Source organism: Cnephaeus nilssonii (genome assembly GCF_951640355.1).
Source record: "Cnephaeus nilssonii genome assembly, chromosome: 11".
Classification (NCBI taxonomy): Eukaryota; Metazoa; Chordata; class Mammalia; order Chiroptera; family Vespertilionidae; genus Cnephaeus; species Cnephaeus nilssonii.
Window position 1 is genome coordinate 4,584,710 of NC_137082.1, and position 71,867 is coordinate 4,656,576.

Genomic DNA, 71,867 nt, shown 5'->3' on the forward strand with positions numbered 1-71,867 from the left:
TAGATTCGTTTTTCTCTTAACCAGTACATAGCACTGGGTATAAAACTGTAGAAATGACAAATTGAGAATACTAAAATTTTATTTTCAGTAACCTAAACTGGGTTATAGATTATTCATGTTATCCTTAAAGGTGTATCCCTAGAATTGAATTCTGCTTAAAAAAAAACACACAAAAACTTAAGAAACTAAGATTTATAAAAATCAGATACTGTTGGTTGCTTTATAAAAGGATCCTTCACTAACAACAACAAAAAATCTTTACCTTAGGATGATTTTCAATAGCTAAGTCCTCTAGGGTCATTCCAAATACATTTTTAAGACATTGAAATATAGCTTTGCAAAATTGATGTTGATAAAAGTAAGGTACACTTTACTTTTTATCAGCCACCAGCTAAATGACCAGCTGTGACAAGGGGTTTGTCAACCTGCTCACCTTTGTAAGAGAGATATAGGGAGTTTGAGGTGGGCTCAACATGCTGCCTTATTGAATCTAGGTTGGGATGCGGCAGCCAAAGTGGTGGCTCATAGAGGACAGAGCTTCTGCCACCATGAGTTGCTGACTTGGGTCCAGTCAACTAGCTGACAGCTTGGCAGCCCCCAGGAGCAAAGGATCTGGAAGGTTGTTTTCTCACCCTGATCAGGCCTCCAGTTCAGCCGGCAGACATGCTGTCCCCACTCACACAGTAGGGTTATGGTTTTGCTTTTCATTTCTGAATGATGAACCAATGCTGATCAACTAGATGACTGCGCCCCCAAATCTGGAACTCTGGGGTGGGGGTGGGGGGGTGGGGGGGGGCGGCGGGCAGGGCATAGGTGGGACATCTCTAAGCTCACATTCTTCATGGAATTGGTGGAAGGTGTTTTGGCTTTGGGTCCCCTCCCAAATATATTGGGTGCAAGACCCCACCCCAGGGGGATCCCACCCAACCCACCAAGATCTCCTACATGAAGACGAGGGCAGGCAGCGCATGCATCCTCACAGGATCAGAACTTGGAGACACATCAGCTCACCTAGTCCAACTCTCTCACTCTCATTTAGAGAAACTTAGGCACAGGGAGGGTATGTGCCTTCACCAAGATTTCCCAGGTGGTTATGGGCAAAGTCAGGCCTTTGTTCTTCCTCCCTCAGCACTCAGGCCACTTTTCCAGACAGCATCGCTCATCAGGGTAGTGCCGGTAGCTCAAAGGGTAGGTAATCACCACATCACTTTTGTTTGGTTCAGAAAGCACAGAAGGTAAATATCTAACCTCCTTTCCACCTCCCTCCTCATGTTTTTCTTGGATGGGCTTGACATCACTTGAGTATTTATGAGCTCATATGAGATGACCACGGACACATGCTAAGTCACCAGGGGGAGGTGGCCCCCATTAATGTTTTCCTATCAATCACCCTGAAATTGGAAAATTCACATGAAGTTCCTTGCAATGTGACCACCCTTAGTGACAGGTAAGGCCATGTTAAAGGGTGCTGAAGGTGTGAGATGTGTATCACACCATCTGAACTATGAGAGGGCATAGGACATTCTTACATCAAAGTTAAGCCAAAAGAGCTGAACTATAAATTTCAGATTGTACAAAATCATACCAAAAACAAGTATAAAATGTTACTGAAATGCAGCAGTGTGAGTCTCTTTAAGGAGGAGAGGAAGCAGGACTTCCGAGGCTGCGCGCTGAGTCGGCTGACGCAGCCCAGCTATTTTGTTCTGCACTGGGGCGCGTTGACTTGGAATATTGGGCGATTTTTTCTGTGCTGTTCTGACTTGCACAATATAGAGGCTGATTTAATTTGACAGCAAAGTAACACTAAGCCCCCAAAATAAAATTACTGAGATGTACAACAGCGTCAAAACTCCAATTAGTTTTGTATCTTTGAAGCCTCGAGAGGAATCGAAAAGGCTCAGTCACGATGAGCAGGCAGCGGCGAAGCGCAGAGATCACTAAATGTAACCCTCTAATTGAAAGTGCTCAGCGCACAATATGACACAGAGAACCAGAGGAAAATAAGTGGGTTTTCCCCCCTCAAAATAATGACTCATTACAGAGACTGTTCTATTAACTTTCAATACAACGTTCCTTTGCAAGAGTTGGAAAAACCAAGGTTTCAGAGGTCTCGACAGAAAAGGCACCAGGCACCAGACAGTACATGCTTGTGTCACTGACTCATACATAAACATTAGCCACTGAGCGACATTGAAAAATAATCAGCATTTCACCAGATCACGCGTTGTGAAGTATATTTACAACTTCCGAGGAGGAGGAGAATTATTCTGACCAAACTTCAGTTTTTTAATGAATCTGAATTTTGTCTCCAGAATGAACAGAAGTAATTTGGTGCCCAATTCATCCCCCAGTTAACTCCCCAGTGCTTACCCCAGTTACTAATGAGGACATCGTTGCCTTGACTCTATGGGGCGTACTTGTTGATAAACGTGGCTTTCGTGGCTAATGCCATTTTACGGAGGAGCCAGTGAGGACTGAGGCAGAGAGTACCTGGGAGTCCAGCCACAGTCGCCGTGTGCCATTCCATCACAGCCGCCTTTGCCTTTCCTGGCACCTGTGGACACCAGCGGGGCGTGCCCATGGGGTCTGGAAAGGGTGAGGCTGAGTCAGGGGTTTGGAGTTGGTTGGGGATGACTTGGAAAGAACCCCAAATGGCTTTCCCAATCTTTAGGTGCTTCATGACAAGGGTCCGGGAGCCCGCCAGCTCGACGGCATTCACGGGAAGCATGGCCAGTGTCCGACCGCAGACGCCCTCTGCCCGGGAGCTTCAGATCTCTATCACCAGCCGGTCTTCATCGTCGCTGCTGGTGTCGCTGAACTCCACTCGCGTCTGCTTCCTCATTCCTCCCAAACTCCTCTTCTTGATGGTTTTCGAAGAGGCTTCCTGGACACCCACAGGCTGCCCTGGCGTCGAGGGAACCACACCATCCTTCAGAGCCATTAATCCAGATTCCCGAATTTCCTCAGTGCCCTTTCCTACAGGAGGCCGGGGGCCCAGCATGTCCCCGCTCTCTGAAGCACACCCCGGAGAGTAAGTTCCTTTCTCCTGCCCCTCAGGGGGAAGGCGTGTCTTGGGTCTCCCTTCCTCTTGGCGTGAACTGGTTGGTCCTGGCCCTGAAGTTGGTGTGTCAGGATGAGTTTTCCCAGGTGACCTCGATGGAACCGAACCTGAAAGTCTTCGCGCAGGTGAAGGCTTCCCTGGCAAGAGTGACGGAGACGTGCCCTGGGCGATAGCTTTGCTGTCCGGGGAGCTCTGTGTCCGAGTCTCCCCTGCAGCTCGGCCATGGCCTGGTGGCTCTGCACTGGGAACTCCCGGGGTGGTGTGACCTCCTCCTGTGCCCAGAGAAGTACCAATGGCAGCCACAGAGGTAGCAGCATCCTGGCGGGGAGAGCTTCCTTTGGACTCAAAGGATAAAGGCTCTTGAGCATCCAAGAAAGCGTGTAGTTTGGGACCTGCCGAGATTTGCTCCTGGGAAGGCAGCAGCTGAGTCTCAGGCAACCCCAGGCCGAGATCTTTGCCACGGGAGGGAAGGCTGTGGTCACCCACGTGCATGCGGGAGTCGGGTGGCAGGGCCAGTGCGGACCCCACCGCGGCGTTCTGAGGACAACGGTCACCGCACTCACCGGCAGAGGGAATAACATCCTGTAACGAAGTGCAAAGGGAAGCAGATGGGGGAAAGGTTAATTGGTACAAGAAACTTGTGGTCAGAAACATGGTCCTCAATAAAACAAGGGCTTGAGTCCTTAATGATTCTTTACTGAGCGTGAACTTCAATATCATGTTTTCAATCGGTTTCCATTAATAACTAATTGGGGCATTAAGTTGAGTCAAGTTCCCTGTTGACACAAAATCGCCTGGAGACTGTCCTGTGTTTTTGTCTGGCTTTGTGAAAACGCACACCCCTCAATTACCCCACCAGTCCCGAGCCCACGGAGCACCAAGGACAGGAGAGCCATAACCACAGACAACGCACAGACAGAGACGGCCGAAGTCGGAATTCCCACCTGCACGGTCCGGGTGTCTCTGTCCCTCACAGCCCTTGGACTGGTGCTGGGAGAGCTGCCTCCTGAGGTTGGTCTCCAGTCCTTCTCCTCTCTGTTCCCACAACCAAGAGGCGATGCTGAGGTGGCACAAGATGACTCCCCTTGCAGGCTTAGCCCTAAACGTGGGAGGCACATGTACATACACCTGAAATTATTAAGTCAGCAAGTAGCCATTTCCTAGTTTACCTGTGCCTTCAAGACCAGCTCTGAGCTCATCTCACACCAGGAAAGCGATGTCCCTTGAACCAATCCCCGCCGTCTAGTAAAGTGTCTCTGGTTCTGCTAAGATGAGTGGGAAGGGGGCAAAACCAATTCCCAAAGACAGGACAATCCCTAAACCTTCCATGTGGCTTTTGCATCAGAGTCCTCTTCCATCTGTGAATCTCAGATTGAGTTCCCTGGCTCTAGAGCCAGAGGTGGAGAGTAGAAAAGTCCCCCTGTCACGCATGAGTCCTCGGAGCACTGGGCAGCTGGGGTGAGGCTGGTCTTGTGTTGCTGTTGTTTTGTGGTGGTGACTGTTTGATTTGGGGGGTAGGAGGGGAGACAAAAGTATGACCTTCAACATCCACAAAACAGCCTCCCCTGGAATGCAGGTCTGGATCTCAGGGAAGGCAGATCCCATCTTGAGTTAAGATGAGAAAAACATTCTAGAATTGCTGTGTCACAGAGAAAGCATTAGGCCCCATTTAAAAGTTGCTTTTATGTTGATGAAAGCTACAAATGCACAGACTTTTAAAAAGTCAAACCTTTCTGCTTATTAAGAAAAACAACAGCACCTGTCCGCCCACTCCTCTTCGCCTGCTGGATCCTGTTAGTGTGTCCTGTCCTCCGCACCACGCTCAGAGCGCCATTGCTTGGTTTTTTTTTGTTGTTTTTATTTTATTTCCCGTTTGGAGGATAGTGTGTGACTTCTATGAGGGATTAGGATGAGCACACCTTCTCCACAACCCTCATCGCCCCACAGCTATGCACAGTCCCCACCCCTCTCTCTTCTCAGCAGTGACATCACCGCTGTGGCCATCTGGCTAGAATGTGGGCAGTCTCACTGCTGTGCTGGGGAATGCGCTGTCCGCCGAGCCTCGGGTGTGCTGGGAGGAACTGCCTTTATTACCAACACGGTGTTCCCTGCAGTCAGTTTTTTCTTTTGCTGAGTTTTCTATGGACTTTTTACTAAAATCACCCTCCAACCTCCTTCCCAATGGTCTAAGGCAGGGGTCCTCAAACTTTTTAAACAGGGGGCCAGTTCACTGTCCCTCAGACCGTTGGAGGGCCTGACTATAGTTTAAAAAAAACCATGAACAAATTCCTATGCACACTGCACATATCTTATTTTGAAGTAAAAAAACAAAACGGCAAAAACACCCGCATATGGCCCGCGGGCCGTAGTTTGAGGACGCCTGGCCTAAGGTTTCATTTTCTTAGAAGGATCTCTCATGAGACTTTTCTCCTTTTTTTAAGCTTTTTAAAAAAAATTGTATTGAATGTATTGGGTTGACACTGGTTAATAAGATTATATGTTCCAAGTGTTTAATTCCCTAATACACCATCTGTGTATTGTGTGTTCAGCACCCAGAGTCACGTGTTCTTCTATCACCATTTGTCCCCTTTACCCTCCTCCCTTTCCCTCGGGTCATCACCGTGCAGGCAGGAAGGGCCACGGGTGGCGTTCTCCAGGTTGATACGGACAAACACCACTCATGAAACCTTCTGACCTGCGCCCTGGACTGCAGCTCCAGGCCCCACGCGAGGCTGTGCCCGGACCTCCCTCCACCCCCATCCTTGGACCCCAGGCCCCGGCAGTTCTTTTGGTTTACTTTCTTGCTTCCCTAACCCAAAACTCCGGGTAGCTTCATGAGAAAGGGTGAGTGAGAGGAAATGTTGAGACCTTCCCCGGCTGCTTGTCTGAGGAGAACATTCGAACTGGGGTGCATTCTCCTTCAAGCGGGCGCCGGGCTGGCTCCGTCCCGGACTGAGAAGTTTTGCAGCCGCAGGGCGCGGTTCGGGACCCTGTGGGTGAGGCTTTTGTTGTTCTCTCTCTGAGGAGTCCTGGCTTATAGATTTTTCTTATCTTTTCTCTTCTATTTTCTATTCTTTCTTTTCTTTCATTTTACTTTTGGAGAATTCTTTTGATTTTCTATCCCAATTCATACTGTCTGTTTCTGCTATCATGTTTTTCATTCCTAAGAGCCCACTATTACTATTAATCATTGTTATTCCTTCTTTGTAGCATTCTGCTATTATCTCATGGCTCCAACATCTTCTCTCACTGGCTCTGGTAATATGAATAGTGGTTTGTTGGTATTGGTGAAGTCTGTCTCTCCTTACATACGCTCCCTTTCTTCCAGACTCCTTTGTTTCTGTTTGCTTTATCTTTTTTTTTTTTTTCATAGTAAAGACTTTGCTGAGATATTCAGCAATCTTAACCATCCGTCCATGTTCACCAAGTAGGCACATGCAAGATGGTTGGGCGCTCCTTACAAGTGCAGCCCGTCACCGGGGGCCTCCCTGCGCGGTACTGACCGCCCGGTACTGACCGCCCGGTGTAAGTGGCAAAGCCTGGCATCATTCTCTTTGGGTCTCCACAGGGCCTGGTCGGCACACACGGGACTCAGCCTCCTGCCGGGAAGCGCATCCAGGCTGCCCGCACTGGAGCCGAAACTGGGACTGAGAGTCGGGGGACCGGCAGGCAGTGTCAACCCTTTGGTTGAACCCTCTGTTTTCAATGTGGTCCCCTCACTCCCCGCTCAACTGACTATGCCCGGTGCCCCCCGCATGTTGGACCCACTTCAGGACTGAGCCCCCATCATTCTGCCGGGGAGAGAGTGAGGGGTGACCCTGCTGTGGGAAGGAGGGGTGGTGGAGATTTGGAGGGTGGGGGGGGGGGGCTCCTGGGCTGCGGATTTCGGAGTGTTGAGGTGTGCCTGGCTCCCCCGGGACTCGCTGTCCCTGCTGAGTCCGTGGCCCCGGCCCTGCTCAGGGCCTGCGCCCCCTGTCGCTTTGTCCTCAGAGGCGGTGCCTCACAGACACATCTCCTTCCTGACCCCTGGTGGTGAGAGGAAAGTGGAGCCAATGAAGGGTTCTGTCCTCCGTCTGTACCAACAGGACAGACCGACTTCCTCCATCTCCGGGGCTTGTCGCCAGGTCCCTGGTGCGCTAATCCCGAGCAAAGCAGTTTGAAGGTCCGTGAAAAGGGCAACGGTTTGGGGACAGATGCCATGGCCTCTTCCTGAACACAGCCTCCACTTGGGCTCCTGTGCATGGGGCTGTCCGATGGCACAGACCAGGCCTTTGGCATGCCACCCATTTTCTCAACACCCCCCCCCCCCAGTCCCTCCCATGCCTGCTGTCCCCGCCTTCCTGAGGAGTCGGAGAGCCAGCCCAGGGGCCCTGGCCTTGGAGCCTCTGACCCAACGGGGAGAAACCAAGGGAGCAAACTGGAGGATGGGATCGCTTCCGGTTGACAGGGTCGTGAAGAACATAAACACCGGAGCCTCACGAAGAGCAGGAGGCTGGCTGGGGCTGCTGAGCGTGAACAGGGAGGCAGGGGTATGGCTATGGCGGGAGGAAGGGAGTGCCTCCCGTACCTAAAGCTGCAGAAGGGTGGTGCCTGTCATGGAAATGAGGGTGAGGGGGACCCCCAGAGGCCACTCCAGACCTGGAGGAGCAGACCAGGCAGGGCCTGACGGGCAGCCAGGTGGAAGGAGGGTGCTGAGCGGGGCGGGGGCCCAGGGAAGGGGGAAGCCCAGGGGCCCAGATCTTGTGGGTGCGGGCAGGTGCTGGGAAGGGGCCGGGTCTGTCACGGTGAAGAAGCCAGCGTGGCAGCAGGATGCCACCGCTTTTAAGATGCAGGCGGCTCCTGTCTGGAGACTACATTTCTGGGAGAGGAGAGCAGAGCGGGAAAACCATTTTCAAGGTTACCGGTGGGGTGGGGTCAGATGGGAAGGCTTGGCTCGGGCAGAAGTCAAATAGATGAAAGTGGATGATGGAAGACAGTTTCATTGCCACCCATGAAAAATCACCAAAAGATAAAAACGATGATAAATGTTTCACTAGCCCCATAGTTTACCAAGCGCCTCCTCTCCTTCTAAGTGGATTAAGCTGTGTCTCCACATTGACAAAACAACCAGACAATTCATTCAATTCAATGAAGTAAAACCAATTAGTAAGAGGAAATAATCAGATTGGTCAAATGTCTCCTCGGCAGCTTGTGTGGGTTTTTCAGCCGAACGGAAAGGCCATGTGCGCATTTGACCAATAACTTCTGACTCACCTGAGAGCGAGGGGGGCAAATCCATTGATTTAATTTGCTTCTGACCTACAGTCTACAGAGAAAAGTGAGTTATCTTTAATAATTGTGGGGAGAAATGCCCAAATAATGTCACCGAAGTGTGTTAAACGAATTTGGATTCTTGGAGCAGGATGCTAACTTGCTTTGAAAGGAAATGGCTCTTTCCAGGGAGTAAAGGGCCCTGGTTAAGGCATGTGGGTTTCCACATCACTTAGCAGCCTCTCCTCCATCTTGAGAAATTTCGGATTCTTTCATCACCGTGCAGTCTTCAGAAACTCCAACACGCTCACACAATTATGCGAATCTTATTAGAAAGCCATCTCTCATCACAGCTCCTCGGCCCTCCTGCCCTCCCCCTGATTAAAGCTGCGTTTTTAATAATTTTCCTCAGAAATAATTGCCCAACCATGTTTGGAGAGGCAGAGACCGCTTAAAGCATCATAACACTTAAATTTAGCCTCTTGAAAAGGCTTAGAAGAAACTGTACAACAATGAAAAAGAAAAGAGAGTAAAGAAACAACAGGGCAAAGCTTCCAACATGGCTTAGACATCTCTCACGACCAACCTGCTCCCGGCTGTCTAATCTTAGGCCTGAGGAAAATGCTAATAGACACATTACTCTAACATCATTATCTGAAAACTAGAGGCCCAGTGCATGAAATTTGTGCACTGGAGGGGCGGGGTCCCTCAGCCTGGCCTACACCCTCTCACAGTCCAGGACCCCTCGCTCCTTACCGCCCACCTTCTCGCTGCTCCTTAGTGCTACCACAGAAGCAGGAGAGGCTCCCGCCATCACCACTGCGCTCACCAGCCATGAGCCCGGCTTCTGACTGAGCAGCGCTCCCCTGTTGGAGCACACTGACCACTGGGGGGCAGCTCCTGCGTTGAGTGTCTACCCCCTGGTGGTCAGTGTGCTTCATAGCGACCAATCGTTTTGGTCATTCTGCCATAACGAACACTTAGGTTTTTATTAGATAGATGGAGATAATTGGATACAGTTCTTTTGGTTGCCCCAGTACACCAAGAGCTCCATTGACTGGGAGTCCAAAGACTGCATTATAAGGAAGGGATAAAAATGAGCCTACCATGTCGGCCTTCAAAGCAAACTCTAAGCATAAACAAGAATGCGACATAATCGCCTATTAACTGATCTCAGATGAAATGGTTTCGCAGTGTCCCTGACATTGGATGCACCGGCTGCTGGCAAATATAAATTGCAATTATTTAAGGAGAGCTGAGCAGAACTCTCAAAGTCATCATTGTGTGGGCAGTGACTTCCTCATTTATTCAAAAGTTTGTTAGGCCCATTTTTTTTTTGAATCCATATTTTTGGAGCCCATATTATTGTCCCTAAATATATCTTGAGCCCATGTTTATTGAGTATTGAGCACAGCCAATATTCTGTGCTAAGAATGATGCTGAGGGCAGGCGATGTGTCCAGGGGCAAACAGGACAGTCACCCGCATGGAAATTTCAGTCAAATGGGAGAGAAATTCAGTCCTCACATAATTACACAAAAATTTCACCAAGCATACACTGGCCGTGTGTCTCAGTTAGTGGAGTGTCGTCCTGTGCATTGAAAGGTTGATTCCCAGTGGGGGGCATGCAGGATGCAGCCAATCAATTGTTCTGCTCTCACATCGATCTCTCTCTCTCTCTCTCTTTCTCTCTCTCTCTCTCTAAATTAATAAAAATCTATTTTAAAAAAACTTTTCACCAAGCAAATGCAGTAAATGCTATGAAAAAGCAAAGGGTGCTATGAGATGGGGACATGAGGCCCTGGCCCCACCTATATGATGGACATGAGTAAAATCACACATTCTGACATTGTCCCTGCTTGGGCTGGTTTTCTCTCTAATAAGTTTATATAATTAATTCATGTAATTATTCAAGCAATATATATTTTTAAGTTTCTGTTGCTTCCAGACATTGCACTAAAGTGTTTTGGAAGTAAATTCATTTGTTTCTTCAACCCTATTACAATTTTTGTTTACAAAGTTTCTATGGGGGGAAATATTTGGCTGAAAAGGGTGGAGGAGAGAGTCTTCGCTCCTCTCTGGCAGGGGCTGGGGTCCTCCATTCCAATCAGAGAATGATCCTAAGTCAGCGGGCGGCCTCGACAGAGGGGGCTGGGAGAGGACCAGAAAAACCGCTCACCAGGCGCAGCTCAGGTCCTCGGCACTGCCCTACTGCAATCTTTTGAAAGGTTTCCTCCACGGAATCACGAATGCACGGATCTTTGCTTTCAGAAACTGCTTTTCTTAGTGGTTTTCATCTCTTTTCTATTTCTTTGATGAAAGGCACCGGACGAGAACCCTTCCCACACAGGAGTACTCCACTAACCACACAGAGGGTGAATTGGAGCTTCAAACCTTGCTTTAAGTTAAAGCTGTGATTGTGTTCAGACAACACAAGCTTACTTTAGTATACGGAGCAGAAGCAGGACGATGGGTCTTGGGAGGCAAAAAGAAGAGGACAAAAGAAACACGGTCGGAGACGTACAAGGCCGAGGCTGCCCAGCCGTCTGCCTCAGGCTCCGTGATCTGACGTTTCTGTTGCTAAATGAAAAGCGTGTCTGTGGGTCTCTTCCTGGGGATGTAATTGATATACCCCAACAGTGTCTCATCTTTCCTCAAGATTTACACCTGAAAATGAAGGAGAAATTATTCTGTTTCGGCAATTTCAGCGCACTATGACTCAACTAATAGCTTTAGGGAAAGAATTAATACTTCTCCATTAATTCTAATGAGAGCAGATGCAGGGGAGCCATTAGCGCCTGTCAGAGGAGAGAGAAGGCCGAGGGGGAGAAGCCAGAGAGACCCCTCCGCACCCCTGACCCAGGAGTCTGGAGAGAACAGGGGGGCAGAGCTGAGCTCCCCAAAGCCCCGGATGAAACACAAAGAAAACTCCTGGAGGAAATGCTGGAAAAGGCAGCGCCCACCTTGACTCTGGCCCCCTGGGGAGGTGAGAGACAGCACCTTCCTGTGCGAACAGGGGAGCCTCCCCGAAGCCCGGGAGCGTCTCTACTTCCTGTTCCCGAGATGAAAGGGTTTGATCACTGTCTCCTCTCAGAGGTTTCCCCCAAACTCAGTGGCTAGACCATCCATCCATTTATACTCGGGGCCTGTCACATACAAGGTATATGAAGGAGAAAGGAGCTGTAGGTTACCACAGATGGGATGACCTATGTGTGTAAAAACATAAAATAAAAAGGCGTCTGTGCACATCTGCATGTCCATGTGGAAAGCTGTGAGAGACATTAGCCTGCCCCTGGCCGCGGCCGGGAGGCTGGGTTGCCGCGCGGCTTGGACAGGCCGGCGTTGCACCAAGCCTGGTGCTGCTGTGATGGTTTGGAAGAGAAACAAGAGCTGGACAACGACATGGGCTCCCCATCGCCAGGCAGAGCTCCAGGCGCCGGGCAGCTGCGCATCCCGGCCGCCCGGCGAGCACGCGCTCCTGGGAGGGGAGTCGTTTCTGTAACAAAAGTTTAGTTTCTCAGGAAGAGAAAAGTTGACTCACAAAAGCAAGAGGAAAATGTATTTTTCCATCTTTAACCAAAGCTAAAGTATTTCTGTACCATCCTAATTTTTTTCTTGAGATTTTGCCTCTTCCGAGTAATCATGTCCCATCTCTTTTCTCAGAAACCACTTTTCTCCGTGGTTCGAGTCCCTCTGCCATTTCCCTAATGAAGGCAATCAGTCTGAGAACACTCCACTTACCGTTTTCCCCAAAAAACATCCTTAGTGGGAGAGCATGCTTAAAACCTTTCGGTAAGCTGAAACTCTAATCATGCTCTGACAATAAGAGCATGCCCTAAAAAAAGAGGACAAATTGTGGGGAAGCAGGAACACTAGAGAAAAAAAAAACAAAAAAACAACAAAAAAATGGCTCATGTGACTTGAATTATTTAGTGCCAAAATTGAATCAAGAGAACTTACTTTATGGATCATTACTTTCAAACTTTCTTAACTCTAAATGAAAATTATAGAGAGAAGAAGTTCAGGCTTTGGAATATAATTGATGTGTTTAAGCAATTGCCTCATCATTTCTTAAGATTTACATTGTAGAGAAGGAGGTGTTATCCTGTTTCGGCAATTCTGTAAGCAATATCACTTAACTAATGGCTTTAGGAGGAGAAGCTCCCCATTAATTCTGACAGGGGAATTACGAGCAGAGCCATTACCGCGAGGCAGAGGCGTGGAGGGCGTTGGTGGCGAGGGGACCCTGGAGTTCAGGCTGCCGTTTCGGTTTCTCATCGCAGGTGATTTGTGACAGAGGAGAGGGCGGGAGAAATACCAAGGGACCCTCCCCAGCCACCTGTCCCAGCTCACTTGTGACAGGCTAACAGTTTGAAGGCTCCAAAGAAGGGAAGAAACTGCCATCTACTTCGTTTCAGAGAACTACATCCACGCCCTCACGTGGTATTTACCGCGTCAACACGATCGGGTGAACCTTTCATCTCAGAGAGTACCTGTCAGAAGTTCTGTTCACCTTGCCGTTTCTTCCCTGACGGCGTGTGCTCCCATCGTGTGGTCCCCAGGGGGCTTCCCTGAGCTATGTTGGGGGAGGGGGCTCCAGGTAACTCATTTCAGTCACTTAGAAGTTCAGTTATGTACAGAACCTAAAAGGAGAGCTGCTGGAGAGAAAGGAAGTAAATGAGACCAGGAGAGAGAAGAGAGGGGCCGCCCTCGCCCTGGAATTAAACGTGGGCTTATTGATGAGGAGCAGCTCAGTGCTGCCTCGCTGATGGTGTGTACACGGAGCTGAAGAGACAGAAATTAGGACATAATTGCACGGTGATTAGCATTGTGGTAAATGCCACCAAGGAGGTGAGCGGTGACTCACACCTCAGGTAATCTGGCTCGAGAGTCGGATGTGACCTGCCTGAGTAATCCCTAAATGTCACCTCACAGAGCCAGCGGAGGAGGGTGACTCAGAAGCCCCGCCTGGCTCTTCGGAGAAAAGGTAGCTGAAGGAGCCGTCAGAGGGACAGCAAATGGCGCTGACAGAGTCTAACTACAGAACAGAGCCTTGCTCCCTCCTGGCGCAATTTCTGGAAGTTTGTCTCTTCTGAGTAATCATGGTTTATGTCAAAAATGACTTTCTTCCTGGTACCTCATGTCTTTTCTGCTTCTTTGATGAAAGGCAATCAATCTGAGATTTCACTCCCAGAGAGTTCTTTGTCCCTGAAAAACATTTCGTGGAAAGCCATGTTTAAAAATCAATCTTCACTTAAAAGTTTTCGCCCAGACCATGCACCTAAAGTTTAGAGAGCAGAGCAGGCAGGGGGTAACGGGGAAAGAGACACAGTTATTGAAAATACCATTTAAAATCCATAATGCCAGGATGGAAACCAAGTCTCTGCTCTTTGAATGATCCTTTTTCATGTTCCTCGTTATTAAATGGGTCTGCAAAAGGCAGTCCACTTCTCAAACATAATGGAGGCATTGGAGAGGGCTCATTTTCCCTCCAGATTTGCATCCTAAAAAGAAGGAATTGATCCATTTCGATGATACTAGCTGGAAAGAAAGATCTTCCCTCCTCTCCTTCATTAATCCTGAGAAGGGAAATAAACTCATTTCAGACAAAGACAGAGGAAGACAGCAAAGGTGGAGGTGGCCTCATCGATTCTGACTCCCCGTCACCCCAGGACCTGAGTCCTGGTCTTTCCTCAGACCCCAGTGGCAGGCGGCCCAACCTGATTGGACGCCCAGGAAAGAGGCTGAGGGAACACTGTTCTGACTTCATAGCATGTCTAGTCTGCCAGGTGGTGCTTAGGCTCGGGTTTTCTTACTCCTTTTTTTTTTTTTTTTTTTTTTTTTAGGGAAGGCAAGTGTTTGGCAAGCTGAATCCCTCTCCCACTCAGATATTTCTTCTAAACAACACTGAAGACCAGTGCTAAATATTCTGTGAACAGGCACAACACCCAATAGCGTTTCTTAAAAACTATTCAGGAGCCAGGGGACTGAGACAAAAAGGGGAAGAATAACAGCAGCCTCAGCTTCGCTACAGAAACTTTTTAGACCCAAACTTACTCAAGGAATGTATGCTCTCAGGCTTGTTTTACAAACGTGGTTTTTCTTAATGATGAAAGAAACTGGTCAGGCAGGCCACGCTGAGATGGAAATACTTTCAACTTGGTTCATCTCAGCTGAAGGTTTCCATCTCAAAAGAACAAGAGAGTACTTTGTGCCTACACCCCAACGCAACGAGACAGGCGTGCTTTTGAGCAAAAGCCTCCCTCTGGTTTCTCGGGGTCCTGACAGGACTTAAGGGGGCCGGCCGTGACCACGGGAGGGCAAGGCCGAGCTCCGGGGAAGGTGGCAGGAAGGCTTGCCCTCGGGCTGCCTGTACCCTGCCGCTGAGAGCAGAACGCAGGGGAAAGAGGAACGGCAGGAAGAGATGGACCGGTTCTTGAGGACTCTGTGCAGACACGCCTTTGTCCTCCCCCAGCTTTAGAAGTCCCACCTTTTGTGAGGTGACTTCAATGCCGGGGCTTTCTGACCTCCAGAAACCATCTTCTAGCCTCAGAGCAGCATGCTTAACTTCTAAATGTAATCAGATTGGTTATTGCCCCAGAAGTCATTTTTAATCTTCCCACACTAATTAAGAAATCTTATTTCTAAAAACAAACCAAAAAAAAAAAAAAAAAACAGTCATGGAGATATTAGGGTCCTTCAGAAAGCCCATGCTTTGTGGCACTTTACAAATCTCCCCATCGCCCCTGAAGGTTTCTAGTTCACCCCCACACATGGAGCCTGCTTTGCAATTCTAAAGCTATAGGGAATAGGAAACCTATGGCCTAGCAGAAAAGGGGAAGGTGTCCCTCAGGTTTTATCTGGAAAAGGCTATAATCAATGTCAGGCACTCAGAAAATGGCCCCTGGGGGTGGGGCGGAGGTGGAGTGGGAGATGAGTCTGGAGGTAGCCATACAATCCCGAATGGCCATCCCACTTGGCCATTTTCTTAAATGAAAGACAGCAAAGTCGTTACAATTACCTCTTGGAAATATTTCCCTGTCTGTCCTCAGTGCCAGCAGAAAGAAATGACAACTCCATCCAGTATGGAAAACTGAGGTCCAATAAAAAGAGATTACAGAGAAAGAAAAAAAACCTTAAACAATGTATTTGGGAATTCTTTTGACTTCTGTTTAAAAATATGTTATTACTAAATTCAAGTCAGAAAAAAAAGTACACAGCTCAAATGATCATGGAGTAAACTAGCATAATGGTTTTAAAATAAAGTCGTCTATACTGTTTCTGAGGATGCTGGCAGAAAAATAACGAGAAGGTTGCGAGAGCATCCATCGGCGAGTGAGGCCTGCACACAGGGAAGTGGGTTCTGGGAGGTTTCCCCTCGCGGAGCTTCCAGAACATCGAAGGAAAGTCAGTGTGCAAAGCAGGAGGGAAGCGTGGCCTGACCTGAGCCCCAGAGGACGCCATGGCGGACACACCGCTGCGGCCCGCCAGGGAGACAGACAACTCTGATTACAGTGTCGCCAGGCTTTCTCTCTCTGCAGGGGTTTCAGCTTCTGTCTATGAAAAAGTAACCTTCAGAACTTGTTTTTTGAGAGTGATGAGTCTATTTTCCGTCCAACTTTTCTCTCAGACAGAAAAGGCAGGCTCTCCCTTTTTCTTGCCAAATACCCCTGCCCTGTATCACCCTGAGCGACCACCGAGCTTCTTCACCATTATTACCATCCGGGGAGGGCGGCCGTCCAGCTGGGACGGAGAGGGCGAGGGCAGGGACCAGCACAGGGCAGCAGTGAGCTCTGAGCCAGGCCCCAGCCAGGAGGCGGCCTGGCCGCGAGAGGCTCACCTCCCGCCCGGCTGGCTGCAGAGAGTGTTTTCTGAGCCAGAATGGGGGGCGCTGTGCTCTCGCCTCCCCGATTCAAAGAGGAGTAAGCCCTCTCCTCCCAGGGCTCAGCTCTGACCCGAGAGTGAAGGTGACCTCACTGGTGAGGGGATGCGTGATGGAGGACCTCTGCACCCCAGATCTCCTCTGGTCGGAGATGCAGGGGTTCAGCTAAGTGGCCTCTGGTCCTGAGAAGCAAGCACCTCAGTTGAGCCAAGCAGCCCAAAGGGGAGAGACTAGAAGAGACACAAAGTGGAGAGAGAGACCCATGGACTGCTGCAAGGGGGTCAGGGGGTGCAGGCACTCGAGTGCCTGGCACCGCCTCCCACCCGCTTAGGAGGTGACTGTAAGGTTAGTGTCTAATAAAAACGTGTAGAGGGGCGTGCAGCCCAGTGTGTATATGTAGAAATCGGTAACACTATTGTATGAATGCGTTAGGTAAATATTAACATTTGCGCAGAACAGGTATCTTTAAAAGATTAAATACAAATACTAGTATACATTATTTTTTAAAAAGAGTTTAAATAACAAACATCCCAGAATCAACCAAGCCAAGGAAGGGTGCAGGCCGCTGCGCAGGGGCGAGTGAGGATGGCGGCGGGATCAGGATTCGGAAGTGAGGTCCGTTTTGAAAGCCTGTTCAGAGCGGTGACACCAGCGAGGGGGTCTGAGGCCTGGGGTAGGGCTCCAGGTGAAACGTGGGGGCCCTGTTAAATGGGACTGTGAGTCATTGTTCCCATCGGTGTGTCCTATGCAGTATTTGGGGCATAGTCATGCTGAAAAAAATATACTCACTGCTGATCTGAAAGCCAAGTTTAGCCGGGTATTCTGCTCTTTCATTTGCTAACTCAGGCCACCTGCCTGGGAGTGTAGACATTGGGGAGCAGGCTGGGGCTGGCTGGCCGTGCTCAGAAAAGTCTGGCTGAAGCCTTGGGCTGGCAGCCACCTCTTCCCCACCCTCCAGGCTCTGTCCCCGGGGACGGCTGTGGGGTCTGGGTTGATTGAGATGAGCAGTTATTATCAACAAAGATGTCTGTGGGAAGAGGGCACCTCAAAAACACCCTGAATGTGGAAGTGGTCCCAACAGCCCTTAATGGAGAAATGACTTGGGGGGTCTCCCCAAAACCCCAGGAGCCCAGCCCACGCTAAAGCAAAGCAGGGAGAAGCAGCACCCCAAAGCCTTCCCACCATTAAAATAATTTAACACCACCGTAAAAACACAGCCTTCAGAAAGGCGATTTTGAAAGCATATTAATGTTTCTGATCTCCCCGTATCTCCCTCCCTGCCATGTAGACGAGGACCCAAGGCTGTGGACCCACTTTCCTCCCCAAATGGCCCTCACCCATCCCCACTGGGTCCAGGTGGTTATTCTGAGGCCCTTTCTGGGTGAGAAACCTTAGCTGGCCTCGGAGAGATGGCAGAGAGGAGGGTTGCGGGAGCGGGGCCTGGCCGGTAAGGATGCTGAAAGGGGGTTACTGAGACACGCAGCCCAGAGGCTGCTGCACTCCAGCACTTGCAGGTCCGGGATGTTTTCTAGATGAGAGTTGCGTGATGCTCATGCTCCTCTCAAGAATCTTACAGCGGCAGGGAGGGAGGGGAAAAGAATAAACTTCCTTCTTTTTTTTGAGCTGAGGTGGGGAAAGAGACACAGATTTTGGCTTTTATCAGTAAACCTGTCAATGGCATGAACCGCAGAAGAGGACAAGAGCACACTAGAGACACCTCTTCCCCCGATGGCACGGGACTCACGAGACTATGACCCCCTGAGGTGATGGCTATCAGCAGGAGGACGCGGCGGGATCCTCTCCCCTCGCACCTGGAGGGCACAGTGCGAGTCTGGTCCATGCGGACAGGTGGCCGGGCTGGGGACAGATGGACATCTGTACGTGCTCACTCTGCAGTCATAACCTGGCTGCATACAGGCCGAGAAAGGCACACTACTGCATGGAAACGTCTTGTTTGGGGGATCTCAGACAGGCACGGGCGGCTGACGCCACAGGAGGCTGTGAGCCAGGAGGCCACAGGACAGAGCCAGAGTGTGAGGGCCCAGGCAGGCTGAGGACCCGTGGCCGATATCCTTCCTGTCCGTTCCAGACAGTTTTAGCCTCACTGTGCAGAATTTGCTTCCCCAGTAGTGTTTTGATGCAGTAAACACGATGGTGAGCTCGGTGTCATGGAGCAGGTCCGGGTTATCTTTGGTCCAGAAACGCTCATTACACCAGGCATCCCGGGGGACAGACGAGGGTGGCGGGCGGCGCAGGGCGGAGGGCAGAGGCCGCAGGGACGGAGACCCGGGAGGGAGGGGACCAGAGGCGGCGCTGGAGACTTCTGGCAGGGGGAAGCAGAACTGTGGGAAAAAGTCTCAGGGTGGGAGGGGGGTGGCGTCACTTTACAGCGGAGAACGTGACACACACGACCTCACCCCGTGGCCAACGTCAACATCCAAAGCCCTGAGTCGCGTTGACACTATGGACCTTTGACGTGAGGAGAGGACACCTCCCCTCAGAGGCCTTGCTCCCTAACCCATCACCCCAGTCTAACCAGGAGAGAAACATCGGACAAACACCAGCAGAAGAACGGAGCAGGACGCCTTTAAATGGTTAAGGCATCAAAAACAAGGGAAATCCGAGAGACGGCCACAGCCAAGAAGAGTAAGGAGAGACGACGACCAACTGTCACGTGGTGTCGTGGGCAGGGTCCTGGACCGGAGCGGGACACTAGGAAGAGCGAGGGAACCCTGGATCCACCGCGGGGTTGTGAGCAACTCCATGTCCATAGCGGGTGTGTGGCCGACGGTAACAAATGAGCCACACTAATGTGCGATGTTGACAGCAGCACCAGGAGCGACGCCTATGGAACGCTCTGCACTACTTCATGACTTTTCTGTAAATCTAAAACTGTTTTAGAATAAAAAGTTTGTTTAAACCAGGGGTGTGGAACCGTTATTCTGCCAAGGGCCATTTGGATATTTATAACATCACTAGAGGCCCGGTGCACCACATTCGTGCACTCGGGAGGGGGGGTCTCACAGTCCGGGGGCCCTCAGGGGATGTCCAACTGATGGCAGGAGCGGGCCTAAGCCACAGTGGGACATCCTTAGCGCTGCCACAGAGGCGGGCCGCTGTGCTCTCCAGCCGTCAGCCTGGCTTGTGGATGAGCGGTGCTCCCCCTGTGGGAGCACACTGACCACCAGGGGCAGCTCCTGTGTTGAGCATCTGCCCCCTGGTGGTCAGTGCACGTCATAGCGACTGGCCGTTCAGTTAATTTGCATATTAGCCTTTTATTATATAGGATTCATGGGCCATACAAAGTTATCAACTTAAAAATTAGCCTGCTGTATTTGGTCAAAATTTTCATTAACTCACCCCTAATGCCTTGGCAGGGCCAGACCGAATGGTTCCACGGCCCTATCCCGCCCAGGCGGATGCTCCCCAACCCCTGGTAAACAAAGAGAAGCCATGTGCGAGGTGCTCTTTGAAAGGCTGTGCAAACTTCTGCCTCCTGGGCAGCACTCTGTGGGAAAGGAGGTGGTCTTTCACTTCCGTTTCTGCCAGTGTCTCTAACACTACACGAAATCTGAAAACCTTCTGAAGCCCCCACTCTCTCCCTGGTGCCCTTATTGTGCAGCTCTTCTAAGGCATGACTGTGAGCCTGTCTTCCCTGCTGTGGTGAGTTCTGTGCCTCAGAGTTGTAAAGAAAATCATCCAGTCTCACCTCCATGCAGAGGCCATGTGACCTGTGGAGGTCTGCCCTCCCCGGGCTTCAGTGTCCTCATCTGTGCAATGGGAGGAATCTGTTAGTGCTGCTTTTATCATCAGCATGACATGCTCTTGTCTTTGTCACATATATGTGAGTTGTGCCCGTCTTCCCTCAGCTAGAACAGCAGCTCCATAAGGGAGGAGACCTGCTCAGTCTTGAGCATCATAATTTTTCCGGCACCTAAAGCACTCTAGGTAGCACATAATAGGTGCTCAAGAAAGACCTGCTGTATGAACTTTCTGACTGAAACTAGTCTGACTCCAAAACTCATACCATCTGCTGCTTGCCCACTTCATTCCTCAAAATCGTAACTAGGACCCTCCACGGAGATGATCCACCGACATGGTTGCAGGTCTTGGCTTGTCAAAGGTTAACTAAGTGTCTGGCAGGTCCGGGCCCCAGGGTGGAGCGGGCCCCAGGGAGGGCTCTGGACGGGCTGTGCAGAAAATCTCCTTTTCTGATTAATTCACAGCAGTGACTCCCTCCCACCCCCACGAGGGAGATCAATAATGATTTGACTCTGATCCGCTATTCTCGCTGATTATAATCATATTCAAAACCCTGATCATTTTTTTAAACTCCATTTAATGTCAATTTGCATTCATCAAGGTTTGTGGGGTTTTTTCTTTAAAGGGGTAGTTCTCTTTAAATGCTAGCTATGAGTTTTGAAAGGCATAGGCCCTGAATCGGAAGAAGCCTGGAAGAAGATGGAAGGTGTCCATCGTTGTCAGCCCGGTTTCTGCCGTGAGCCTGACCCTGAGGGCAGTCACCAGCCAGCGTGTGTTCACATGTTCCATGGGCTTCGTCTGTTCTCTGTGACACAGGATACTAATGTTCTGTTACGGGGTCATATATAGGCATATCCAGGAGCTCTTCGTGGGTGAGTACCGATAAGGAACAATGAGATACCCGTATATCAATTACGACGGTTCATGCCTTGTTCCATGTAAATAATAGCAGGGTACTGTTACTGCTGTATTGCCACAGCTCACCACATAATCTGACTTCCTCCAAGTGGGCAATGACTGAAAGTAAGTGGCCAGGATGAAACCAAACCCTGCAGGGGCAGCACCTGGAATGGTGCGAACAAAGCAGGAAACCTCATTCCTCACGTTACAATTGGGCGGGGCGGGGGGGGGGGGGCGGCGAGCCACAGGGGTTTGTTCAAGGCAGAGCATTTGGAAGAGGAGGAACTTGGAGAGAAGGGCACAACCCCAGCCAGGAAGCATCCACTGCGTGTCAGTGACCGGGTTCCTGAGGTGCTACCACATAACTCTCTAAACATCAACAATCACAAGACATTTTTCTCTAACTAGAACTTACAAATTCTATCTATAATTTATTGGTGGTAACAACTTTTTACTGTCATGGGGAGTTCAATAAGGAATAAGAGTGTAGCCCTGGCTGGGTAGCTCAGTTGGTTAGAGTGTCATCCAGATATGCCAAGGTTGTGGGTTCAATTCCCGGTCAGGGCACATACAAGAAACAACCGAATGAATGTGTAAATTAAGTGGAGTAACAAGTCGATGTTTCTCTCTCTCTCTAAAATCAATAACTAAAATTTTAAAAAGAAATACGATTTTAGTACCACTTATAGAGCCTGATGGTCCAGGCACAGAGGGACGTCTTAGCATGTGAATAGTCCCTGAAAAAATGACATTGCTGGTATGACTATGAGCAGAAAGTTTTCTACTTAAGGGGGGAAATGGCGGACTTCACCCTGTCTCTACCTCCAGCCCGTGTGAAGACATGTCAATTGTTTCCCTGTTTCCGATGCTCTTTCTTCATGACGAGAACCGGCTCTCCAGCTGGGCATATTGCTGCGCCGCTGAGAGCTTTTCCTCCCAGTGTTTCTGCAACCAGGGGAGTCACTTTCCCACCATGACTCTGAGCAGGTCGTGGACTCTCCTGGGCCAGTGGGATGCAACAGCAGCGATGGCATGCTGGGTCCCTACCTAGATTTCAAGAGTGCTGTGTGATCTGCTCTCTCTCTCTCTCTCTCTCTCTCTCTCTCTCTCTCTTTCTCTCAACCCATGGGAGGCTGGTAAACATCTACTTCATCACCCCCCCTCCCTGCTGGCAGCCAACCCTCATGTGGGTAAGGCTATCTTAGACGAGCCAGATCCACCAACCTGCCAGCTGACCCCCAGACACAAGAGCAAACCGGCAAACCAGCAACTGGCAAAATGCCCAGCTGACCCAGACTCATGGGCAATAAGAAATCCTTATTGTTATAAACCACTGAGTTTGGGGGTGTTTTGTTACACAGCAGTAGCTGACTTATATCACAGGTAAACATATGTTTGATATCCTATATAATAAAAGCCTAATATGCTAAGTGTCCAGTCAACTGGTCGGCCATTCAACCAATCAAAGCATAAAATGCTAATGATATGCTAAGGCCGCTCAATGGCTTGCTATGACGTGCACTGACCACCAGGGGCCAGATAGTCGACTGGTCAACCAGTCACTATAACATGCACTGACCACCAGGGGGCAGATGCTTGCTGCTGGGGTCCGGCTGATCGGGACTGAGTGAGATGGGCCGGACGTGCCCTGGAGCCCTCCCATGGTCCCTCCCCAGCTGGCCAACCTCCCATGTCCCTCTCTGGCCCCGATCGTGCATTGGTGGGGTCCCTTGGCCTGGCATGCATGCTCTCACAATCCGGAACCCCTCAGGGGATGTTGGAGAGTCGGTTTCGGCCCAATCCTGCAGGCCAGGCTGAGGGACACCACTGGTGCATGAATTCGTGCACCGGGACTCTAGTAAGTTAGAGAATGCTGTATAGTAAGTACATATATAGTTATCCTTGATATAAGACATATGAATATATAGATATGCATTTATAATTATTAATATGTATATTATTATTTAAAATTTTCAGATTATTTGTTCACAAATCACAGAGGTAAACATCCTATACTTTGGGGCTTCCAATTGTAACTAGCGAGGTCTGGAATGAGAAGCATAACCTGTGATAACCTGGGTCTGGGGTTAGACCGCCTAGATGCATAGCACTTGCTTGTGTGCAGCCTCCAGTCACCACTCTGCCCTTCCATGCATCTGCAAGTCGAGCATAATGATAGCACTTGTACTGCTGTCAAAGTCTCAAGGAGATGATAAAAGGGCTCAGATAGTGACTAGTCCGTGGTAAGTGCCCCATTGATGTTAGCTGAGATGATTCCTACTATTATTTTTATTAGATACTATAAGATATTACAAACAAATTATAATATGGCTGAGCAACTGACAGAGCTGAAGTTTGAGAGCAAAAGTGTCCATAATAAAGAAGGTTAGAGTGAATGACTAGTTAAAATAATGCATGAAAAAATATAGTGGCTCTCAAATAGCTCCCTATGATTGGATCATCTTTTAGATTTTCTTCCTCTGTTTATACTAACATGAAGAAAGCATTCCTTCTCCATGTCCTCCCAAATTTTATTTCACTTTTGAAATCAAGCAAGGCCAGTTGGTCCCCCTTCAGCTCCTTTTCTGATCAGTCGGAAAAGATGTTATGCTAAGGACCACATATGCCTAAGTATGAGAGAGGTTTTACCCTCAACGTGGATCCTTCAGAGAAGAAGCTGTTATCTTATAATAAAATCCTTATAAACTCTCATTCCATCGGAAGCTCTCCCAATTACTTCATTGCAGATTACAAAGTACTGTTTAGAAAGACTCATTAGCCTGAAATGCCAATCAATGCCCGTTTGGGTCAGTCCTTGCTATCACCTGACAAAATTGATTTTTAAAAGATGATGGGAAAGAGACCTTTGAAACAAATTTAGTCATTCTTCCTGGGCATTTGGGACACAATTATAAGCACTGAATGTTGTAAACAAGTCTCTTGAAGTCTGCTTTTAAAAGCAAAATAGGACATGTTTATTTGGTGGAAATTGCGAACAGGCATCTACCAAAGAAATAAAAGCGACTGTCCTGACGTTATCTAAATGGGTCCTTGTGGCCGTGGGTAGATTTCTATGATGGCATTGTACTCAGCTTTTTAAAGTCCTAGCTCTCAAAGCACAGGGAATGAAGTGAAGATGCAGTGTTCTGAAAGCCCTATTAGATGACTCAACCAGTGGCTCGGGCGATGACAAAGGCCACATCAAAGACACATGCTACAAGTTCACCTAGAATGACTTCATGAAATGTGAGCAGAAAATGCAGCATCACCCCCAACTAACAGCTTATGTAACGTGTGATTTAAAGGGGTAGATGCACCTCGAAGAATCAATTAAATATTGTAAGTAGAAACTCGCCTACCTCATCTATATCTTTGTATGTTATATTTCAAGTTGACTCCCAAATCCCTTTCAATCTTTGAGTTGAGAAAATAGGAATAGTCTTATATTGGGGTATATGTGATAAGTAGCTGCATTTCATGATTTACAGCTAATTGGTGACTGGGGGGTTTGAGGGGGATTCTCCTGGAAGAAGCCTAAAGACGGTGAGAGAAACAGGAGGAAGATAGACAAAAATGATTTACAGAGAGCCTTCAGGGAGCTCTGGAGTAGGAGTTGCATCACAGAATTTGCCCCACCTGGAGGGACTGAGTGGGCTCACCCCATCAATGGGTCAGTGGCTGTGGCCACCACACCTCCACCACCCCCCGCCCCCATGTCTGTGTGTCTGTTAGGAGCAAGTTGGTTCCCTTTGGGGCAATCTTTTTAGAGAGGGGGGCAGATATAAGCATAAGCAGCTATCACCCTTGACAGCTAGGGCGTGGGCACAGGTGGGTCCCCAGCCTGAGCAGGGACCCGGGCGGGGCACAGTAGCATCTAGCCGGGCATTTGCAGCACACGGGGCGCAGAATGCACCTGGCGGGGTGCACCACCTCTGTGACCTGTGCCTGGGAAGCAGAGGAGACTGTGATGCGCACCTGTGGTTCTGTAACCTCGGCACCTGATCCTCCTCCGGCAGCAGCCTGCGCAACGCAAGTTGGCTGGCTTATCCTCGCCACCTCCACCTCCAGGGGGTGGGGGGTACATTCTACACATTGGGCCAAACAGTAGGTTCAAGGCTCGGCATGTGAGCCAAACTTCACTAAATTCCAGTCAGTCAGTCAGTCGGTGCTGGGACTTTCTACCACCAACACTAAGTGGGTGGGCCCTGGGCCCACCGCACACCTAGGGATGCAGGCCATCAGAGGAAAGCCAGCTCAGAGAGGAAGAGAGGTAAACAGAACCCTGGTGACATCATTGGAGCCCGCAGATCCGGCCTTGGCTTCTCATTACAAATTCCCTATTGTGCTTAAACCTTTTTGAGTTGGATTTTGGTTCCTTGCTACCAAGAATTGTGACTCATACCAAAACATTCTCCTGACTCTTACAGACATTACTCACCCTCCTTGTGCCCCGGAGAGTAAGATGGCTGGGTACCATGGTTACCTACTGACCCCCACCACCCTCCTAACCATATCAAAGGTGGGATTAAGGACTTATCTCACTTCGCCTAAAGACACATTTAAAATGCAAACCTTGATTGTCTGCTCCAAGGCCCTAGAAAATCATCTCCTGCATTTGCCTATGAGACACAATCATGACTTGGATGAAAGAAGCCAGTCTTTTCTATAAAGACGCATTTCCAAAAGACATTGATTAATCTAGCTTCCCATTCTTCTAAGCAAAACACTAGAGAACTCATCATTTTCCTCCTTATCTAACTACCCAGATGACTGCTTCGTGACTCCTCAAATTTATTGAGTGGCAAAACCGGAAGCAGAGGAGAAATAGGACTGTGTCCTCAGAAGCACCGAGAGCTCAGGCTGCCAGGACCGAAGCAAGGCCTGCTCAGCCAGCTGTGCAAAATCCACGGAGAGATGGGGAGAAGTAAACACAGAGCCAAACAAATTAAAAAGAACCTCTTCCTCTTCAGGGAAACTGCTAGAACAGGCCAGGTTAAGTGGGGTTTCTCAGCATGAATAAAGAATTACTAAAAACTCATTAAAATGGTTCCCCGTTTCTTAATTTAAAAAATAACATGTATGTCTTGAATCTGTAATGAAATGCTACTTTAATGAACCCAAATTAATTGAAATTAAACACGACAGAACACAACCCAGGATTTAAAGGGTAAAGCAGTTAGGGATTCATAAGTCAGAAATGGCGTTTCCCCTCTCCCCAGCAGTATCCCCTACAGGGGGGAAGGGAGGAAGATCCTGCAGACCCAGAAACAGCTTTACGAGGAAAATAATTGCTTTCATATTAAAACATTCAAACCCAATTTCTTTTGAACCACTAATGTGTGGGTCTTTAAAAATCAATAGCATATTGTGTTTAATGCCCGCGAATGAAGATGGATGACGCTGCACTTCCTCGGAGCTCGGCAGTCTCCACTGTAATGCCTTTTGGAATCGCTGTAGCATGTAATTTCTGTTCTTGTTTTCTCTGAACTCCGAGAAGCTTTAAAGGTTTGAGGAGACAGTGGGAACTCAGTGAAACGTGCTTGATTTGCCCTTCAAAGGGCATGTTGAACTGCACAGTAGGTACTCAGCAAGCAGCCCTGGAGGGCGGGGCTGACCACCTGGGTGAGCACCGGATGAAGCCCCGGCCCCCCACAGCGGGCCCCCCACAGCCCGGCAGCCTGCCAAGAGCAGGCAGACTTATCAAAGCAGCGGGCAATGAGAGGGGTCTCATCTGACTCTATCTGGGGTCCAGACTAGTGTGTGTGTGTGTGTGTGTGTGTGTGTGTGTGTGTGTGTGTGTGTGTGTGTTTCCATGTGCCTTAATTACTCTCATGTAAAAATTGAGAGATTTTTCTTAATGGAAAATTCTGGCTCTCTGGCTCCTCTGTAGAGATGAATAACAATGAGCTGTGAGGCTCACTATCCAGTCGGATGCTAAGCCGGCTTTAAACTTTATGTAAAATGAAAATGAATACTGTTATCACCACCCTCGTGTCACAGAGGGGGAAACTGAGGAATAGAGGAGCTAAGACTCGACTCAGGACTCCAGGTGGTGGCTGGAGACCCCGTGCCGTACCCCTCCGGCATCTCCAGTTTCCAGTTAACTTTTAGGATTTCTGCGTGGGCCTTACAAAAACATGGGCAGGTCTGAGAGAACCGGCATGATCCAAGCCGGGAGCAGGGAAACAGCCCCATGCTTGGCACAGAAGGGTTACCAGCCCAGTGCCCCGTGCAGAGGCTGGGGGGCCGGCCCATGTGCCTGGAACCCGGGACCTGCCTCACCTGCCGCGGGACTGGGAGCCCGGAAGGCCCCTCACCCCATTTGGTCCTTTCTTGCTCCCCTTCCTCCTGTTATCAGCTGGGGCCCCTGCCCTCTCTCTTAGCATCATTTCATCCGCGCACATCTGGGAGGCATTCATGAGAGATCAGTGAAACTACTTGAAAAGCCTGCCACCTGCCTGCTGGGCGTGTGGAGTGGCTTTATCCGTGGGGGTCGGCCTATTTGAAGAAGCCCCCGGACTGAGGTCAAACCCCTGCTCTCCCTCCTCCAGCTGCAGCCTGGCATCTTAGTCCAGCCAGCCGAACTCCTAGGGACAGCGACAAAACCCGTGCGCAGGGGTCCCCTGGTACTCAGCGCGGGTCTTCCCAGTGCACAGGTGCCCCCCGCATTGAAGCAAGGCCCCGTCCGTGCCCTGACACACCTGGGCGGCCGCAGGACCCCCCCGAGCAGGACCGGGGAGAGCGCAGGGCTGGCGGCGGCGCTGCTGCTCGCAGATGGGCGCTAGGGGGAGCCCTTGAAGTGTGGAAGCGATTTCTCTGCAAAATAAAAGACGTGCTTCGTTTCTCTCGGTAATAAATTCACAAGGCTTGTTTTTTAACCCCCGCCAGAGGTTAGAATAGTTTCAGAAAAAGTTTTGATAAATTCATGGCTAACTTTTGAGGTTATGTGAGGCTGTTGTTTAAAAAAAATAAAAAGAGAAGAAGAAAGGCAAAGAAAAAAACAGCCTTTTTCTCGGCTGCAGAATCACGGAGCCGCGAGGGCGGGTGGGAGGGGGGCTTTGGGCTTTGTGTTTTTTTCCAGAAGGGTCCACGCGAAGAGGGGCTTGTCAAGACCCCCTCATGTCCCTGGCGGGGTCGGGGGCGGGGGCTGGGGGAAAGGGCGGGTGAGGGGAGCTCATTCTGCACCAGGGCTCAGACTGCCTCCCAGACTCTGCCCCCCGCCGCTCCCCCCGCAGGCGGCTCTGCGGCTGGTGGATTTTTCCATTGCTCTCGCTGCAGTCCCGGGCGCTGCGGGCAGGGGCTTCCGCACTCACCTCTTCCTGGCAGGTAGTCAGGAAGAAAGCAAAAGTTCCAGCCCCCGAGTAGGGGTTAAAAAGCACCAGAACTTTGTCGGATTGATAAGCAGAGCAGAGGGAGGAAGCAGAAGCAAAACAGAGCAGTTAAGGGAGGGGGCGTCGCGCATTAACTATGATTCAGAGACTCAAATGCGCTGAGTTCATTTTTCAATCTGCCTTTAGCTAGGGGAAAAAAATAAGGAAATTATAGAAAATTGAGAAACAAACATCTCCGAGAGTGCTTTGCACCCGGGGTGCTTAATGAACACTTAATAATTTCAAATGCTAGTACTTAGAAAAATGGCTTTTGTCCATTCCCGGAACACCAGGTGCCTCGCAGCAAAAGCGGAACACTGAAAATAATCATTAATGTCGATGTGGAGGGGCACAAAATTACTTTGTCATGTCTCCGGAAGTTAAGAAAATAAGCAAGCTGAAATTTAAAGAGGTTTAGCAAAGGAGAAACTTAGACTTAAACTTGCATTTCTCCCCCTCAACGTCTGAACTTGGACAAGACTAATTAAGGTGGCGTGTGGCCCCCACACCCTCCTGACCTTGCAGGGCTATAAGGAAAATCAGATGAGGAAAACATTTGGAGGAAACTGTCCAGAAGCTCACACAGGAAGCCATGCTGTCAGAACAGGTTCTCCAGGGTCCCGCCAGCACCCCGTGGTGGGGTCAAGGCCAATGTGAATGACTTGATGGAGGGGAAGGCAGCACCCAGAAGGAGAGCCACCATTGCCAGAGCCACCGAGGTGCGGTGGGGCAGGAGCACCGAGGACTATTCTGGTCCCCCCTGGTCTCCTCTCCCTTCCCCTCGGCAGGGAAAGCAACATAAGCATTCATGTGGCAGAAGTTCAAGTGCCCCCAAATACCCTCCCAGATGCCGGCCAGCTCCCCTTCTGAAATTCACCATTCATTACTCCTTCCTTTGGCTTGCCGATGTCTTCTCCAGACCTGGGCTGGACTCTTAGCCAACAGTCCCCTGCTGTGAGCCATGCTAACCACCCTACCTAAATCTCATGTTGCTCGGCTCTTCCCACGGTCATGAGCACATGTTCAGGCTTCATGGGGTTTTCAAGGGCCAGGTTAAAGGTCAGTGTAGGTCAATGCTTCTGAAACCTATGGACTTAGAAACTATACCCCCACTTTACAGGTGAGGCTCTGAGGCAGAGAAGGGATGGCCCTGTCCAAGTAAGAGGAAAAGTCAGGCCTCACAGGAGTTCTTCTGAATCCAAAACCAAACTTCCTTCCCCTGCATCACTCTTGACCCTCCAGGAGGCCGAAAAGGGTGGGCGGGAGGGCGGGGGGGGGGGGGGGGGGGGGAAGAGACGTAGGGGGGGGGAGACGGGGGTGGGGGGAAACGGGCTGAGTTTGCAGTCTATTGTAAGAGGCAGCTGGAAAGTGAGGTCTCTGGCATTAGAAGGCCCCTGAAAAAATAAATGCAATGAAAATAGAACTCTGTTCTCAAACTCTAGCTGGATGCTGAAACCTAACCTCTCTCTATTTAAAGGGAGATTAGTAAAGAGTTCGTTGAGCAGATGTTAAAGACGTATTAGCAGCGAAACAAGACTCTCTCCATGATGCAGGCAAGAGACTTAACAGGGACGTGCGAAGAGAACTACTTTCTCATCATGATTCCATGCATCCTCGTGTTGTCTATATATCACTTAGAGTTGTTTCTCCTCTAGGCTCACCATCGGGGCCTCTATCCGGCCTCACCTTGCCACTAACACCTTCGTTAGCATTAGTCCTAAAGGCTTGCCTGTCTCCAAAACCAAAAAGGCCTTGCCCCTCCTGAAGGCCAGGTGCCAGGTGGGGGGCCAGGGCAATGGCCCAGGGAGATGAGCCCTGAACCTTTCATCACTTTGTGCCCCACCTGGAGGTCTGTGGACCAAGCCTGAGGTTATCATGTGTCATCCCACCCCATTCTCTGATTCCATTTGGCTCCTGGCTCCAGCACTTCACTTAGAAGATTCTAGAACAGGATTCGGACTTCCTTGTGGGCTGTACTGAGAAGGGGTGAAAGGGTTTTCAGGAAGTCCTTCAGAAGCAGAACAGTCTCCTTTTCAGGTTTGGGACTGAACCTGAACTTCCCAGGATTGAACCCAAACCGGAAAAGGAGGTTTGTTTTTTTAACGTTGACCATAATCATGCATTTGTCTTTCAAATACCCATATTTCACCTTCTCTTTAATTATGGTCCTGCCCTCCACATCCCCTCCTGGACCAGCCCCTCGTGCCCAGACAGGTGGCCTTCCCAGCCTCCCTCTGTCTGCCCAGAAGTCAGAACTCAGAGCCTGTCCTTCCATTTGGACGGGAATCTATCAGTGATCACCAAGGGAGACACTTAGCATTTTAGATAAGTAATAGTAGCTAAGTGCTGTGTGCCTCGATTTCCAGCATTTCAGTGTGTGTGGCAAACAACTGTGATCCACGGAAGGAAAGGAAAGGGATGATAAAGGACAGCCGGCATTGCTCCCCCTGCAGGGGGCCGGATGGAGGGGCCTTGAGGATGGGGATGGAGGGGCCTTGGGGATGGGGACGGAGGGGCCTTGAGGATGGGGGTGGAGGGGTCTGGGGGACGGCCCCTCCCCGCGTTGCTGTTTATGCGAGCCCCCCCTCCCTCTCCCGCGGCCTTGTCAGGAGCCCTCATTTGGGAGCTTAATCACATCAGCAAGCTCACCGCATTGCATTTGTAATGACTTGTTTACCAGTCTGTGCCGGCTCCTCTGCCAGACTGGGCTCTCCCTAAGGACAAGGGCCATGTCATGTTCTTATTTGCCTCGCTTCCTGCTCCCACACACTGCCTGGCACAGCACGGCCTCCGGTAATTGCGTGGGCACCTCGGGCTGTGGGACTCTAATCTGTTTCGCAAAGGTGTCTCGGTTCACCACCCTGTCCAAGCTCTGTGAGAAGAGGCTCAGACCACCTCCTACTCCTCCCCTCTCAGGGGCCTGAGGGGCTCTGCTGCTCGCAGATGCAGGGAACATCATTAAAGCGTGAGTCAGCAGCATCCGCTGTTTACCTGCGCTGCCCCTGCTTCCTGTGGGAGCCATCTCTCCCTGCCGGGCTGGAGCAGAGAGACCCCGGCCCCCCGCCCTGCCAGGTGCTTGGCCCAGTCCTAGCCACTCAAATCCCCGGGCTGGGTCCAGGAGAGACCCAGGCCCAGCCCTGGTCAATGAGAAGCCAGCCTGAGTGTGGGCAGCTGGGCAGGGACCAGAGGAGCCGGAGATGATGACCCAAAAGAAAGACCAGCCAAGAGATGGAGAAACTGAGTCCCGGGGTCATCAGTGGCACCAGCCAGCCTGAAGCCATTGTCTGCCCCAGGAGATAATGAATGTTTTGTTGTTGTTGTTGTTGTTGTTCAGGCCAATTAGAATCGAGTTTCTTTCCCGTGCAGCCCAAAAGTCCTTCTCAAGGCAGGGTGCAGAGTTGAAATCCCACCTCCAGCAGCGCCATTTCGGGGTGTCTGTTGGGGATAATGAAAGCTTACAAAGGGAGACATTGCTCACATATTGTGGCGTCAGCCCTGTGAGCCTCTCATTGTGTCCCAGGAGCCTGGGCTATGGCCACAAAGTCCCGTTCGGGCCCCTGTTTACCACGAGGGGTGAGGACACTGCTCATCCTTTCACTGAAGCCTCCCCTATTGGTGGCTGCTCCCCTGAGCTCCCGGGCGGCCGGAGCCTTCTGGGATTTAGCCGAGTAACACTTTGGGCTCAGAAGCCTGCAAATCAATTAATCTCTCCTGCCAGTTGCTAAGCGGGTCTAATGAATTGGCCAGGCACAGAGGAAGCCCTGCGTGGCTCTGTGTCCTTCGCAGTGGCGGGCTCTCTGGGAGCAGCCTGAGACATCGTGCCTCGGCTGAGGAACAAATCTATTAATATTTGGAGAGAACATCAAATGTCCCCAGTGGACTTAAAGTTTGGTCAAGAGAAACTCACTTCTCTGTGATTAAAAAATATAGTCTTATCATCCCTCTGTGTTTTTATCTACAGTGGTCCCCGCGGGGGGGGGGGGGGGTGTTTAAGGTCAGGTAGAAAGGCCCTCCCGCCCAAGGGCATTAGAAGTACCACTCTTCACCCTCCCCGGGGTTTAGGGTTGATGAGATAAAGAAAGAAGTACTCTAGTGTGCTACAGATGGGAAAGTAAACCGGGAGGCACTTTGGAAGCATGCATTTTAAAAGAACAGCCTAAGACTCCAAGACCCAGCAATTCCTGCCCCTGGGTCTTCCCTGGGGAGACCCACGGCTCGGGCCATGGAGTTAGGGTCCAAGGAGCAAGACTCAACCGTGAAATATGGAGATGACCCACTACCCTTGTCAGGAGAATGGCCACATAAATCAGAGCATTTTCCCCAGAAAGACCCTGTTACAAGGGTGAGATAGGTCATATGTATCAACTGTGAAAGCTATGCACTGTTGTTGAGTGAAAAAACAATTGTACAGTGAAGTGTGCAGTGTGGTCCATTCATGTTAGACACATGCACACACACGCACACACGTGCAGAGATAATGATCTAGCAGATGCCCTCCAAACTCCAAACTGTCCTTTTATCTGCTGAGGGCATCAGGATGAATGGATGTATCTGGGGGTATTGGGAATGGGGTGGTGGTCAAAGCAAACTGCGCCTATTCACCTGTTCCCTGTGCTGAGGGAAGCAGCACGTGGCTGCAGTGTATGACTCAGCGTCTTTGTTCCTCTAGGTGGAGCCTGACTTTTCCCAAGTCCTTGTTAAACACAGAGGTGCTGGGCCTGTCTCAGAGCTTTCTAGTCAGACTCCCAGCGTCCACCCTGCACCTGTCCCATCCACCCCAATCCTTGCTCACCCTGTGCCTGGAGGGACCTTTTTGAAGCCTACATTGAATGGTCGCTCCTGCCCTCCTCCCCTGCACCCAAATCCTTCAATGCCTCCCCATTGTTCTCAGGAGAAAGATGAGCCTGCCCACCCACCAAGGTCTGCAAAGCCTGTAGATACCCAGTCCCTCCCCCTCTCCCACCCTCCCCCACAGCACACCCACAGCAGACTCGGGCTCAGTCAACCTCTCAGAATCTTAGAAATGCAGAGTTTGGCCCTGGCCAGTTTTGCTCAGTGGTTAGAGTGTCAGCTGGAACACTGAAGGGTTGTGGGTTCAATTCCCAGTCAAGGGCATGAACCTCAGTTGCGGGTTCGATCCCCGCCCCAGGTCAGGTCGTGTGCAGGAGGCAACCAGTTGATGTCTCTCTCTCTCACATAGATGTTTCTCTATCTCTCCCCTTCTCCCTCCTCCCTTTTTCTCTCTCTCTAAAAATCAATGGGAAAAACTATCCTCAGGTGAGGATTAAAAACCAGACAAAAAGAAAGGCAGAGTTTGAAGCTGCCTGAGAGCCCCATTTGGCACCCCCAGCCAGTGAGGCAGAGAAGGCAGGGTCTGGGGGCGGATCTTTGCAGAACATCATCCGTGGCCTCACCACCACCTGCTGGATATGGAGTCTAAATCTACTCAGGTCTCGATGAGACAATACAGCAGCGGGGGTCCTGCTGACAGAGAGGTGGTCCCAGGGAGGGGCTCAGCCAGTGGGGGTGATTCTCAAGAAAAGCGCTGAGTGACACAGTGAGAACGCTGTTCCCTGTAACCTCTCTCATTAAGGAAAAAAGAAAGTCTCAACTGGGAGCTAATGTCCCTCCAACCCCACCCTCACACTTCCAGCTCCTTCTGCAGCGGGAGTGGACCTAGGGCCATGCCTTTTGCCCACGGCAGATTCTAGCTAGACTTATTTACCAAAAAGCACTGTTCCCAGTGTTTTTTATTCTGTCACGTGTTCTTAATGGCTCACGATATTGATTTTCTGCCCTCAGTGGCAATAAACAGTTTCTCTTTAAAAAATAGATGTACTTATGTTTTTTTGTAAAACAACAAAACAAAACAAAAAACAAACTTTAAACAAAGTAAAATAAATGATATTTACATTTCCTGTACGTGAGCCCAAAGGGTAACATAAGCCCACAATCATGTAGGGGACGCAGAGGCGACATGGCTGAAGGTGCAAGGGACTGACTTGAATTTGGGAAGCTGGTTGACCACCATCTTGTGGTCCTGAGCAAGTTGCTCTGAGTCTCGGTTCCTCTGTGAGCAAAATGGGAATAAGGTCATTCGTCACAAGTTTGTTGGGGGGCGTCAAGGGGGACGAACTTCCTAATTGGAAGATACCCTCTCAGTTTAGTTATTGAGAACTTTCTAGAATCTCACTGTGAGATGTAGCCCCAAACTTCACCATGTTTACTGCTCCGAGGCCTGCCAGCTGCAGGAAATCACAAAACCATAACCTCGGTGTCATTCTTATCATTCAACAAAACATCTCCCTCAATCAATATGACTTCAGATGTGTCATCCGGGCACAGGGCCACTCTCTCCTCTTCCGTGTTCCAATTTTAGTCTGTGTTCCAGCAGACGCAGCACGTCCCAATGTGCCCAGCAAAAGCCAAATAATTAACCTCAACCACATCAATGTTCCCCATTCAGATCGGCAAATGCGTTTCTAAGGAAACAGAGAAGGAAACATATGACGGAATGTTTCAGTGCATCCCAGCACTGGAGTAGATAGAACAAGTCCCAGTTAATGGAGCGGGTCCTTTTAACACAAAGTATTTCAATAATAAAAAATAAATAAAGGCTGATATATCATCGGCTAGAGAGAAAGAAATGTGCCTATAAACACAGAACAGAACAAATCTAATTAGGAAGTTCTTTTTTGCAGCCCAGGGTCAATAACTGTGATATTAGGAGACCAGCAATAGGGCTGTATGCTGATGAGTTTTAAGCTCCCAGAGTCCAGAGAGTCTCACTTGAAACACAAGCAGAATTCAATGATATTGTGTTCATCGCCCACTGTGCCCCACATTGAAAAGAAAAGTACATATTCATTTCGGTGCAGTGACCTCATCAGAGAGGTTCATTAGGAATTGTGTAACCACAACAAAAGGGAGGCGGTAGAGGCTCTCATTAGGTGTATGGATGTACCACCCACTTTGTATGAGTGTGTGGGTTTTTGATTGCTTTTTCTAATGGAAAAATAACACTTGAATGCAAACACGTGTGCAATGGGCATGCACACACACCTGCAAAGCTTCTCTTCTTAAGTGAGACGCTGACTTGGGAAGTAAACATCACAGAGATCATTTTCATGACCAGACTCAGTGAACTTCCCCTTAAGCTAGAAACCATGGTCTTTGGCTGACCCACACTAGCTGGCTCACGTTGGCATGGAGTAGTTGCCAAGTGGAGACCTGCCCCCCCCAACCCTGCCAGTTTCTAAGTGAGCGCCAGAAAGACAGGTGTTCACGTGAGATGAGAAGCCACCCCAGCAGGGTCCCCTCACATATTTAACCTAAACCCTGACTTTTGAAACATGTTGGCCCCAATGCCACCTGGAAGACACACTTCAATATCTTGGTTAATCCCCATGGCAACAAACCAATCCATTAAGACGCCACACAAGTTTTAGAGGTTTAGCACTAAAAACACTGCGTGGGAAGTCGGGGCACATGAGAACTCCTCACTCCCCTGCTCATTAGGAGGACTTGCTGTTTATCTTCAAAGCAGTTCTAGGGATGGTCTTTTTTCCTCTTGTACCACAGTGGTCCTTAAACATATTGTGCATGAAAATTTCCACTCAGTTGTAGACACCAACTATACTCTTAGGATTGCATTTGTAGATTTTTCAAAGATAATTTTGACTGCAAGTGGTTTTGACTAAAAGGCAGGTTTTAGAAATGAATCCCACTAGATGGTAAGAGAGGATCCATATTAAAAGGCATCAAAATGCACATCTTCAGGTTCAAAGTCACTGTCTTCAACTATCTTTACAGAACTTTCACCTGTAACACTGAGGTGGTAACTCACATGCCATGTGCCTGCCTCCACACCCTCACCTGCACTTGGTGCTGTCACTGTTTTGATGTTTGCCACCTGAGAGGTGTGGGCATACCTCACTGTGGTTTAATTTGCACTTTTCTTGTGGCTGATGACATTGAGCATCTGTCCACATACTTGCATGTCTTCTTGGGGCTGGTTTTGTTGTCCTTTCAATTGAGCCTGACCTTGACAGAAGCTCAAGGTAAGAGGCCTACTTCTGCCTATTCGGCTGTGCATTAAAACAACACTTACCAAGGTCCTGCTATGGTGCCAGGACCCGGTACAAAGGTGGAGATGCCTGTCAGATAGGTAAACATGGTCCTTGTTAACTTAAATCTTTGCCACTGAGAAAGGCCACCAAGGATGAATTCATTCACAATGGGGACCAAAAATGTTATGGTAAGTAGTGAAGAATTGAGGACTTTGAAAAGAATTTATCTTGAAAAATAAAGAAACCAAAAGCTATTCTCATCAGTTTTCTCTAGTTCATTTGTCACCTGGTCTGATTCTGCCAATGAGTATGAATCAACCCAGTGGTCACTTCCATCAGCTTCATGAAATTCTATGTTTTGAGCATGATTTGTCACTTGGCAGTCAATGTACATTATATGTGAAAATTACCCTGAAGGGCAGGAATGTATGCTAATAGGGGAGGGAGGGATGTAGAGAGAGGGGGATGTAGAGAGAGAGAGAGAGAGAGAGAGAGAGAGAGATTGAGAGACAGAGAGAGAAAGAGAAGACATGGAGAGAGAGAGATAGAGAGAGATACTAAATTTATAAATTTATCAGCAATTTATTCGGGAAGGTCTTTATTCCATGACAATCATTGTGTCCCCAGCCAACCTCTGACTAGGGTGCCCCATAAAGAATGCTTGGATTATAAGGTTTTTCCTCAAGTAGATGGCTGCTGTCCTTGGAACATTTAGTATTTGATATCTAAGAACCTTCTCTTACCAATTCCTTCAATGAGGCAGCTTGCGCTTCTGGGATTAAATCCACCTAACGCCATACCTCAGCCCTGATCCTGAAGTGAGCGTGGGTGAGGAAAGATGTTCTCTGAAATATCAATACTCCTGCCTGTCCACTTTCATATTTATCCCGGGGTATCTGGTAAGTCAACTCTATTTGATATCTAAAAAGAAACTTCCAGTTTCCCCCACCCCCTTGCTGGAAACTTGGATGGGATAGACAACTGAATTTAGATTAAAAAAAAAAAAAAGATAGTTCTCAGGAGAATCTCAAAGACTCCAACCACTATAAAATATTATACATTAGGTCTTTATCCTTCATAACTCCTCTGGCCTTCTGCTTGCTTATGACTTCACTGCCAAGCCATCTGTTGTTCAAATGATTAGTACCAAGCTATCAGAGTAGTTTAAAAGAGAGGGAAATTAAGCATCCTTTTAAAAATATTTTTCAATAACATCCCCTCTCTCTCATCCTCCTAAATTATTGACAGGAAGGTTCTCCAAAAATAAAGAGGACAGAGAATCAGTTATAACATTTTCTTGCATCCCCTGGACACAAGTATTCCTGACGACTTATTTTTTCAATGTTTTACTGATTCTAGTTGACCTATGAGGACCACGGCAAAAGGTTTTTCCTGCTTTTTGATTGGAAAATCCCCACCCCACAGATCACTCTCAATTTCTCTGTTGGATTTCATTACATTCCCCCAAGTTACAGCCTCTCAGGTCACCCCAAACAGATCACCTATCACTGTCCTGCCAAAAAAATATACACACTTGCACGCACTTGAAAGCACACTCATGGGTGTGCGCGAGCACACACACACACACACACACACACACACACACACACACACACTGAGAAGCCAGCTCTGATTTCTCCACCCACTACCTGCCAGGTCAAAGGAGACGAGAACATTTATTGTAAATGGTGGACAACCAAGGCCCACCTTTCAATGCTTTTGAAGTTACAGCATTTTGTCTTGGAATACCAACACTCTCAGAGTGCCTGTCCCTCCACTGTGAAATATTGGCATTGCATGATGTTGACAATAAAATCCCCAAGCCCCTTTGATTCTAGGCGGTATTGATTTTAAGGTACTCTGCCACCCTCCAAAGTGATGATGTCCATTCATGACCTGTCCACAGGGCTTGCTGGTTTACCAACCAGCCGTCCCAGTTCCCTTGACACTTACTAAGGAGCAGGAGTGATTAATATTCCCTGGGACAATGCTTGGGCCACATCCTGCAGGCCCACACCTGCCATAGTGTTTTCCCAAATTGTGGCCAAGGGAGCCTCTTGAAAATGGTCACTGGTGACCCAACCTCTGCTCAAATAATCAACATGAAAGTACCGGTAGAGACATCTGTCACCACTCTAGCTGTTCCTGTGACATTGTCACCTACACTGGGACTACGTTCCCAGGGAGAATTTGAACTACTGAGGGCCTCTTGTTTCTTAGCTCCACATTCAGACTTTGTTTCTGATTTTTTTTTTTCTGTTTGGGTCCAGTTTTATCCTTTGGCATCCCGTTTGTGCTTAGGATTTGGGTATGACAGCCAATGTTGGGCTAGGAGTGTACAAAAGTGGAGTTTCTCCCAGTGTATAAGGAGTCTCCAGATCTCCACTGGAGACTCCACATGAGGGAGGGGCAGGAACTGTTTGAGAAGAGCTTTTAAAGAGAAAAAGGGGTGAAAAGGACAATGAAATTCAGAGGCTTCCTCAGTAGTCTCTCTGGGTCTCCTTGAGCACACAGGGTGCATTGGGAAGAGGCCCTGACTGGAGGATGTGTGAAAGAGTGCCCCCTGAGGGAGGAGGGCAGAGGAGCTGGTGTCCTCACCTTGGGCTGACATAGCCCCATACCCAAAGCACAAGGCCAGACGAACTGGGTGGTGACTGGACTTCAGCCCCTACGAACATAATCCACAGAGCCACACAAGGAGGCTCTGCCCACCACTATGCAGCCTGTCTCAGGGCCTTCTTCCGGAAAGGAAGCCAGTGTATCTCATGGTCCAACACACCCACTTTAGGATGGACACTACCTATACCACTTGGACAACTCTTCTTGAGTGGTTCCGTTTCCATGATTATATCTTGATTTAGGTTTAAAAATACAACTTTCCTAACCAAACTGCATACATAAGAGCACGGACAAGATGCATCACTGTCCACTGAATGTACATGTGTGCCGTGGCCCCTTTCACTTAGAAACACATGTTGGGGTCACTTCTGTTAGATTGCAAATGGGGGAAAGTTGTAAAAATGCTATAGTGGTTGAGTTGAAGCCCCCACAAAAAGATATGTCCAGGATAAAAGATATAACCCATGGAATTTGTGACTGTGGCTTTGGAAAAAGGGTCTTAGCAAATGGAATTAAATGAAGAATCTCAAGATAAGATGAACCTGGATTTAGGGTGGGCCCTAAATCCCATGACAAGTGTCCTTAGAAAGACAGAGGGAGATACAATCCACAGAAACACAGGGGAGAAGGCCATGGGAAGACAGAAGCAGAGACTGGAGTGATGCTACCACAAGCCAAGGATGCCTGGAGCCACCCAAAGCTGGGAGAGACAGGAAGTTTCTTCTCCGAGCATCTTTGGAGGGAGTGCAAGACTCCCGACCTGCAAGAACTGTAAGATAATAGATTCTTCTTGTTCTAAGCCACCAAGTTTCCAGCAATTTCTTCAGCAACCCTAGGAACAGTGGCTTCAATGGCTCCCCAAGTCTTCCATGGACAACAGCGCACACCAGCCTGCCTGAACTCAATCCGCCCTCCCCAGATTCCCTGTTCTCACCCCCGAGCCTTTACTCACCACTCCACAGTTCATAAAACCTCTGTCCTATTCTCCCCGGACCTGAACTTCCAGAAGAAGCCATGTCTCTCCCAAGAAAGTTTCCCCTTTGGGTTCCTCCCTTAACACTGCCCTTCTCCTTCACTAGACGACAGAGACCATTATTACCACGTGTCCCCCCCATTCATCTGGCACTCATCGGGCATACGCCAGGCTTTATGCTTGCATGCTCATTATGCTCAGGAGATAGTAACAGCCAACACCCATCTGCTTTAGAGTCTGCAAAGCACTTACTACACACAGGAGCTTACTTGGCCCTAACACTGAGCCATTGGGTAGGTAATACCTACATCGACAGCCTAGCCTAATAGACAGATCATTCTGAGGAGGAAGCTAACTGACTGCCAACGTCATTCCCAAAGAGATTTGTGCAAAGGGTGGCTGTCTTCATCCTGTACATTTATCAAGAGCATGGTGTTTCCTTTTCTCCCTTTTGATACATAGTGTGGGCCTTAAGAATGTAAATATAGAGGCTGAGGCAAGTTTGCAGGGACAGATTGACTTGGCCCTATTAAGGTACTTGGAAGAGAGCTAGTGGGAAAGCTCTGACATTTGGGACAACTGTTGGGTTGGTTGAGGGCTGGGTTCACCCAAGCACACCCCAATGGGCAATTCCATTGGCCGTATCTATTTGAGAAGGAGGAAAGGAATGGAGTTAAGGATGAGGGACACAGATAACGAAGAAAGGGCAAAGATGGGTTCCTTGATGGTATTTTTCCCACCTCATCCCAGCCTCGCCCACATGATCTTAACCCTCCACATGCCACAAACACAGTGCTTTTCTGTCCACAATTGGCCATCCAGTTGAGCAAATATCTACCTTGATTTCAGTTCTCACTGAGAAACCAATCTTTGTCCTTGCCTACCAGAACAGGCTTTGGGGGTTGAGGGATGGGGGTTGGGAGTGGAGGGGGAGCAGGAAAGTAACTCCAGTGCCCCAGGCACTGGAGCTAAACAAAGGTGGAGGAGGAAGTGTCCCCAGGGAGCAAAACTTCAGCCACCAGACAGAGCCCATGGTCAGCCCTTGAGCCAAACAGACAACAATCAGCCACAAAAAGATGGTATTCAGTCACTGCTGGCCAGATGGGACCTTGCAGCCTTTTCACAGATGGTCTTCATTTTCCCCAGTCAACACCCTGTAAGCAAGGCTAAGACCAGACTCATTACTGCTGGGGAGAGGGGAGAAGGGGAGAGAAAATTGAGGTCCAGAGAAGTTAAGTAACTTGTGCTGGTTGCCCAGTGAGTGCAACTTAAAATAGCCCATGTTCCAGGAAGCAGTCTCCATTAGTTCATCCTTTATTTATTTCCGAGCATGAAGAGTGGACCTCTTACCGCTTCATATGTAAGCAGTGTTCCTGCAGCTCTTAACACATAATAACTACTTACTCTTCCATTTCACATGGACAGGCAAGCCCATCCACTGACCTATTTCAGCCTCACAATGGTCCGGTGGAAAGAACCGAGTCGACTTTTTTAAAGATGTGGGAAGGTAGACACACCAAGAGTTCTGACTCCCGTTTCCTAGGTCCTGTGGGAAACCTGTGCCCAGTGCTCAAGGGTGTCTGTCAACTTCTCAGTATTGGATTCTCAATCAATCTCACGGGTACCCTGTCCACTAGTTTAGGGTCATGTTGACTGTCCCACAAATGTCACACCTTTGTGACATCATCTGTACCCCTGCTGGACTTTGGGCTCCTGAGGGCAAGGGTGGTTTTTTCCTGCTCACCCTGCATCCCCAGTAGCCTGGTGCCTTTTCACGCCCAACATGGATTCAAGGAGAGCATTACCTGCCATTTCAGAAGAAGCCTGGCCTAGGGTCCTGCGTGGGTCCAGCCCCTCGAGTGGGGGAGGGTGGCAGTCTCTTCTCAGCACCCGGAGTGGCTTGCGTAGTCTACTCGCTCTGAGTCGAACTCGACCCTGCAAGAAACTCCCTCTGTACCTGTGGATAGAGAAGCACACACTCAGTGACCAGTCTTGGGAGCATGTGTCCAGAAGCTCATACACACAACATCCCCAAACAGTGATGCTCAGACAATAAAACCCAGGTCCCTGGGAGAACAGAGGGCTGACCTCTGTTTGTCAGCTCTTAGAAACTCCTCAGCTTTCCTCTCCTCGTTTTTCCTCCATGTCATGGGCACAATAATAGGACCTAATTCATGAGGCTGTTTTAGAGATTAAATGAGATAGTGTTCATAAAATGCTCCCCGTGCTGTGTAGCACATAATATGTGCTGTAATTAAAGACTGGGACAAATAGTCTTGACTCCTTAATAAACAGGCTATCAAATAGAAATTTCTGCAATGATGGAAATGTTCTGTAATCTGCATTGACCGAGGCAGTAGTAGTCACTAACCACAAAACTACTGAGTGTTTGAAATATAGTTAGTGTCTGAGAAACTGAGTTTTACATTTTATTTCAGTTGATGAATTTATATAGCCACATATGGCTCATGGCTACCATACTGGACGGTGTGGGTCTAAAGGATCTCCTTTGGAAAAAAAATGAGCATCACAGACATTCCATCTAGAGAAGCCTTCCATATCATCTGGCTAACCTCCAAAACAAAGGAGAGGGCCAAGGAACCACAGGGAAAGAGAATTCTAGAGCTTCTGTTTATAGTTCTTTTCATCTAGACATTCTTATGTCTATTGTTGCACGTCCTTTGTAATGTGCATAATGCATGTTCTGCTCTGCCTGTGCTGGGAGGACGCACCCGAGCTAGCCTCCTGGAGGATGAGAAACCCATGGAGCCAAGACAGGCCCCATCGCTGGGGGTGGCCTCCAGCCCATCCAGTCCCTGGCAGCCCCGGCTGCTGCCCACAGACACATATGCCAACCCAGCCAACATCAGAAAAACCACTCAGCTGGGCCCAGCCTGAAACACCTCCCTATAGAATTGCAAGCTAAATAAATGCTATCATTTTAATCCTCTGTTTTGGGTTGTTAGAGAGCAAGAGCTAACTGAACAAACAGTATGACTTCAGCATGGGGCCTAACTAAACAATTTTAAGGGTAATTTTGACCAGTGGTGATTTTTGCCTGGCCACATATGTAGCATTTGTAAATGAACAGTTACTAGTATGCACTTATTAGAGTGCAGGCTCACAACTTGTCACTAATAGGAACGTGCAAGTAAAAGCAGACCAGCAAGTTAGTCTAGCGCCCCGTGTTGCAGGGGGAAGAACTGAGATGCAGAGCAGCTGCCAGGTGCCTTGAGACTCACAGACCGGGTGGCCACTTGGGAGCTAAACTCTTCATCCAGGGCTCCGGACCACTTTGCAGAGGTCCCCATGAGTGGTCAGCTCATTAAAAGGGTCTCTACCCCGCTTCTAGCTGCCTGGTCAAGCCACAAGGACTCATTCCATTATAAATCCTCAGTTCACAAGAATCCTTCTCCCACGACACTCCTCAGAACACCTGGCTGGCGGGGGGGGGGGGGGGGGGGGAGGGGGGGCAACCTGCTTGGCCATTTTGCTTTCTCGTTTGTCTGAGCCTCTGCCAACATCCAGCCGCAGTCCCCTGAGCGCCCGGGCGCTGGCAGAATTTTAAATCAGGTCTGCAGAACGAATGCAGTGTCCTCGGGCACTGATTTTGACTGCAGCAACAATGAGAAAGGGACTTCCTGTTCATCTTTCCTGGTGTCTGGGTTTAGGAGAGGTGCCACTTATAGGGCACAGTTGCCTTCCTGGCCTTGGGCAGGAGCCATTATTCCCAGGGGTCCCTGCTTGCCGAGATCACAGCTTCCTGAAACCGCTATCTGAGCCAGGGTGGGAAGCAACAGGGCTGCATCATCACAAAGCCTGAACCAGTGGGGGCTCCTGCTGTTGGGGGGTTGGGGGGGACAAACGTGATCTCAAAGTGCAGAGACAAAGAAAGGAAGGAAGGTGCAGGGTCACGTGGAGAATTCTTCATGCTGCAGTCACCTCTGCCCCCACATCAGTGGGTGGCTGCCAGGCGCTTGCAGGTGTTAAGAATTGCACAGCTTGAGCTGCAGGGAGGTTTTGCTTTTGGAAAATGTAGGATCGAAGCACTCCACTCAATGAAATAGCTAGAAGCCTATTCTGCTGGAAGAGGCCAGCGCTGAACTCAGAGTTTGTTAGGGTGAAATTTGGACCCTTTGCCCTTAGGGGGAGCCCAAGTAGGTCTTGGCATTGTCTTCAAAGCACTCTTTTGCTTAGTCATGGGAGGGTCTGTCTCCTTCTCTGCTGGCTTCTCCCAGAACCTTCTCGGGCAGCCCCTCCTGGAGCAGCATGGCCCTGGGAATGAGCAGCCAGGGTGAAGCAGGGGCTGCAAGCTGGCGATCACCAATCACACAGCCTCTGGCAGCCTCGCCTCCACCAGGCTGCACACCCAGGCCCGGCTGCTGGAGTGTTGGCTACTAGTAACTCACTCACTCCCTTCCCTAGGGAATTGCCCTTGGCAGATGGGAGCATCTTGCCTGGAGAGGCCTGAGGGAATTTGCACACACACACACACACACACACACACACACACACACACACACACCGCCCCCGGGAAAGGCCGACTGCTCAGTCCCTTGGCTTCCGAGCAGGACAGTCTCTACTATGCATTCCCCACTCCAGAGCTCCCCATGGGGTCCGGCAGGACTGGACACCCAGCAGCACATCTTCACCAACATCTCCCCTTGCCCTGGTCTGCTGCTCTCACTCACCAGCCTCCTGAGAGCCCTCCTTCCATCAACCATTCATACAAGAACCTCCCCTCAGGCTCTGCTTCTAGGGAGCCCAATCTCAGACACCATTCAAGTGTTTTCCCCTCTTCCCTTCTGATCCCACCCCTGGGGTGTTGAATAAGCACCCTTCAATAGCTCACGTGCTTCTAAATGTGTGCGGCGCTTGTGCGGGACACTGACCACAGAGACATCTTTTTCTCACTTTGTTTTCACTCACGGCCGTGTTTCTGAGATCAGTCTGGATTTCTGTATTTGTGTCTAATTTGCTACTTCTAGCTGGCCTGAATGGTGGTTTACTTAAAAACAACACAAAACACATAAGCTGCCATTTGAAGTCCACGTTTTAAAGATCACTCCTCCGCTCGGCACAGCTTCCACTGTCTTCGTCCCTCTCTGTCGGTCTTCCAAGAGCCTGGATCGTGGACTCAGATGTAAGACCAGCAAGGAACCTCTGTTTACAGACTCATGGGAGAACATTCAGAAAAAAGCCTTCTTACCCCATGGCAGCTTCAGCAGGGACCCCGACGGCTCCATGTTACCTGGAGTCCAGTGGGAAGCTCACAGAAGGAGCAGGCCCAGGTGTTTGTCATGTACCTTGACGCCGGCTGAAAGCCACTGACCACCCTACCTCCTCAAGCCCGCCCTGCCCTCCTCCAAGGAGAGGGTCCCACAGGTGTACACCCCTGCTTCTCACAAGCTCATCGGGGAAAGAATATGTTCGTAGGATTCCTCTCACCCTCCTCTCTTGACCCCACAAGGAATAACAAGGGCCCTCCGGCTCCCACAAAGCAGGGCCAGGACCGCAGTGAAAGCTTCCGGTGCCTGTAGTAGTGGCCGCCACACCTCCAGGTGTGTGTCTCCATCTCACTTCGGAAACGGTGCTCTCGTTACTAAGAGTGCCACCCCGCCAAACAAGAACGTGCGTCATGGCCAAGTGAGCAGACACCCCTCCCCCCAGAGGCCTCGTGCTGTAACGCAGACACCAGCAATTAGGGGAAGGGTGTGCGCGGCGGCCAGGGTTCTCTCTTCTGCTCTCCTCTTCAGGGATGAGGGCATGTTTCAGGGCTCAGGGAGAGCCTTCTCCCCCATCACCTCCCATCACCTCCGTGCTCCTGGGACTTCACCACTCATTGATCCCTTTGCCGGGAGCTTCCCAGATCAAGGCTCAGGTGTTTCATGCTCCGTAGGGCACGGCCCACAGTTACAAATTAATCAATGAAATCCAATTCCACAGTCCAGCGCTTCTCTGGGGCAGGGAGGTGCACTCGAGAGCTCTCTGCATTTCTGTGCCTCTAGTTAACGTCGGGCAAGGAGGCATGGAGTCCGAACCTCCCTGTTTCCCCAGTCCCACTCTGAGGACGGAGCCTGCGCTCTACTCCCGTCCTTTGGCTCACGTACTCTCATGATGGAAACAGCCATTTACATGAGTGTGGTATTTGGAGTTGACAACAAACAAAGAGATGGATGAGACAGAATGGAGGGCCCCCCAAAACTCCAGGTACAAGTGGGGAGTTAAAATATAGCAAATAAGTGAGAGAAAAAAAAGTGATTAATCCAGAAGTCTGCAGGCTTTTTGTATAAAGGCCCAGGTAATGAGTATAATAAATACTTTAGACTTTGCAGGTGACACACAATCTCTGACACATATTCTTCATGTACACATGAGTGTGTGCGTGTATATTTATATGTATCTTTTCAAAAACGTAGAAGCCATGCGTCACTCACAAAGGCATACAAAAACTGGTCAAGAGCCCAATTTGACCCATGCATAGTTTTTTATATGAACAAAAATAGGTCCTTCCTTACGTTACACAGAGAGAACACAAGAGAATGCATTTTTTGTATTTATGATTGAGAGTAAGAGAAGATTTCTTAAACAAGACCAAAAGTTATCATTATAAAGGAAAAGGTAGCTCCACTTGCCTACATCAAAATTACCACTTCTTGATGACAAGAGAATCATAAACAAGGTTAGAAAATAAGAACCGTTTCCCACAGCAGCTCCCCTGATTGACGGCGGCCACACCCACCCTCGCACTGAGCACAACTCAGATGTGTTAAACAGGAAAATGTTTAACACGATGAAATGCATTGGTGTTCTGATTAGAAGGTAAGATACACTTATAAGTCAAAACCCCAATGGAAACAGAAACCTGGAAAGGTAAGTGAGCTTTGTCATTCTGTGGGCATTTGAGGTGAGTTTGGTCCTTCATTTGCATGGTCTGCTGGGATGAAGGGTGCAGGATTGAAACCCAGACTCTATCCCAGGTGAGAGTCCACTCCTACACAAAGCAGAAACCTCAGAGGGTCATCCCCTCAACATGTGGGCAATAACACACCCTACCTGCCAGAAGCCAATTCCAGCATGTCATAATTGCAAGAGTTTCATCAAAAGGTTGATGGAACTTGGGGACTCAACAAGGGCTGAGTCACATATGTTATCGCCTGTTGGGAATGGCTAAAGGCATTTCCCCAAACCTGAAAAGGATACATAAATTGATTGTCTACTGCCAGACAGCTCAGGGCATCTTAATCTACATGTTATTGCCTCCTACTGGCCAAACACCTGAACAGCCAAAGGAAGTTTCTCCCAAACCTGACAATGGACTCTGTATAGGAAACCCTACCCTTTGATGTGTATATCTACCTCACCTTCAGACAAATCGTGCTAATAAAAAGCAAGGGGTCCTGAGACAAGGAGAACTTGGTTTCTTTAGCCAAGCTCCTCTGGCCCCCTATAATGCCTTCCAAAAATTATGTTTCGTCTCTGGACTTTTATTTAATTTACGCATAGTGCTTTCTCCAGATTGCTGAACCCTTCTAGATGCTGGATCAAGACCATTGGCATTACCTACCCCCACCACCTGTTCCGAGGACATAAAAACTCCAACCTTCTCACAGAGCAGAGGGGGCAAAAGTCTCTTCTGTTTATTTTATAACAAGAAGACAGTCTTCTCATGGGCTTACAATTTGAATTCACTGCCCAGTGGCATGAAGAAACCTAAAACCAAGACTTTTCTTTAAAGTAAGTGACCAGAGGCACCCAGCAGAGGTGAAGCATGTCACCACTGAAGACACCCACCTCCAAGCCAACTCTCGAAGTCCCAAAAATCTCAGCTCACCGCCAAAACTCTGAGAACAAACCAGGAAACCAGGCACCATTAGTGAGAGCTAGCACAGGACACAGTCAGATAAGCTGAGACTTCCCATGTGGGTGCTGTCAGGCACAAACTGGCAAGTGTGTTTTTTGAAAAGATTGAAAATACGAGTAAAGATGAAAAAGAATGGCCACACTGAGTGTTGGTAAGGATGGGGAGAAGCTGGCACTCCCCACACTGCTGGTAGGAACGAAAACGATGCAATCACCTTGGAAAATAGTTTGGCAGCTTCTTAAATAATCAATTATGCATCTACCATATGTTTCATCCATTCTACTTCTAGATATGTACCCAAGAAAACTGAGAGCATAACCCACACAAAGATATCTAGAGGAATAGTCATTCTATTTTAACAGCCCCAAACTGAAACAAACCAAATGTCTACCAACAAGTGACTATATAACCAAATTCTGACATATCTACCTTATTTAGCAATAAAAGGAATGAATTATTCATACACACAACAACATGAATGGACCTGAAAAGCCAGTGTCCCCTCCCCCAAGAAACAGAGCACATATTCTATAAGATTCTAGAAGAAGTAAACTAAGCTATAGTGACAGCAGGCACATCAGTGGTTACCTGGGGATGGGAGGGTGCCAGGTGAGCATGAGGCAGGATTCACAAAGGGACACGTGGGAACTTTTGTGGATAGGGGCACATTCATTATCCTGATGGTGTTATTGGTTTCACAGGTGTGCACATATATCAAAACTTACTAAATTGCATATTTTAATTATGCATAATATTGAAATTCAATATATTTCAGCAGAGCTTTTCAAAAATAAGTCAGTGGATTAAGAAAATTAGTAAAATTTAAATGATAGATCTGAACAAAGCATGGAGATGATAGCACAGAGAGACAAAGTTATTGAAAATAGATGTTAAGAGGCAATGGAAGCCCCAGCCGGTTTGGCTCAATGGATAGAGCATTGGCCTATGGACCAAAGGATCCTGGGTTCGGTTCCAGTCAAGGGCACAGACCTCGGATGTAGGCTTCTCCCCAGCCCAGACCCTGGTCAAGGCACGTACAGGAGGCAACCAATTGATGTGTTTCTCTCACATTGATATTTCTCTCTGTCTTTCCCTCTCTCTTCCACTCTCTAAAAATCAGTGGAACAATGTCCTTGAATTAGGATTAAAAAAAAAAAAAAAAAGAGGCGTGGAAGACTGAGGACACCTATGATACATTATTTTAGTGTTCCAGAAAGAGAGGAGAGAGAACAGGGCAAGGGCAGTGTTTGAGGAATGAGGCCTGATAATTTTCTAGGTAGACATCAATCCATAAATCATAAAAGCCCAATGGATTCCTAATCCTATGTAATAAAGAGGTAGTATACAAATTGACCCTCACGCCCTCGCATCACAAGATGGCTGCCCCCATGTTGTCACAAGATGGCCACCCCCACATTGTCACAAGATGGGCGCCCCATGTCATCACAAGATGGCCGCCCCCACATTGTCACAAGATGGCCAGCAGGGGAGGGCAGTTGGGGTCGACCAGGACTGCAGGGGAGGGCAGTTGGGGATGATCAGGCTGGCAGGGGAGCAATTAGGTGTCAATCATGCTGGCAAGGAGCAGTTAGGGGACGATCAGGCTGGCAGGCAGAGTGGTTAGGGGCAATCAGGCAGCCAAGCAGGCAAATGGTTAGGAGCCAGCAGTCCTGGATTGTGAGAGGGATGTCCGACTGCCAGGGATGTCTGACTGTCCAGCAGTCAGACATCCCCTGAGGGGTCCCAGATTGGAAAGGGTGCAGGCTGGGCTGAGGGACACCCCCCAGTGCACAAATTTCGTGCACCAGGCCTCTAGTGGAACACAGACCTCTCTACATCTTACCTAATAATAGACAAACATGTAAATTGACCGTACCTCCTCTACACCCACAGCCAATCAGGAGTGAGTATGCGAATTAACCCAACAAAGATGGCGGGTTAATTTGCATATGCAGGCGTGGAGTGGCCGGGAGGGGCGGGAAACCTTCTATAAGGAGGAGGGGGCCATTGGAGGGAGCTATAGGAGCATTGCTCCGGCAGCGAGTGAGGACGTGCTGGCTCCCGGGCAGCTGGGAGCAAAGCCAGGGGAAGGAAGGCCTATTCTTGCACGAATATCATGCAACAGGCCTCTATTATATGTATATAACAGGCAAATAATATAGACAGATCTAAAATAGTTACAGAATATGTATACATATGTATATAACAGATCTATATGTATAGACAGATCTAAAATAGGTACAGAATCCTACAAATTCTGGATGGGCAAAGCCCTTAAACATCTGCTAATAACAGACCTTAGTAAGAAAGTGAGCGCAGGGCTGCCGCTTGCTCCCAGAGGAGGAAAATGGCACAGCCATTGTGGAGGGACTTGGTAATAACTTGTAAAGTTGAAAATGTGATTACTTTATCATCTAGCAATTCCACTTTTAAGTATATTCTTAGAACACCTCTTGCACTGTGCCTAAGGAGGCATGCATACGCATGCTCATTGCAAAATAAGTCAAACATTTTGGAAATAAATGAAATGTTGTACTCATGAGATGAGCACTCTACAGCAACTAAGGGAATAAGTTTGAGCTGTATGTAGCAGCATGGCTATATCTTCAGAAACACAATACTGAGTTTAAAGTCAGGCAGGACAATAACTATAGCATGATATTTATATACATATTTTAAAGACAGAAATCAACATTATTATATGTAAGTAGTGGATACCTCAATTTTCCAAGTATGAGAACATGGATTGAAAAAATTAGTGCCAAATACATAAAACTACATCATTATCTTCTGTGTTTTATTTCTTTTATTTTGCATAACATTTAATGTATAAAGTAACAGTTTATGTGATTTTTTAAAGGCTCAGAAGCAAATATAACAAAATGTTAACATTTGTTCACACTGGATCATTACCCAGGAGTCTGTCATATATTTTCTGAGCTTTCCTGTATTTTATTTTATGTTTTATTTTCCAAAACAAGAAAAAAGAGAACAGATATTCTGGTACAGAAAGCTCACCATTCTCTATGAGCAATGGCCTGGAGGGGGATCTCCAGTACAATATTTCATTTTCTTTTTTTAAAAATTTTTTAAAAATTATTTTATTTTTTAAAATATATTTTATTGATTTTTATAGAGAGTTAGAAACATCGATCAGCGGCCTCCTGCACACCCCCTATTGGGGATGTGTCCGCAACCAAGGTACATGCCCTTGACTGAAATTGAACCTGGGACCCTTCAGTCCTCAGGCCGACGCTCTATCCACTGAGCCAAACTGGTTAGGGCAGTATTTCGTTTTCTATAGAACATTAAGACAACTGAAGTAAAATGGGAAATTGAATTAAAAATATAGGCTTCTTTCTTGAGGAGAGAACACACAGGTTGATAGATGATAGAGATGGATATATAAGTTGAGACATACAGGATGTCCCCCAAAAAATGTATATGCACTTTGAATGATTATAAAGTCAGTGTTTATAAACATATAGTTCATTTTGAAGATTTAAAAGAATCTACAGGAATGATTTTTTTTAAAAATCATTTCCATGTTTTTGAACTGATGACCATTCTGGTCCAGGCACTGCTGATAACGCAATGCAATGGAATCACAAACATCAAGAATCATTTCGTTTGGTATTTATGTGCCCTCAATTCATTGACTGTTGCCAGTTTTGTGCTATAAACCTTATCTTTTATGTATCCCCCATAAAAAAAATAGTGGCACTTTACGATAAATTTTCTTTGTTCAAAGCTTAGTCTGGCTTCACCTATTATTTCAAATCAGTTAAACCTGAAAAGGAGTAAACATTAAGTGAGTTATCAGCTGTCAAAGTATATACATTTTTGGCACACCTTATCTATATGCATACTTACAGTCACATGTGTGTGGGTGGATGGATGGACGGACAGATGAATGGTTAGAGTGGCAAGCAGAAGAATGTTGCCTAGCCCTTAATCCCCAGGTCCTGTGAATATGTTACCTTCCATGGAAAAAAGGACTTTGCAGGAGTAATTGCGGGTACAGTAAAATGATGAGATTATTTGGGGTGAGCCCCATTTACCACCCGAGTCTTTAAAAAGGAGAAAGCGGCGGGAGATTGGGTCAGAGAGATGGCGGGCGCCTGGAAGGACAGGATGTGATTTGGACAGAAGTGTGGCTCCTCAGGACGCTGCGAGTCAGCAAACCAGCTTCACCAGGGATGTCAGGAAAGCAGACCCTCAGCCCCCACCCCCAGACCCACTGAGTTCCACCCAACATCACAGGAAACGCCAGGAAACTGCAGGCAACTCTGGTGCCCATTGAGGGCGGGGACCCTGGGGCAGGCCGCTATCTGGCATACAGGCCCCTGGGAGGTCACCTGACTTCTGTGAGTCTCAGTTTCCTCTTGAGAAAAGTGGGGAGTCATGGTGCAGTGCCCTGTACCGAACAGCCCTCGGCGATGGCCACTCTGAACTCCTGGTCCTGGCAGACACTCAGAGCAGGGGCTGGGCCTCAGAAGTGGGTGCCTGCAGCCACGGAGGGCTGAGCCGCTGCAGGGCAGAGTCAGGAGTTTGCGTTGCCTCTTGAAGCATAGCTAGGCTTCAGATCACAGACTGACAGTCGTGGGGTGCAGAGGCTGAGCGTGCCTGGAAGGGGAGGCTGCCGGGGGCCGGAGGGTCTTAGGGACATGGGGTCAGAGTCCTATTAGAGAATGGGAGAGGGCCAGCGACACCGCACCAGGTCACCGAGTGGGAGAGGTGGAGTGTGTGGAAAGGAGACCGAAAGCTTGGTGGGGGTCTGGAGAGGGCAGGGGCTGGATCAAGAGCGGGCTTTCTAACTCATGCGCCATGACAGCATGGAGGGTTATGAGTAAAGGAGCAAGACAATCAAAGAATGGTATTAAAACCCACACCCGCCACGTCTGCCTGTGCACTGTGCGTGTGCACGTGGTAGAGAACAGTCTAGAAGGGCATGTAACGCTGACACTGACTGTCTCTGGTGGAGAGATTGCCAGGAGTTTTATTGTTTTCTCTTTGTTCATCTGTATCTTCTAATTTTCTGCAAAAGACCTGCATCGCTTGCATAATTAAAAAAGCAGTAAAAGCTGTAATTATTAACACGCTTTCTCTTCGGGACTTAACCTGGATGGGTGTGGTCCAAGTCAGTTATTTCAAATATGCACTGGGGCCCTGGCCTTGGGAAGGTGCCATTGAAACTACACAGCCAGAGGGCTGTGGGGACCAGCCGAGTCCTGTCCCCTCGAAACCCCAGCCCCGGGCAGGCACCCTTTCCCTGGAGCACAGAGGCGCCTTTTGAATGCCGTGTGGTGTTTTTCCTGGGGTTTAGTGAGACCAGGGTCTGCAGTTACCAACAGGACAGGCACATGAGGAAAGGACAGCGGTGGCCACACACCTACCTTCTCGGTGCTTTCTGCTTGCTGCTCCCCCGGCACATCTTCGCCCTCCTCCGAGGCGGTCCCTTCGTCCATCCTGGCTCAGCCCCCGGGTCTCCGGATGTCATCCCTGGGGCTGTTGGGCAGGAGAGCTGAAAATACCAGGCACGTTGGCATCATATTGCTCAAAGCCCTTCTGGTGGGGACAATCCTAAGGGCTCTGTCTCTGCACACAGGACACCCATCTGGGGGCGTCAAGGCACAGAAGTGCTGCATCGCCAAACAGGGTAAGCGCCCCTGGGCGGGGCCTACAGACGGCCGGCTGGGTCCGCAGAGGAAAGCCCAGATGCGTGGTGCTCCTGGAGGCCTGGGGAACGGCAGGGCCGGATCCTCTCCATCCTCCGGTTCTCCCTCTCCAGGGATGCCTGCGCCCAATACCTCATTGTCTCTCGGAGAAGGAAGGCTAACCCCGGCCTTGAATGCCCCTCTCTTGGGCCCAACACCTTCTTTATAACCTGCCAGTCTCAGGATGAAGAAGCGCAGCCCCGCCCTCTGGCTCCGCCTGCCCACCTGGGAGAACAGCCGGCCAGCCTCTGGGCCGGGCCCTGTCATCGTCCCCACCGTGACGTTAGCACTGAGGTCCCCGCACCCTCGTCTGTTGCCCTGTCTGAGACCTCCAGAATAGGACAACACCCCCCATTATAAAATCCAGAGGCGTGGGATCCCTCTCACTGGGACTGTGGACTATGGACTAACTGTTTAATCACCAGGTGGGGACTCTCCCCCCACCCCCCTTGTCTGGAGTCTATCTCGCAATAAGAGTTTCTGGTTTATAATCTTAGATAATCTTAGATGACCCAGAGAGCTCTCTTAGGCAGCGTTCATTTCACATGTTGCCTCTGTTGCCAGGAAGCTCAGAGTTAAGCTGTATGTCTAGTTAGGAAAAATCTCTCACCCAGAGTCTTGGGTACAATTAATTCTTCCTTTGAAATTTTTTTTCATGATTTTCTTTGGTTTGGCATTTGGGGCCTTTGTTCTGTCCTGTCCCCACCCCTGGTGTGGCAGCCCACTTCCCTCGAGAACAGGCTGGGAAGACGTTCTAATGGGGGCAGATGCCACGGGACTGTTCACACTTCTTCTCCATCGTGGCACATCCTACCTGCTGGCAGCACCCTCTGCCCGGGGCCCGGGGCAAAGCTGTGTTACCTTCCATGGCTGCGTCTCCCCTCCTTCTGCGGGGCTGGTCCCAGTCCATCGTCCCGACTCTGCCTTGCTCACCGGCCGGGCATCTGCACCCTGGGCCGGGGCACTGCTCCCAGGGCGGTGCAGCGCCCAGTACACAGACGCGGCCTTCTCCTTCTGCTCCGTGGGCAGAGGCAGGCTGCCGCTCAGGCAGCACCAGGTGAGCCGGGGCTCGGCCCGCAAAGAGGGGAAGGGGCCCTGGGGCCCACAGAGGCCAGAGCTCTCGGAGGTCCTGCTCCGGGCCAGCTCAGGCCAGCCTGAGGGCGGGGGGGCCGAGAGGACGGAGCTGGGCTCCAGGGGGCAGCAGGGGCTGGGCCCTGCCAGGGGCCCTGGAGGCCCCGCCACTTCCCTGCTGAGCGTCCAGGGACTCCGGACACCCGCAGAGGGCCTGGCCCTTGCCCCCGTGCTGCCCACACAGCGCTGTCCAGCGTCTCGGGCCTCACTCCTCCCAGAGTCACAAGGCGGGGTGGGCAGGGCAGAGGCCGTCGCCCTGGGGGCCCCAACACTCGAGCCCGGAGATGCCCCGGCCGCGGGGGTGCTGGTGTCCAAATCTCCTTTCTCTTCTCCTGGTACCCCCTTTCTGCTGCCCCACAGCCTGGGCCAGCTGGAGTCCTCCCCGAAGCTGTCGGCTCTACTTGGGGCCAGACCTGGGGCGGGGTGGGTCCCCAGCCCTAGCCCAGCAGAGGAGGCTGGGTCCTGGGGCAGCCCGCTCCTGCAGAGAGGGTCCCGACTGCGCTCTGGTCCCGGGGCGCCAGGCGGCGGCTGCGGTGTCTCTCCCTGCGGTAACCTGAGCAGGTACTTGGGGGGGAAGGTGGTGTCTGGAGGCCGAGCAGGCAGGGGGGCGGCCCCCTCGGGGGCTCCAGCTGCAGAACCACGCATAGGTGCCTCGTGCTTGGGCCCCACCGGTCGCAGGACCACCGAGGGTGCAGAGAACGATGCGCCAGAGGCCCCCCTGCCGTCGGCCCTCCTGTGCAGCCTGTCCCCAGAGTCACTGTCCTGGTTCAAGGAGGGTGGGGAGCTGTCCTGCGCTGGGCCCCCGGAGGCCTGGTCTCTCACTCCCAGAGACCCCAGCTGCTCTGGGCAGCTCAGCTGCTCCACCCGCAGCTTCTTCCTCTCTGAGGGCAGCTTGTCCCCAGCAGGCTGGGGCTCCCCGGAGCTCCCGCTGGGCCGTCTCGGGACCGCAAGGGCCTGCTGCCAGGGCCCCTGGGTGTCCCCGCCACTCCTGGGGCCTCCTTCCAGCTTGGGGTCTGGCAAAACCAGCCTGGGAGCCTCCGGGTCCCCACCTTGGAGGGGACCAGGGTCTGGGGGCAGCTGACACCCCAGCTCCAGCCTCTCTTTTGGAGGAAGCCCAAGGCTCTTGCTGCCCGGACACCGGGGTTCCCTGCTGCTGAGGGCGGGAGGTGACGGGGCCCTGCCCGCCCCGGGCTCTTCACTGCCTCTGGCTCTGGCCACTGGCTCCCTCCGCTCGGCGGGCTTGGTCACCAAGAAGCCTTTTGTGGCTGGAGGACTTTCCCAAGGCTCTGGCCTGGCCCCCACAGAAGTGTCCTCACAAGCGGGGGTCCCCCCGCCCTGAGGCGGGGCTGCGCCCTCGCCCCCCGCCGCCTCCTCCAGCACAGGCAGGTCCGGCTCTGCGCCCCCGCCCGCGCCCGCCTCCCGGGCCCTCCGGCCTCGCTGGCGGCCGGCGCTCCTCTGGTAGAGCCTCTGGAACGTCTCGCAGCCGTACACCTGCCACTTGTCCTGGGAGAACGGCCTGGGCTTCCTCTGGCCGGGCCTCCTCGCGGCCGCCTTGCCCTTGCCCGCCGGCCCCTCCAAGGCCGCAGCTCGCTTTCTGTCCCGGTCCTCGGCGGGGGCCTCGCTGTCTCCAGGGGCAGGACACGGCAGGTCCTCCACCGCAGCCTGTCTGACCAGGGCCCGGGGGTGACTGCTGGGGACCTCCCCCAGTCGGGCAGGGACAGACCTGGGGCTCAGAGGCCCCCGCCTCCCGCGACGGGGGTCCTGGGGGTCCAGCGGCTCCGGCCACGTCCTGGTGCCCTCGACGAAGGGCAGCGAGTTGCTCCTGGTGACGGGGACGCATTCCACGGCGGCGGAGAGCTGAGTGGGGACAGAGTGGAAGAGGAGGGGCCGCGCCGTGTCAGAGGCCACGCAGGTGGAGCGGGCGGGGCAGAGGGCCCCGTGCCTCCTGCGTCCCGGCTCCAGGGCTCGGATCTCGAAATGGAAGGAGTCCTTGTAGGTGTAGGGCACGGGCAGGTCAATGCTGCCCTGCTTGGACAGGACGGTCTTGCGGGGCCGCACATGGTCCAGCTGGGGGTCGTCCACCACGGCCTGGTTGTGGGAGATGAGCCGGGCGATGCGTTCCTCCAGCCGCCGCTTCTCCAGCTCCAGGCTGGGCTCCTGCCCTCCTGGCTCAGCCCTGGCCCCCCCAGGCCGTGGGGCGCCCTCCCTCTCGGACTCCACACTGGGATCCCACAGGCTGTGTGGGGGGCTGCCTGGGGCCGGCGGCTGCTCCGAGCTGTCCGAGCGGGACAGGTAGCCCGAGTCGGTGCTCTCACACTTCCTCAGCCGGCCCTCTGTGGCCCGGGGGTCCTGGGGCTTCCCCGCGGCCCGAGCCTGCGGCTGCAGGGACGCCCTGCCCGCCGAGGGAGACTTCTGCTCTGGCGGCTTCCGCCCGCGCGGAGAGCTGGCCAGGGGGCGCCCCGCGGGAGCCGCGGGGTGAGAGTCCAGAGGGACCCCCCTGTCGGCCAGTGTGGACCCTGGACAGAAGAGAGCTCCCGACTTCAGATCTAGGCTCTTGGCAGGCGGGGGCAGATGCGTGGGAGGCACCGGGCAGTGCCCAGAACCCTGGACACCGGGAGAAAGGGGTCTCTCGGATCGAGCCCCATCACCCGCACCGAGGCTCCAGCTGTCCCCGCTGCCGGCTGCTCCGGAGGTCTCCGCAGCCTTGTCCCCCTCCTCCAGGAGGCTGCCCCCCACACCGTCGGACCCCACAGACAGCCGGGAGTTGTTGAGGTGCGTCTGGGTGCGCCTGTGCTTGTACAGGTTGCTCTGGGTCTTGAAGGCAATGCCGCAGGTGGCGCACGGGAAGGGCCTCTCTCCTGTGTGGGACCGAATGTGCTTCTCCAGCACACTGGGTTTCAGGCAGTCCCGGCCACAGTGTGGGCACAGGTACTTGCCAGCTCTACGCGCCTTCCCCGGACTGCCCAGCGTGGGCCCCGGTGACAGGACAGGCAGCGTGCCCACGATGTTCACAGTGACCGTTGGGGTCACTGGCTTCCCGACCTGGGCAGGGCCAGGGCCTTCAGGCTGCAGCAGGGGGCTGAGGATGAAGGGTACGCTGCCCCCGTCCATGCTGCCCGTCACCAGGGGAGCACGTGGCTGGAGACCCCCAGGAGGCACTGTGTGGTACAGTGGGATGGGCAGCGCCTTCAGGAACACAGTGGGCGCCAGGCTCTGCTCTGGCGGCAAAATGATGGGGCCCAGAGTCAGGTTTGGTGAGGTCTGCCGACCTGGGGCCCCTGGGGTCCCAGGGGCAAGAGCTGGCTGATCCCTGGCAGGTGAGGCCGGGCAGTTGAGTTCTGGCACCTCCATCCCACATCGTCTGTGTGGCCCAGGATGCGAGGTAACCTGCAGGCAAAACCAGACTTTACTCTCATCACAGGCACTCTCTCCCTGCCGCCCACCGGGCATTCAGACCCACTGCAGCCTGACAACAACCCCCCAAGAAAAGTACTCTCATCCCCACAGCAGGAAAGGGGAAAGTGAGGCTTCGAGAATGGAGGTGACCTGCCACGCAGGGGCCAGCTCAGACCGGTTCACACTGGCTCGTGAGAGCTGATGGTTAAGTTTTCAGGAATTTTGCAAGCCAGTTGTTAAGCATGGCCATAATTAAAAGTTAAATTATATAAAATTACAATTAAATAACATATTTAAAAGGTACTACAACTGAATGTCACAAGCAGAATGAAGTTAAACCTCTACCTCACACCATATACAAAAATGAACTCAAACTGTATCACACACCTAAATGTAAGAGCTAAAACTATAAAACTCTTAGAAGAAAACAAAGGAGTAAATATTCATGAATTTGGATTTTGCAACCAATTCTTAGATATGACACCAAAATAATGAGCAATTCACAAACAAAAAAAAAAGATAAATTGGATTTCATCAAAATTAAAAACTTTTGAGCATCAAAGGACACATCAAGGAAATGAAAAGACAAAGGACTCTTGCAACTCAACAACAAAAAGATAAACAACTCCATTTAAAACTGAGCAAAGGACTTGAGTAGACATTTCTCTAAGGAAGATACACAAATGGCCCAAGAACATGCAAAGATGCTCAATATCACGAGTCATTAGAAAAATGTGAGTCAAAAATGCCATGAGATGTGACTCCTCACCAGCTAGCATGGCTATGGTAATAATAATAACAACCTGGAAATAACAGGTGCTGATGAGGATGTGGAGGAATTGGAACCCTTCTGCACTGCTAGTGGGAATGTAAAATGGTGCAGCCACATGGAGAACAATTTGGCAGCTCCCTAAAAAGTTAAATATAGAACTACTACCTGACCCAGCAATCCCACTTCTGGGGATATACCCAAAAAGAATTGAAAATAGGTATTCAAATACAAACCTGCATACTAGCATAACTCAAAATAGCCAAAAGTTGAAATCAACCCAGATATCCATCCACTGATGGATAAATAAGCAAAATACATTATATCCATATAGCGGGATATTATTCAGTCATAAAAAGAGGGGGAAAAAAACTTAAAAACATGCTACAACATGGATGAACCTTGAAAACATTATGCTGAGTTCAAAAAGCCAGACTCCAAAGGTCACATATGTATAATTCCATTTATTTGAAAAACCCAGAATAGGCAAATATATAGACACCCAAAAACAGGTTATGGTGATTGCCAGGGGTGGAAAGAGAATGAGGATTGGCTGTTTGCTGAGTACAGGGCTTCCTTGTGGGGTGATGAAATGCTCTGGAGCCAGATAGAGGTGGTGGTGGCACGCTGTAAATGTACTGCCCCGATCGTACACTTTACAGAGTTAAAATGCCAAATTTAATGTTATGTAAATTTTACCACAGTAATAGGTTACTAAATACTCAAAGCTCATCACTTACTAATTATTTTATTACATCTTGCCATTCTCAATGCTCTTGAGGTTATTTACATTGATTGTATCATTATAGTGGAAATACCATCTAATGGTGTGGTACCTCTCCCCAACTTTGGATTCTGTAATGTTATGTTGATAGCCTGGAACTGGCCATGGGGGGAGTATTTACACCGCAGTAATTGGCAGGTGCCACATGAATCTTCTTTTATCCTGGGACCATCTTTCCCATTCTCTGGCCTCACAAACTCATCTAACATTATAGATCTCACAGTACAATGCCACCTGCCGAGAGAGAGAGAGAGAGAGAGAGAGAGAGAGAGAGAGAGAGAGAGACTTTATACTTTTCAAAGGAAAGACTGAAAGACACATCTTTAGAGATTAGTAGGTGGCTACTAGAATTCTTCAGCGCTGACATAGTGGAAGACTATGTCTGACACCACAGAGCTGCATCCTTCCTACGAGCTGAGGAATTTCACGATGCTCCCCAAGACCACCAGACCTGAGTTCCTGACCCTCATTGCCCCCCTTGCTGGGGGTCCCCTGGACCCAGTTCCCTTGGCTCTGAGAGCAGGTCACTTGGCAGAGCTCCGGGAGGACCAGGTGAAATGATGCCTGTGACAACACAGAATGCAGTGCCGGGCATGGAGCAAGAGCTTGACTCACCTGAGTTTTCAAAGATCCTCCATAATATTTTGAACTATTAATGCGCGATTGCTCCCCCACCCGATCATGCCTCTGACCCCCTTGCTCTTCCCCCAGAAGTCAGTGCAGCAGGCTCCCTTAGGGCTCTGGGAAGGGGTACTGTCTCAGGTTGGGTCCCAAGTAAAGGATGTCATTACCAGGACCTTATTTGGGAGGTGACCCCAGGAAACAGCTGCAGGGGGGTGGGAAAGTGGGGTGACGGAGCTGTGAAGCGAGTCCCACCATGACAGCTGGAGCTTCATGGGGTTCACACTGAGATTGTGCAGACACACATCTCAGTTACCCCACCTGGGGCGGGGGGAGCCATCACGCTTTGAGGGCCTCTACTTGCAGGTCCAGCTGGCCGAGTGGACACACCAAGCCAGCCTGGTGGCCCCAGAAAGCCGCATGGCCTGCAGTGGGCTCCAGCTGGTCTGTGCGGCCAGGGCTTCTGCCACAGCTGCTGTGGCAGAAACAGGACAGAGCCTTCTGGACACCAGAGCCTAAACCCAAGGAGGAAACCAGAGGGAAAGCAGTTCTTCCATCCTCAGGAGCAGGTGGGAGGTGAACAGTCAGGATGGAAGGGAGAGGACCCTCAACTTCTGCTACAGTGGGAGTTGGGTACAGGGATGACCTGGGCCCTGTTCCCCGGGCAACTGGGAAGGCTCCAGGCCACAGAGCAGCAACATCCACAGCATGTGTCCTGCTGGGAGGGATGGGCGGTCTCTGCACCCGAAGCCAGGCAGCCCAGTTGACCTCCACAGCACCCGTGAGCAGCCGGGACCAGGGAAAGGGTGGGACAGAGGGTGACGAGCTCGAGGGGGTCTCAGTGCGAGCCTGCTTGGGGTGCTGAGCCTGAGCCCACGTGCCCCGAATGAGCCCAGCCTCGGGGGGAGATGGGGGAGAGTAAAGAAACCCAGAGTGACTGCCTTGGGGCGGTGGCGGGGCTTGAAAATAGGCATTGCAGGAAAGGCGTGGTGCTGACACACCTGTCGCTGTTGCTTTGTTCTCTGCAGCCTGCTCTGCTAGCACAGCAAAAGCCACATGTCTTCGTCGCAGCTGATCCCTGCTGGCAGGGTAATGCGCCAGCTAACCTCCTCCCGGGAGAGGGCACGTGCCAGCTGGACTCACTGTCCAGTGCTCCCCCTTGCCATCCTGAGGGACCACAATGCAGGGACTCTGCCGGGAACCAATTCCAGCATGTAATAATTACAAGAGTTTCATCAAAAGGTTGGTGAAGTTTGGGCGGCTCAACAAGGGTGAGCCACATATGTAGTTTACCTGTTGGAAATGGCTAAACAGCACTTCCCCCAAACCTGAATAAGATAATCACTTGTTGCCAGACAGCTCAGGGCATTTTATTGCCTCCTGTTGGCCAAACACCTGAACAGCTGTAGGCTATTCCCCAAACAGACAATGCTTCTGTACCCTTTGAAGCCCTACCCTTTGAAGTGTATACCTCTACCTTGCCTTAGGAAAAATTGTGTTAAATAAATAGCATGGGGTCCTTAGACAAGGAGGAGTCTTCAGTTCCTTTAGCTGAAGATCCTCTGACCCCCAATGCCTTTCAAAATTATCTTTCATCTTTGGACTCCTTCTTAATCTATGCATCAGCCCCTTTCTCCAGAATGCTGAACCCTTTGTAACGCTGGGACCAAGAACCCTGGCAGGACTCCATGGGCCCCTCGCTGCCTCCATGTCCTCTCCCCGCCCCACGCCAGGAATCTTCATTATGCGAGTACACAGCGTCTCACAGAGAAGCAGGAGAAACCTGAGGGACAGAAGTGAGCCTTTCCAAGTCCCCATTTTAAAAAACAAATCAAGAGGCCTGGGCCACGAAATAGGTTTCAAAAATTCACTTTTGGGGTCCTGAGGCAGGTGGCCACTGAGAAATGCTATAAATGTGTTAAACAGACAGAATTTCTCAGGAAGAACGTGGGGGCTGAAATGCTTCAGGGACAAGTCCCCAAGCCTCAGCCCACCCTGCACGCCGACGCCTCACACACCTGGGGCTGGGCTGTCTCGCTGACACACTGTCACTCCAGAAGACTGTGCACAGCCATGTGCGTGTGCTCAGGGCTGCTTGCTGCTCACTCAAACACAGCTAAAATGACACATGTTATGTTAGGTACATTTCACAACTTTTAAAAAATGAAAAGAGCCCTGACTGGTTTGGCCCAGTGGATAGAGCGTCGGCCTGTGGACTGAAGGGTCGCAGGTTTGATTCTGGTCAAGGGCATGTACCTTGGTTGCGGGCACATCCCGTGGGGAATGTGCAGGAGGCAGTTGATCGATGTTTCTCTCTCATCGATGTTTCCAACTTTCTATCCCTCTCCCTTCCTCTCTGTAAAAAATCAATAAAATATATTTTTAAAAATAAATAAATTAAAAAAATAAAAAGTGAAAAGATATCCTGGCCAGTGTTGCTAAGTGGTTAGAGTGTCAGCCCACACACCACAGGGTCCCAGGTTCAATTCCTGGTCAAGGGCATGTACCTGGGTTGCGAGTTCACTCCCAGTCCTGGTCTGGATGCGGGAGGCAACCAATCTATGTGATATCTGACATCAATGTTTCTCCCTCTCTCTCTCCTTCTGTCTCTTCCCCCCTTCTCTTTCATTCTCTAAAAAACCATCTCGTGAGGATTTAAAAAGAAAAAAAGATATCATTACCCAATGAGCCGAAAACTTACATTCATTAAAAAACAAAACAAAACAAAAAACTCTGCACACATATGTTTACAGCAGCTTTGTTTATGATTGCCAAAACCTGGAAGCAGCCAGACCTCCTTCCGTAGGTGATGGATAAACTGTGTTCCATCCAGACAATGGAATATTACTCAGCGCCTAAAAGAAATGAGCTATCAGGCCATGAAAAAGCATGGAGGAGACTTAAATGCATGTCACTAAGTGAAAAAGTCAACCTGAAAGGCTATATACTGTGTGCTTCCAATTCTATGACATTCTGGAAAAGACAAAACTGTGGAGACAGTAAAAAGACCAGTGGTTGCTGAGGGTCAGAGGGGAGGGGGGTGAGCAGGGGGAGCACAGCGGATCAGGGAGTGAACTGCTGTGTGGGGTCTGTGACGATGGGCCCAGAGGATATGCAACACCAAGCTGAACCCTGGTGTAAACGATGCACCTCAGTTAATACTAATGTGTAATAGTGGCTCATCGATTGCAATAGAAGTACCACACGAATGCAGCATGTTAATAATAGAGAAACTGTACGGGGGAGAGGGAAGGTGGTATTTGGGAATTCTACCTTCCCCTCATTTTTCTATAAACCTAAAACTGCTCTAAAAAATTAGGTCTATTAATTTAAAAAAAATTTTTAATCAAAACAATTTTAAAAAGACATTTGAAAAGATGTTTATCCTCACTAGCCAAGAAATGCGAGGTACATGCCTCAATGTAATAACTGGAGAAGAAAGGGGGAGGACTATATCATTACCAAAAAGAGAAGGTTGTTATTTTTTCTAAGAACCATTGCAATAAATATAGAACTATTAATCTTTTAAAATGTGTATCTGTGGAGCCCTCATATGCTCTTGCACACTGAGTGGCATGACTCCATATTTGGGGGACTGCACCTCTCATTTAAAATCTTGACCTGAGAGATCTAGCTAGCCCCTCCAGAGAGATCTGACCTTCCCTCCTGCTGGGCCCCCGAGGTTGCAGCCATGGGCTCCCCAGTCCTCTGGTGTCCACTCCGGCCAGTTGGAGCGGGAAGGGGAGGTGGTCGGCCAGGCCTGGCTCGTCTACTGAAGGCCCCGCTTTTACCAGGTGGCATCCAGGTCCTGCCCCTGGCCTCTGGGGCAGCACTGCCAGTCATCACACCTCATTAACCTCCAACTGCCTGCTCACCTGTGCACCTGGGCCCGTCAGGACCCAAAAGAAAGTACAACTTAAATGATGTGTATGGGTGAGTTTCCCCAGAGAGCGAGGGCGTCTCTGAGTTCTGTCAGGTCCTAGTGATCTAGAAGGGTGACTGATGGGGTTGCCTCGGTCAGCTGGAGCATCCCCTCCCCCAAACCTAGATCCCTTCCCCAAGCTGCTCCTGACACAAAATGGCTCTCGCCATGACTTCACCCAATTTCATTCTGCTGGGTGGCAAAGCACATTCTGCTTAAACACATTGAGATAAGTGAGCCAGGAGAGAGTTTATCCTCAAAAACTTGGGGCGCGGGGGTGGGGGTGGGGATGGGGGAGGGCTTGTCCAGGAATGTGTCCCTTCCACTGCCTGATTTTCATAAACGAATGATGTGGTTTCCCTGTAGATGGCCAAGGAGGTTCAGATGTTTGCAGGGAAAAGGCTGATGTCAGAGAGGCTTTGGCGGGACAGGGCACCTCCAGCCATCCTGCAGACCTGGGGGTGCCTTGAGGAAGACCCCAGGGTTCCAGTTTTAGTTTGCCGCTAACCCCACTGAGTGGCTTCTGCAAGTCCCTCTAACGTCAGGACTCTCCTTTGTGAAATGAGGATGAAGGCGGAGGATTAAGCAGATACCATCTAGCAGCACTTACCGCGGCCTCTGTGCAGAACGGGAGCAATCGCTGAGAAAGATGAATCGCTTTTCTCTCTTCCTTTTCCAAGTCATTCACTTACCTTGGGCAGCCGAGGTGTCAATCTGCCGAAAGGGAGATGAAGACTTTTACAGATTTTAACAGACGTAGCTGAGCCTTCTATGGCGCCTGCTCTGTGCTGGCTACTGGTTCAAGCATTTTAACTGTCCCTGGTCACTTGACCCCCATAACAGCCCATCAGGAAGGCGCTAGAGGGGTCCCAGGGAGAGGAACGAGGCACAGACAGGTGGAGAGATTTGCCCAAAGTCAAGTGGTTGGGATGTGTAGTCCCTCAAGAAGAAGGAAGACATACAGAGCAAGGTGAGATTTGGCCCCCAGCCTGCAAATGAGGATTTCTGGTCAGACAATAATCTTGAGAATAGATACTGATATTGAGAGAAAGGTTTTCCAAAATTATCTTCTCATTTTGTTTTATTGTTTTGAGCTCCAAGGCAGGAGGATCTGTACCTGAAGTCAGGTGGCCCTGACCCAATGACTGGTGTCCTTGTAAGAAGACAGAGGATTCAGAGGTGACCATGAAGGCAGAAACTGCGGCGACGCAGCCACAAGCCACGGAATAGCTGGAGCGACCAGAAGCTGGAAGAGGCAGGAGGGCTTCTCCCGTGGGGCCTCCAGAGGGCCACCGCCTGGCCCACACTTGATTTTGGACTTCTGGCTCCAGACTTACGTCCATCAATCTGTAGTCTGAAGACATTCCCCCCTTGCGTGGACCACACTGCTCCTGTCTTTGATGCCTGAGACACTCCCGAAGGCCCATACAATGGAGTCGCTCCACATGCAATGAGCTTGAACTCAGCCTCACAGTTTGGGCAAAAAAGAAACTAATGCCAACCACTTGGCACTGCCCCAGCCGTCAAGTCAATAAGCAAGTGCCCAGCAAACAGGAGACCCGAAATATGAGTTAAAATGCAAATTTATGGGCAGCCCAGACTCTTTAAACAAATGGGCCTCCCCACCATGAGCCTCTCACTGGTGAGCACGGTGTCAGGGTTTGGGGTATAAGGTGCACCGAACATACAAACCCCCTCCTGCGTTGTTGATTAAACAAGGCATTAAGACAAGTTTCAACACCCAAGGGAAGACTAGCTGAGTTGGAGGTGCTGAGAAACACGGTTAGAGGCTGCAAAAAACGGCCTCGACCCTTTACAGCCCTGTCTCCACAGCCTGTGCAGGGGTTTTTGCTGCTCTTTCCATCAAGAGATTGAGACTTGGTCTCCATCCCCTTACTCTGGGGAACAGGGTGCCACTGGTGATGGTCAGCTGGTTCCAAGACTAGGGCTGGAGAACCTGCATGTTCTGCTCTGCCTGTGCCATGAGAACACGCCCGAGCTAACCACCTGGAGGATGAGAGACCCATGGAGCTGAGACAGGCCATCCCAGGCGACGGCCCCCCGCCCGTCCAGTCCCCGGCAGACCCGGCTGCTGTCCACAGACACATACTAGTATGCCAGCCCAGCCACAATCCGACAAACCACTCAGCTGAGCCCCGCCTGAAACACCTCCCCATAGAATTGAAAGCTAAATAAATGGCATCATTTTAATCCTCTGTTTTGGGTTGTTAGAGAACAAGAGCTAACTGAACAAACAATATGACTTCAGCATGGTGCCTAACTAAACAATTTTAAGGGTTATTTTGACCAGTGATGATTTTTTCCTGGCCACATCCCTCAACACTGTGAGTCCACCAATAACCCACTTTTCTCAGGGGACAGAGCTGGGACAGATAAATGCCATAGCATTGAAGGGGTCATTATTGGTTAACCCCCTGTATATGGCATTGTACTTGGCATTTTCTTCAAATAGCACAGGGCCCTGACACGCCGTGGACCGGAGTTTCCTCGGCTTCCCTTCTTCAGCACCGGTCACCCTTCCAGCCTAGCTCGGTGCCGATATGATACAGCCTCTGTGTCTGCCCCCCTTTACCCTCTTTTCTCACCCATTTGTTCAAAGAGCCTGGGCTGCCCATAAATTTGCATTTTAACATATAACAAGACGATCTTCCTCCATTTCTTGGGGCACTCCAGCTCAAGCACTTGCAGATATTTTGACATTCATTTTAGATCCAAAATATTTTCTGGAATACAAACTAACTAGCTGGGGAAGAGGTGACAGGTCACACAGCAGAGCTGTTAACTTGGCTCCAAGGGTATGGGGTGGCCGCCATGTGCCTCCCTGGCTGGATACTGGAGAGAAGGATGGGGACGGACACTCACATTAACAAACACTAGGTTATGGAGTCAAATATCTCAAACAGAAAGTGCTGGGATGAATTCGCCTCTCCAGTATGACATTAAATGGAGTACATGACGACTCCAGGTTAGTGTGCACGGTTGGAAACTGACCTTTGCACCCATTCAGAGGTTCACGGAGCCCCGCCCCAGGGCCAGGTGCTATGTTCTGTGTTTGTCTCCTACAGGTGCACCAGGAAACAAAGGTTATGGAGCTTATACTCTAGTTAGGAAGACAGATAAGAAAGTTTTTTTTAAGTCAGTTATATAATGTATCAGAGAATGGTGTTATGGGGAAAAGAGAGTGTGGTAAGGAAGGATAGGAGTGGGGCGGGGAGGGGCAGCAGGGATGGGGGTTGCCATGGTAAACAGGATGGGCGGGCAAACCTCACTGCGAAGGTGATGTCTGAACACGCACAGAAGGCTAGTGATGGAGTGGTGCAGGGAACAGCAGGGATGTGCCTGGAGTGCTGCGGGCAGGGCACACTAACTGTAGCGGATGCCTTCACAGATCCAGCTGCCCAACAGTGCTTTGTGATTCTTTCTGGGAAAATCTTCATTTCCCTCAGCCTTTCCTCCTTCAACTGCACAATGGGGGCATTGGGGCAGGTCTGGGTACAAAAAGACCTAAGATTACAGATACAGAGGCACCGTGCTTAGTTAAGTGACAAGGAAGAGGCCTGTCTTGATCCCCGCTGTGACTATCACTCTCCCCCATGGCATATGGAGAAAGCACAGCATACGGCTTTTTTGTTGGCTGGAAGACAAGGCCAATACAAAGGTGAGAATGATCACCCGGGACCACCCGCTTTCTCCGGGGAACACGGCTTTGAAGGTGACCTTTGCTCACCATGATGCATCCCAAGAACAGTTCTTTTCCACTGCGGGTCTGACCACACAGGTTTACTATGACCCCTTGCAGCTCAGAACACATGATATACAACGGCACACAACACCACAACTCCTGGTGGCCCGGCAGGTGCTAAACAGATTCGTTGGTTTATGAAGTGAAATCACATAATTCGGAATATTGTGTTGGTGATGGTTATTGTTTTCTATAATTACATTAATTAGGCAGGAAAATAGCAAACAGATGCCAAGCAGAATTCAAGGGTCCCAACTGATGGGGTTCTGAAGGTTGCAAGAGTAAGCCCAAGATGGTAACATAGGTAAACACCTATACTTGTTGCCTCTCACAACCACATCAAAATTATAACTAAAAGGCAGAACAACTACCACCCAGAACCGCAGGAAAGCTGGCTGAGTGGAAGTTCCACAACTAGAGAGGTGAAGAAAGTGCATTGAGACTGGTAAGAGGTGCGGAGGCGCGGAAAGTGCTGGCACCTGGATGTGCTGCTCTTTTAATCGGGAGGGAGATACAAGCTCCCGCTTGCTCTGAACTCCAGTTCCAGGCGAGACTCTGCGGGACCCAGATACAGGGAGAAACTGGACTGTCTGGCATCGGGCCAGAACGCGAGGGCAGCTTTCTCTCAGAGGTGCTCTCAGTGATCATTGTTCCTGCATGGTGCCGCGGGACACAGAGACCCGGGGACCTCTTTGGGGCAGGGCTGACTGGCAGCCATTGCTGTTTGCTCCACCCAGGTGATTCCCTGAGATCCCGCCCCACCCAATTTACAACCCCACCCAAGCTGTGCGCATTGGCTTTTGCATATGAATGGCCTGTCCTTTCTCTGCCTAAAAACCTGTCAAACTGCAGCTGGGTTAGAGAGCCCCAGAGCTTCCAAAAGAAGGCCCAAGACCCGGCAGCAGAAGCCTGCCTTGCTGCACAGCTGGGCCTTGTCTGGGCACTTCCAAACCCCATACAAAGAGGAGGAATCTGCAGATGTCTCTGTAGCTCCTGCTGGGCGGCTCCAGACAGTGGCTGACCTTGCACCTCCTTGGAGACCCAAGAGCCAGTGTACCTAGTGGTCAGAGTGAGATCATACTGGATTACAATTCTTCACATCCATTAAGAGACACACTCAAGGGGCAGACTCAGTGAGCACCAAAGCCCCACTGAAGCAAGTCCTACCCCATAAGGGTGTCTCCTGCACAACAGATGTTCCAATGTAGACACAGCTGGTCATCACAGCCAATTGGCCTAGAGGTCAATTTCTCCCAGTGATACCAACAGCAATCAAGGGTTAACTACAACAAGACTGTGCAAACAGCCCACAAAGGGGTGTACCAAGAGCGTCCACCTCAGGTGACTGGGGAGGCTGAGCCACTGGGCCCTATAGGACACCTGCCACACAAGGCCATTCTATCAACTCAAGAAGACTTAGCGGCTACCCAGTACATAGAAACAAACACAGGGAAGCAGCCAAAATGCGGAGACAAGAAACAAGTCACAAATGAAAGAAATGGGTGAAAGCAAAATACTGGATATAGAGTTCAAAACCACGCTATAAGGTTACTCGAGAATCTTCTAGAAACCTCCAAGAAATTTAATGAGACCCTCAAGGATATGAAAAAGGACTAATCATAAATTAAGCATACACTGACTGAAATAAATAATAATATACAGAGATTCAACAGCAGACTAGAGGATCCCAAGAATCAAGTCAAAGATTTGAAATACAAAGAAGCAAAAAACACCCGACCAGAAAAGAAAAAATAATCCAAAAATAGGAAGATAGTGTAAGGAGCCTCTGGGATAACTTCAAGCATACCAACATCTGAATTATGGGGGTGCCAGAAGAAAAAGGAGAGAAAGATATTGAAAACCTATTTGAAGAAATAATGACAGAAAACTTCCCCCACCTGGTGAAAGAAATAGACTTACAAGTCCAGGAAGCACAGAGAACCCCAAACAAAAGGAATCCAAAGAGGACCACACCAAGACACATCATAATTAAAATGCCAAGGGCAAAAGACAAAGAGAGAATCTTAAAAGCAGCAAGAGAAAAACAGTTAGTTATCTACAAGGGAGTACCCATATGACTATCAGCTTATTTCTCAACAGAAACTATGCAGGCCAGAAGGGAGTGGCAAGAAATATTTAAAGTGATGAATAGCAAGAACCTACAACCAAGATTACTCTACCCAGCAAAGCTATCATTTAGAATTGAAGGTCAGATAAAGAGCTTCACAGACAAGAAAAAGCCAACAGAGTTCATCACCACCAAACTAGTATTATATGAAATGCTGAACAGTATTCTCTAAGAAGAGAAAGAAGAAGAAAAAGGTAAAGATAAAAAATTATGAACAACCAAGTGACAACAAATGCATATCTATCAACAAGTGAACCTAAAATCAAATGAATAAAAAACCTGATGAACAGAACAGACTGGTGAATGTAATAGAATCCGGGGCATGGAAAGGGAGCAGACTGACAATTCTAGGGGGGAAGGGGTTGTGGAGGGTGCGGGAAGAGATTGGACAAAGAGCTTACACCTATGGACGAGGTCAGTGGGGGGGGGGGGGGAAGCGTGGAGTGGGGTGGGAACCAGGTGGAAGTGAGCTATGGGGGGAAAAAGAGGAATGTCTGTAATAATCTGAGCAACAAAGATTTTTTAAAAAGTAAGCCCTGTAGGTTGAACTGTGCACTTGGAAACACAGCACATGGACAGGCATTGTGCATGCTCACACAGAGCACTCACCACACACATGGCCCAGGTTCACCTTAGAGGGGCCTGCAGGTTTTACCCCTAAAAGGTTTTACTCCTGTGTGTTGTTTTGTTGTTTTTAATATTTTTAATTTAATTCTCAATTACCATGGACACATGGTAACTAGGGCCTGCAAAGAAGATCTTTTGACTGTAGAGACTTACCAAGAGATCACGCTCATGGAACTTCTCTAGTGTCAGCAGTACCATCCTGCCCAGAATTTTGTGTTTTTAATTAAGGAACAGCTTATATACCATACTATTCACCCTTTTTAGTGTATAGTTGTAAGACTTTTGATACACAGACACAGCTATATAACCACCAACAGAATCTAGCTGCAGAAGGACCTCCATGAATTGCCCATGGTACCCCTTCCCTCTTTTGGTCAGCCCTTCCTCTACCCAAGCCCCTGGCAACCACAGATCCATTCTGTGCCTATTTCTTTGCCTTTTCCAGAATGCCATGTAAATGGAGCCATTGCCTGAATTGCTTTTTCAGTCTGGCTTCTTTTGCTTAGCATGAGGCCTTTGAAATCCATCCACATCATTGTGTTTCAGCAGTTCCCTCCTTTTTCCTGCTGAGCAGTATTCCAGTGTGTGAGTGAGCCAATAGTGAGCTGCTGGGTAGTATCTGAGGAGGCCTGGCAGGGAGTCAGGACAGTCACCAGCATCTGACAGCAGTGAAACCTCTCTTGCCCATGGTGTGGAAGCCAGATGGGAACAATACCAAGTCATCCTATGTCTCCCAGGCACTTCCTTCTCCCAGGGAGAGACCAGTGGTGGCCTCAGGGGAGCCAGAACTACCATCCTCACCCAGCAGTAATGAGGAGCTCTCCCTGGGGATCAACAAAGACTAGGTGGGTGACCTGGACTTCTATCTACCCTCCTCTCCTGCCGAGTAGCCTCAAAGAAAGCCAGCTAAAGCAGAGGGTTTAATAATCCAGACTCTCACAACATAGTACCCTAAATGTCCAAATTGTTATCAAAACCCACTTATACCAAGAGCTGGAAAGAGCTCAAACTTAATAAAAAAAAAACAAAAAACAATCCATAGATGCCAACACTAAGATGCAAGGGATGTTGGATTTATCTGACAAAGATTTTAGAGAAGAGATCATAAAAATGTTTCAAGAGACCTTACACATATGCAAATAAAAACTAGAAAGTCTCAGCAAAGACATAGAAAATAAAAAAACAACCACGTGGAAATTTTAGAACTGAAAAATATTACAACCAAATTTTTGAAAACTCAATGGATGGGCTCAAAAGCAG

General features: G+C 49.8%; 1 protein-coding gene across 1 annotated transcript; it reads right to left on the reverse strand.

Moving 5' to 3' along the window:
* Nucleotides 1-2,767: 2,767 nt before the first annotated feature.
* On the reverse strand, nucleotides 2,768-57,948 carry ZNF831 (zinc finger protein 831; the record flags this gene model as incomplete). Its single annotated transcript, XM_079785136.1, has 5 exons — nucleotides 2,768-3,643; nucleotides 4,006-4,160; nucleotides 41,691-41,842; nucleotides 53,146-53,273; nucleotides 54,328-57,948. 5 exons carry the CDS (start codon nucleotides 57,946-57,948, stop codon nucleotides 2,768-2,770), a joined length of 4,932 nt encoding a protein of 1,643 aa, XP_079641262.1.
* Between the last annotated feature and the right edge of the window lie 13,919 nt (nucleotides 57,949-71,867).